This window comes from Chiloscyllium punctatum, chromosome 4 (assembly GCF_047496795.1).
Source record: "Chiloscyllium punctatum isolate Juve2018m chromosome 4, sChiPun1.3, whole genome shotgun sequence".
Lineage (NCBI taxonomy): Eukaryota > Metazoa > Chordata > Chondrichthyes > Orectolobiformes > Hemiscylliidae > Chiloscyllium > Chiloscyllium punctatum.
This window is the reverse complement of record NC_092742.1, coordinates 132,542,732-132,614,820: the sequence shown is the minus strand read 5'-3', so window position 1 is coordinate 132,614,820 and position 72,089 is coordinate 132,542,732.

The window sequence follows — 72,089 nt, the reverse complement described above, 5'->3', positions numbered from 1 at the left end:
TATCATCCTCCCCAGTTTTCCCATTACCTTCTATATATCCAGGAACACGTTCTTTGTAATCGAGCCCAACAGATACCCGATCGCGGATTACAAGTTACTGATCTGTAGTTCACCACTCTCCATCTTCATTCTTTCTTAAACTGTTGGATAATATTTATAACTTTTGCCATAACCAGATAAATATCTTTTCGGAATTTATTGGAAAATAACATGAAAATCTGCGATGCAATCAATACATCTATTGTTGCTTCCTCTGAAATTCTTTTATGAAGTACATCTGATCTGTCAGATTTATACTCAATCCAGCTTTCTTTTCGAAGATGACCTCAACACTGATAAGAATGATCTTCGACTTTACTTACACAAGTCCTATGGTCACTTGGTATTTCTGGGAGAATTTCTGGATATTCTGCCTTGAAGATAGACCCAAAGGAACTGTTTCTTTTCCATGCGATTTCTCTGTTGTCTTCTGTGTTCTCTACAATAAGTTACCCTGTCTGCACACCTACTGTTCCACATTTGACCTTGTTTTTACTTTTGTTTCATACACTGATGCACTTTTTTTTAGCAGTCTTTATGGTTTTCTTTAGCAGTCTTTATGTTTTTCTTTTGTTTGCATGCTGTTTCGCCTTTTGATTTTCATCTCAGTTTCTTGGTCATCCGTTGCTGGGTCCTACATTTCTCTGAATCCACTGGCTTACTACAACACTTGGCATTTCTCTAAGCTGCTTCATTTGACCTAATAGGTAGTTAAAGGTGAGGCTGAAAGGGTTAGGTCGGAGAGGAGGGTGGACCAGATTTATGGGAAGGAAGATGAACACATACGAACGTTCAAAAGGGGGGAGTGTGCTGCGTTGGAATATTGGACTGGGATAAGCTGGAGTTACGGGAAATGGGGAAACTGGTGAAATCTATATTAATTCCCTGTGGTTGGAGGGTCCCAATGCAGAAAAGGAACCTTTCGGGTGGTTAGGGTTTGGCGATGGAGGAGGCCCAGGCCTCTCACGTCCTTGGCAGAGTGGAAAGGGGAGTTAAAGTGTTTAGCCACAAGGTGGTGGAGTTGGTCAATGTGGCAGTTCCAGCGATGTTCTCTGAAATGATCCACGTATGTCTCACCAATGTAGAGAAGACCACACTGAGTTTAAAGGATGCAGTAGATGAGGCGTTCTGTCTCCCTTCATCACCTATCACTTTCAACACCACCTTCATCTACCTATCGCATTCCTAGCTACCTGCCTCATGCCACACCCCCTTCTCATTTGTCTCTCAGCTGCCTTGACCCAGAAGCCTCATTCTTGATAAAGGGTTGTGCCCGAAACGTCAATGCTCCTGCTCCTAGTACGATGCCTGACTGTGCTTTTCCAGCGCCACTGATCTCCAGCAGCTGCAGTGCCCACTTTCTCCTCACACCTTGAGGGCTTGCCTGATTCAGATTTATAACAGTTACTTCAAATAAAACAAAAGCTACCGTGTACTCAAACAGCATAAAAGAAAACCAATGCATTGTGGTCACTGTTCCCAAAATGTGTTTTCCAGCAAAGTTTCCAATTAGCTTTTCTGATCATCCAACATTAATTCCTAAATAACCTGATCTCTAGCTCCATGTTCGGCAAAATGTTAATGCCACCATCTAACACGTGCTCATGAAATCCATTTTTCCCAGCATTAGCATTCAGTTGGGTTAACACAGTTTAGATATAATGAAAACAGGACATTATTACTGCAGTAGCCACAAATGTGTCTGTCTCATTTTCCCGTTTTTAAACATGTCCAGCATTTGTATTGCAGCTTTCACTTTGATATATAACTCCCATCAATGTTTCCTTCTCCTTGCTGTTTTTACGCTCCACATTACAAGATTCTGTAGAATCTGAGTGACGTGGACTTTGGGGAGATTAATGGTAGAGATCTTGCCGCAACATTTATGATCTTCTCAAGAATCATTGTGACATTTTCTCCAGATCTCCCGTTATGCTAGTGGAGTAGAGAAGGACAATGATCGTTCATAAATGCTCTGTATTTCCCCCAGAGAGCAGAGACTGCTCTAACCTGGGTGGGAACCTTACAACAAGCTGGTAAAGTGTTGCTGCTGCTGTACAGGATCTTAGTGAGATCACATCTGGAGTAGTGTGTACAGATTTAGTCTCTTCAATGAAGAAAGGATGTTGTTATATTGGAAGCAGCTCAGAGATGGTTCCCTCAGCTGATTCCTGCAATGAAGGTGCTAGCTTATAACTAACGGATGATCAGGTTGATCCAAAAGCCATTGGAGTTTACAAAAATAAAGGATGATCTTATTTCAACATAGATGACAGGAAGGAGTCAACAACTGAAGAGAATTACACAGATAGTGAGGGAATCCATTCCGTTCTCCAGCCTGTTACACAGGAACAACAGGAGGATATTCAGGCCTTTGAGCCTGTTACAACAGAATAGGACGACACTGTTCAGCCCCTCAAGCTTGATATATATTTGAGGCCAATCAGCCCCTCGAATCTATAACACTGGACCCAGAGTAGGCCATGCTGCACCTGTATCCTGTTACACAGCAACAGGATCAGTCCATTCAGCCTCCTCAAGTCCATAACATAGGAACTGGAAGTGGTCACACAGTGACTGGAGATTGTTACACTGGGATAACAGGAGGCCATTCAGACCCACCGAGTCTGTTGCAAGGGAAACGTGTTAGGATAAAAACTATCTGAGACTTTTTTCATGAGAAAGGAGGAGGTAATTCAGACACGTGTCTGTTGTATGGGAACAAGAGAGGACTAATCGCTCCCTTCTTCCCATCTCTGGGACACGAGGAGACCGTTCAGTATCTCCACCGATTATGGAGAAATATGAGAAGACCCATCAGACCCTCAAAATGTTACACAGCAACGGGAAGATTCCATAATCCCCCACCCCTCTAAGGAGGTGGTCATTTTGTCCTTCTGGATGACAACATGGGAACGCCAGAAAGACTTCATCCCATCGATTTTGTACACCAGCAGGATGATGAATCCAGTCAGCCACACATACCACTTATGTAGCAATTGGAGCACATCTCTTAAAACCTTTTGCCCATCAAACAGGAATTCAAAGAAAACGTAATGGTTTTCAAAAGGGAAGAACTTATAATAACTGAATACATTAGGGAGTAAAATGTAACAATAAAGTATTGTAATTTAAGGCAAATTATTAGAATCCATTGTTGAGGACATTTGCAAACGTAAACCACAATCCATCGGACTCAACATTGTTTTACAAAAGATAAACCATGATTGAAATGTTTTCTTTAGTTATTTAAAGATGTGACAAACAAGGTGGATAGTGGGAATCCTGGAGATGGAATATATCTGGTCTTCGTGAAGGCATCGGATATGTCGCTTCTCCAAAGAGTGAGTGGTAAGATCAGACAGCATCAGTTTAGGACTAATTTATTGGTTTGGATGGAGGATTGGTTAACTAACAAAATGCAGTCAGATGAACTAAATATATCATTTTATATTGGAAAATGCAATTTGTTGGGTGCCATTGATTTCATTTCTCATGCCTCAACCATTTGGGATCGATATTATTACTCGGTTGACGGGATAGAAAATACAATATCTACATTTTCAGATGACACTAACATTGGTGGGAAAGTACTTCGGAATGATGATGCAAGAGATTTAAAAAACTATATGTATAGATTGGGTGAATGGGCAAACATTTGGCAATGAAAACTAAAGTGGATAAATATGGGGTTATTCAAGTTGGCCAGCTTAATAAAAAGGCAAATTATTATCGAAATGGAGAGAAACTTCAAAGTGCTTAAGTGCAGAGGGATCTGGGTGCCTGCTTGCATATCACAGAAAACTTGCTTGCGGGTACTTCAAATACTGAGAAATGCAGGTATAACTTCATCGTTTATTTGTAAAAGGATAGAGTAGAAAGGTAGGGAGTGTTGCTGTAGCTATGCAAGGCATTAGTGAGGCTGCAACTGGAGTACAGTTTGGGTGTCCTGCAGAATGAGGTATTTCCATTGGACGCAGTTCAGAAGAGCTTCATTAGAATGATTCCATATTTGAAGTGTTTGTCTTATGAAGAGAAATTGAGCAGTTCAGGCCTATACTCTCGATTTTATAAGAACGATAGGAGAGCTCATTGAGGTCTGAAAGATTTGAAATATAATTGAAAGTGTAGATGTGGAGTGGATATTTTTTTCATCAGCCACAATCTCCAACAAGAGACTAGAGTTTGACGATCGAGAGATAGCAGGGATGTGGAACAGAGGCCGCGATGACATCAGCCATGATTGTATTCCATGGCGGAGCAGATTTGAGGGGTTGGATTCCTGACTGATTCTCCTCGTTCATATTCAGATTTTCCACTGTGTTACACAGTAATGGGAGAGGACTGTATCAAAGAGGAAGCAGGCGCTCCAGATACATCAGTCTTAATCAGTTTGACAGAACGTCACCAGTGGAGTCACACAGTGACCAGTGCTGGGTCCTCCACTATTTACAATCTATATCAATGATCAGGAGGATGGAACAGATATAGAAATACTGAGTTTGGTCATGTTGCTGTGATAAGCAAGAGATTAAATTATCAAGAGAGGTAAAGGAAATGGACAATAATTTCGCAGGTGCAATATAACATGATATAACCTGTCATTTCATTTACAGGAATAATGGAAGGCAGTATGTTACTGAAATGGAGAGGGATTACTGGGATTAATGATACTGTGTACTGGGGGGTTCACTCAGCCCCGTTCAGACATGGGAGGTTTTGCTCCATCCCTGATCGTCTGCTCCTTGATGCTCCAAGTGACCCCATTGCTCTCCGTACACATGGAATGTTTTGAAGTATTTGGTTGGTGATGGGGATACTGTTTTCAAGCATGTATTAAGGGGACGGCCTTTATCCAAGATACATTCATTCATTTCTACATGGAGACCCGAAGACGATGGGAATGCTGTCTGCTTGTGAATGAAGGAACTGTGGCTGCTGTCAGGACAGAGGTATTCACCAACACAGTGTACTGTGCATGGACACACGGTAACATTAACAGAGAGAGAGCTCCTTCAGTTCCTCTACCTCTCCCCATTGACATGGGTACTCTGCAGATGCCATGTACACCATCGGGAATCCCATTATACTGGATACACCCGGCAGTTCCCTGCTGTGGGGGAAACGATGTATTTACCTCATCCACCATATATATCCTCCATCACCGAATGGTTACATTGATGGCAACATACTGGGAGATGATGGCTATGTCACGCAGTCCTGTTTGGAAAGTTCCAGAACATATAAGCTGAATGAAACTGTGACCCGAACAGCCACTGGCAGCACCGTCCTTTCCCCGGGGGGGATGCTGCAGGACGCGTTAAAGGAGGTGACACTGCTCTGTGACCAGCTCCTTGTTCACTCAGTGTCCCCTCCTGGATAAAGTGTAGCTTGCGAGGTTGTTAATGGAAAACTCGGGTGGGTCCAACAGATCCCTTTCCACACATACACTAACTCTGTGTTTTCAGAGTTTCCCCACTTTGTAAGCTTTGCTCCATTTGTTGCTCAACGTTTACTGACCCAGATGCTGTAACTACAGTCCCCAGGCTCCACCCAAAGATGGGTCAGCAAATCCTCATGTCTCCCTGAATGTCTCAGGCAGCTCACAGCACAACCTCCTGCAAACCACCCCCAACCCCTCCACTTAATTTTCAATAAGAGTCAGTCAGAAACTCCTCATCTCTAAGTGTTGTGGACTAGACCAGATCCCTGCAAAATATTTTAAGAAGGTCGCTTAGACCTTTCCTTATTTTAAAAATAGATGTGAAGTTTGCGTTCCAGATATGTTGTGACTGGTCAAACCACTCGACATTAAGCAAAATATAATCTATTCAAATGCTTTAGTTAAAATACAATTATAGAAAAAACATTTTGAGATAGCTTATATGTTTGAACACTTACACAAACAATAGATACCGTGCTTTCTTGGTATACACCGCTTGGCACAAAGATATATTCAAATACAGATCCTTACATGCAGTTTTCCGATCGAAGAGATATCAACATCAACAGAGATCTCAGAGAGAAAAGCAGCTGGGGATCATGTATTGAAACTTCCAACCCTTTCCGGGATCCACAACAGCTTCTGAATGCTGCAGCTAAAAGCAAACCGAGAAAACCTGGTCTGGGAGAGCTGGCCGCTGTCCTTCCATTGTTACCAATGTTTTAATAGAACCTAAAGTCTTTCTCAATTATACACTTAAACTGTTTTCAGACAGCAGTTCTGCACCTCTGACTTTATAACCTCTCTTCAAAAGAAAACCCCAAGATAAAATAACCTTTTTACAGTGATAGTATACTCACAACTCCACCTTTAAAAAAATGATCCATCAATATACAAAAAGGGATTCATTTTAGACCTCCTAATCTTCCCCTCTGTGAGTAAACTGGCGGGTATGGCGGGATTACCTTACACTGAAAGACTGAAGTGACTGGGATTGTATACCGTTGAGTTTAGAAGACTAAGAGGGGATTTGATTGAGACATATAAGATTATGAAAGGATTGGACACTCTGGAGGCAGGAAACATGTGTCTGCTGATGGGTGAGTGCCGAACCAGAGGACACAGCTTAAAAATACGGGGTAGACCATTTAGGACAGAGATGAGGAGAAACGTCTTCACCCAGAGAGTGGTGGCTGTGTGGAATGCTCTGCCCCAGCGGGCAGTGGAGGCCCAGTCTCTGTATTCATTTAAGAAAGAGTTGGATAGAGCTCTCAAAGATAGTGGAATCAAGGGTTATGGAGATAAGGCAGGAAGAGGATACTGATTAGGAATGATCAGCCATGATCATATTGAACGGTGGTGCAGGCTCGAAGGGCAGAATGGCCTACTCCTGCACCTATTGTCTATAGTCTATTGACTGCAATGCATATATATTACATTGACTCTGAGCATACAAATGTTCACAACGAGATTCGATTTAAGTCATTTTACTCCTGCCACAGAATGCCATTGTCTTTCTTCACTCAAGTTTCCACAACGTGTCAAAACTTAGGTTTTCTAACCCTGTCACATGTATAATTTCATATTGAATGGCGGAAATAATAAGCTCAGTCGACACAGACTGGTATTTTTCTCCCTAATCTTCTCCAAAAACTTTAAGGGGTTACGATCAGTGAAAACGATTTGTCTCAGATACGTTATTTGCAATTTAAATGCTGAAATGTTGGAAGGCCAACACCAAGCTCAAGGCCCCCCTTCCCCATTGTGGAATAAATCTGTTGATGTTTCCACTGGACACTCCAACCACACGTTACATAATGGAGCACTTCTCATCTCTCCAACAGTCCTTCTGAATGACACAGCTCCTCATGTCTCAGCATAAAAGAATTACATCCTTCTTTACCTCTTAATGCTGTAACCTCTTTACCTGCTACTCCTGGCCTATGCCAGTAAACCTTACGCTCACAGGGATATGTTCTAAGAAAACCTCACACATTCTTCTCAATCTCTCACAGAAACCAAACTTTGATTTCTGAACTCAATCATCATCATCAGCCATTTTAGCTTCGAACCTTCCCATTGTAACTCTCTGCTCTTCCACATGAGTTCTCATGACTGCAGGAAGTAAATTGTTGAACTTCTCGAAAATAAGAATCTCTCTAAGGGTCATAGGTTTGCTCTGTTTTAATACCATTCCCCACCTTTCAAAATTTGTTTGATCCTTTCAAACACAACGTGCGTTTAACCAGGCATGCTATTTTAGATTCCTGAAACACTGTCTGTCAGCTTCTGGCACAAGCTCATATGCACTTCAAACGGCTTTCTTTACCTCCTCATACTCAGCAGATCCTCTGATAGGGATGCAAATGCCTATCAGCTTTGTTTGAATCAACGAAATCCATATGTTCTCTGGCAACTGCATTTGTTTGTCCACTTTCTGAAATGATATTAAAAAGGCTCCCTCCATCATTCTCATCAAATTTAGATAATACCTGGATGTATTTAAACATATCCCCATCAGACCTTTGGCTATATAGGGTTGCTCATCCTCACTATCCTCCTTATCCAGCCGACTGTCTGCCTTCATCTCCACCTTCTATGTCAACTTTCCTCTCTAATTACTAACTTTTGAAGTTGAAACTCTCTGCTTTTCTTCTCTCTTTTTTCTCTCTTTCGTCTTCATTTCCTTTTCTTTTAGTTCTACTTTTCATCATAATTCAAACTGTTTCAATTCCTTTTCATGTCCAAGGTGCCTCATTTGAAATTGAATTCTAGCCATTTCCAAAGACTCTGATGGTGGTTCCACCAAATGTAATTGCCGAGCTATAGCTGTAATTATCTCTCATTTTCTCACAGACAAACACAACCCCAACAGCTTGTCTGTCAATTTCTACAGCTTCCCTTCATTACCCCTAACTTTACTTCTTCCACACCCAGAGAACTCGTCGTGACTGAAATTGCTCAACACACTGTTTAAACCAACCGAATTCAACATCCAGAACCAAAGACACGAACAACTACCATACGGGACCTTTGAACACAATAGCCTCCCAGTGCATACTCTCCAATGTCTGCATGAGCTTATTCTGGATTCTCTAGTTTCCTCCCACAATCCAAAAGTGTGCATCTCAGGTGAATTGGCCATGGTAAATTGTTCGTAGTTTTCAGGGATGTGTGGGTTAGGAGCCTTAATCGCGGTAAATGTATAATAATAGGGTAGAGGAATGGGTCTGGGTAGGTTACTCCTCGGAGGGTCAGTGTAGACTTGTTGGGTGGAATGGCCTTTTTGCGGACTGTAGGGATTGTAATTCTAAACCCAATTTGGTATTATCGATTTAGAACTTGACAAGAGTCCCCAGTTTGCAATAGACCAACCAGACTGACTCAAACTAGTTTAAGAGGGTAGCTTGGATGCCAACCTTTTCTTATTTTAAAGGTAGATGTGACGTGGGTGTTCCAGATGTGATGGTACTCGTCAAACCACACACCATAAAGCAAAACACAATGTATTTAAACACTCTAATCAAAATCCATTCACAATGAAGAGGAATTTAGACTAACTTAACTATAGGAAACCTTAACAGTATAATGGATACAGTACCTTCTACAAATGAACTGTTCCAATATACTACAATCACCTAAACACACCCCTTGGCAAAAAGGAACATTCAAACATGCATTCTTGCATACAGTTCTCCAATCCAGGAGGAAAGAGCATCAAGTGAGCTTGCAGAGTGAATAGCAGCTAGGGATAATTTACTAAAACTTACACCCGTTCTGGGACCCCAAGCACCTGGTGATTGTTATTGGTACAATGAAAAGAAACCTAGAAAGCCTGGTCTATGCGAGCTGGCCATTGTTACTACTATTTATTAAAAACCCGAAAACCCCCGTAAGTTATTTACTTGAGCCGTTTTCAGTAGGAAGTTTGGCCTTTAAGACCTCTTACTAAAAATAAGCAGAAAATAAACTTTTATTAAAAAAGTGACAGCATTGTCAGGCATTTCAGATGCCTGGTCCTTTACTCAGTGGTCTTCCTCGTGTTACTGATCGCATGGTCACCTAAGAGGGACAGCCACAGGTACACACCAAGTTACAAGGATGTGTCTCATAACTTCTGAAACACACCTGTCCATGAACCATCACATGGGACTCACCGGAAGTGAACAACAGCCTGACACACGCCATTTCATTATTTCTGAGCTACACAATGCCAGCACTCGATACACTAGGGAGACAAAACCCAAGGCCAGGGAAAGATACAAAGGGACAGAGAGATTCACATTAAAGACAGAAACAGGCAGTTAATTAACTGAAAAGATGTTGTGTAAATATGGGGAAAAAGACAGGGCAGTGGGACTAACTGCAGAAGTGAGATCGTCGTGAGTAAAATTACAAGAATGAGAACATTGAATACAGGCATTGTCAGATCAGCTGGAATGGTTTGTTACATCAAAGTCTGAATCTTCTTCACAGAACACCACAAACAAACATAAACTGGGACAAGATGTCAGCCCAGCATGGAGAGCTGTGCACACCATGCGAGTGTGTTGCTCAGTAAACTGCACTATCTGGAGAATATTGCAAACTTTACTAACATATGCTAACTATACTCGCATCAGATAACTGCCGATAATGGGAAGGTTTGCTCTCTCTGTGTGTTCATCAGAGACTGGGAGAGTGTGCACGATAGGTGTGGTTGAATGTGAAACTCATTGTTTGAGAAGGAACGCACATGGAGAAAACAATTTTAAATAAGAACAGCTGGCAGGCTTTTTGTTTATCCATAGAGAGAACGAGGGAAGTTTCATGGACAGATGAGGTAAAGTCTTTGAGAATGGTAAAATAAAGGCATTGCCAGACAAAACAGCAATATACATCCGCATGCACATGAATGACAGATCGATGGGAGTTTGGTGTGAGTTCGAATCAGATTTGCTTCGGCAGGTTTGAAGCCGGGAGCGTCAGCAGCAGATTATTGGCTTCATTAAGCCTGTACTTCATAGCTCAAGGTTCAAACAGCAGATGGAATAAACCAGTGAGATATATTCTGGATTAGTGAGTAGTTCAAGTTAGAAATGTCAGGGAATGGTGTCAAGAATCAGCTCATTGTCAAAGGGATCTCAAAGTTGTGACTTGTCTGCTTCAACTGCAGATATTGGCCAGGGATGGGATGGAAACAGTGGAAGGAAGTGGAGTCTGTAACCAGAACAGTAGACAGTGACCTCCATGCTCTTAACAGCAAAGGCAATGATACGATGCATTATGATTCTCCCCTGAAACTGAATAGTTCAACATAGAGATCCGTGAGTAACACTGCCAGAGCAGAGAGCGAGACAGTAATTGAACACCTTCATTGATGCAGTTAGCAGTGGTCTGTCGAGTGAATATCTAGATTGAGAGATTGGATTGGATTGGAACAATAATAGTGGCAGGAAGTGTAGACGATATGAAATAATAATAATACAGTCATAACTGGTTTATAGAAAACAGAATCTGGATAGTGACACTCACCAGGAACACCAACGATAGCCAGGAAGGGATAATAAAAGGATTGAATAATGAGAAGAGCGTAATAGATCCGCAATGATAATGACAACCAATCAAATGCAGAAAGATACCAAACATAATCGGATAAGCTCCTGTCTATTGTTGGAATATTCCTGTCTAATGTTCTCAAATTCTTATCCATTGTTGAAACATTCCAGTCTCATGTTCTCAGATTCTGATTTCCCCTCCCCTTCTCTCTGGATCTGCTGATCCCTGTCAGTGCTGTCGGTGATGGTCCCGCTCATGTTATGGAATGACACATTGAACGGAGCCCATTTATCATTAAAAGATGGAAACCCTCAACTGGGATAATTAGAATCCATGGAGATTGGCATTAATCGCAGTCACTGAACAAATAGGCTCAGTTAACCAGTACAATACATCACTTTTCATATACTGGTTTTGGATGGAATGGATGAAAGAACACTGCAGGGGTCTATGTATGTTCCATTCTGTTTATGAAAGGAGGCAGTTATAAAATAACAGATCGGCTGTATAAGAAAGGGGAGGGTGGGCAAGTTTCTAGATACCTGAACACAAAATACGGTGCTTATTGACCAGTGTGCGGCCACTCCTGGTTTTAATGCCCTGTTATGAAATCCTTTCATAAACTTGAGATAGAGCATTGGGACTGCTGCTCAGGAACAGGCTAAAGAAATTCTCTCCCAATGGGCCTCTTACAGAGGGAGAAGAGAAGACCATTCAGCCCATATTAGCCTGTTGCTACTTGAAAAGGTGGAAAGCTGGAATATTGGCACATTTTGTCAACAGAATCATTCAGAACAAAGAGATGTGTTGCTGCAGCTTCATAAGGTGTCACTGAGAGGGCACCTGCAGTACATTGTGTTGTCTGTGTTTCTGTATCTGAGAAAGGATGGACCTCCATCAGATACAGTTTACCGGCTGCTCATAATCCACGGGTTGTTGTGTCTCGGATCTGTTACACAAGGACAGGAGGAGGCCATGCAGCCTCTCGAGTGTGTTTAGAAGAACTGGAGGAGACCATGAAGCCTCTTGAGTCTATTACAGAGGGACAGAAGGAGCCTAGTCAGACTTTCGAGCCCGTTATAGGGGGGCAGGAAGTGTTGATTTAACTTTCAAGTCTGTTACGCATAAATATTAGTTTTAAATTAGTTGTGGAATAGGAAATACCTGATGTAAACATTAAAGTTCTAACTTTGAACAAGACCAATCTTGAAAATGTTAGGCGTGCCCTGTGAAAGGCTGTTTGGAATACCCTATTCACAGGTAAAGGGATGGTTGATAAATGCAAGGCCATCAAAATGTGGTTTCAGAGAGTCCAGAGCCAACGTGTTCCTATTAGTGAGAGGGACAAGGCTGGTGGGTGCAGGGAGTGCTGGATGGCTAGATATATTGATGTTACGGTCAAGGTAAGGAAGGAGGCATATGTCAGGTAAACAGAGCTGAGATCAAGTGAATCCCGAGAGGTGTGTAAGGGCAATAAGTGTATAGTCAACGGGGTATTCGGGCCAGAAAAATGTGGACATGAAATGGCTTTAGAAATAGGGTTAACGAGGCATTGAAGAAATTCTACAAATCCTTTAATGGTAAAAGATTAACTAGGGGGAGAACTGGGCCCCTTAAAGATCAGTAAGACTACCTCTGTGTGGAACCACCCGAGATTGGAGGGATATGACACAAAAAATTCTCCTCAGTATTTAATGAGGAGGAGGTTGCAAGAGCGAGAGAATGAATAAATATACAGTGAAACATTGAAAGGTGTCTATATTACGAGGAGGTGTTTGACATTTCAAAACACATAAAGGTGAACTAATCCCTGGGACCTGATCAGTTGTATCCCAAATGTTTGTGAGAAGCTAGGAAAGAAATTGGTCAGCATTTTGCTGATATATTTGTATAATCGATTTCCACAGGTGAGGTGTCAAAAGACTGGAGGGCTGCTAACATAGTGCTATTATTATAAAAGTAAGGGGAAAAAAACAGGTAACCATAGATCGCTGAGCCTGACGTCAATGGTGACTAAATTGTTGGAGGGGATTTTGTTGGAAAGGATGTACATGCATTTGAAAAGACAAGGACTGAAGAGGGCTTTGTACATTGGATATCACGTCTCACTGACTCGGTGTAATCTTTTGAGGAAGTGATGAAGATGATTGATGAAGACAGGCCAGTGGATGTTGTCTTTATGGAATTCAGTAAGATTACCAAAATGTTCTACATGGTAGACTGGTTAGCAAGGTTAGACTTCCCCGAATCCAGGGAGAACTCGCCATTTAGATCCGAAATTTTCTTGAATATTGGAGACAGGGCGTGACAGTGGGCATTTGTTCATTACACTTGGAGACCTGTGACCAGTGGCGTGCCGCAAAGATCAATAGTGGGTCCACTGCCTTTTGTCACTGATACAAATCATTTACATTTGAGTATATGATCTTATGGTCAGTAAGTTTGTAGATAATTCCAAGTTTGGTGGTGTTGTCGACAGTGAAGAATGATCTCTCAGACTATAATGGGACCTTTTTAGGTGAACCGAGGAGTGGCAGATAGAGTATATTTTAGTTACATATGAGGTGTTGCATTTTGGCAAGACAAGTCAAGGTAAGACTTACAGGTAGTGCCCTGTCAAAAGCTGGCAGTGAAGGAGAACTCCATAGAAATTATCGAATCCCTAGAGTTAGAAAACAGGCTTTTCGGCCCATCGAGGCCACACCGAACCTCTAAACATTATCCCACTGGACAAACACCTGCCCTATCCCTCTGAGCCTGCATTTCCCATGACTAATCCACCTCCCCTACACATCTCTGGGTACGGTGCGCAATTTAGCTTGGCCAATCTACCCTTATGTGTATATTCTTATACTGTCAGAGTAAAACATAGCACCCAGAGGAAACTCACGCAGACACGAGGAGAATGTACAAACTCCACACAGCGAGTCATTCAAGATTGGAATTAAACCCAGGTCGCTGCCCTGTGAGGCAGCAAAGCTAGACTAGTGGTGCAGGTTCTCCGTTCCTTGAAAGTGCTGTTACAGGTAGACAGAGCAGTGATGAAGGCATTTGATGATCTTCCCTTTATTGGTGCATGCTTTGAGTCGAAGCATTTACATGACATGTTAAATCTGTACAGGACATTGGTTTGGCCACTTTTGTAATATTGCCTTTAACTCTGGTCTCCCTGTTGTCAGAAAGGCGTTGTCAAACTTGAAAGGATGCAGAAGAGATTTAAAACAATGTTGCAGATGTTGGAGAGTCAGAGTTACCGTGAGAGTTTGAATAGGCTGGGGCTATTTTCAAGTGTTGAGGCTGAGGGGGGTCCTTAAAGGGGTTTATAAAATCATGAGGGGCATAGATAAGGTAAACAGTCAATGTCTTTTCCCAGGATAGACGAGTCCAAAATTAGAAGACAAAGGTTGAAGGTGAGAGGAGAAAAAATTAAAAAGGGACATGAGGGACAACATTTTCACACAGAGACCGCTGTGTGTATGGATTGAACAGACAAAAGAGGTGGTGGAGGCACGCACAGTTACACCATTTAAAAGGCATTTGGATGGATATATGCATGGGAAGTGTTTAGAGGGAGATGGGCCAATTGCTGGCAAGGGGGACGAGATTACTTTAGGATATTTGGCGGTATGGATAACCACACCGAACGATCTTTTTCCGTGTTGTACATCTCTGGGAGTCTATTGACTCTTCAGTGTATAACATGGGAACAGGAGGAGGCCATTCAGCTTCTGAATATTGCCAGTCGGCTTGTTTGCTCAATTACAGAGAGTCAAATACAAAAATACATCATTCAGAATTTGATGGTGTTTTACAGAAACAGGGGAAAGGCTTTTAGTCAAGAAAAGCTGTAAAGAATGTGAAGAGGCCATTCAGTCCCTCACCTCCATTCCACAGGAGCAGCAGGTGAGCACAGAGCTATTGGAGCCTGTTACTCAGGACCAGGAGGAGGACATCTACTTTCACCAACTTGGGATCAGGAGGCAGTCATTCAACTGCTTGAAACTGGGGCACAGGGACTGGAGACAGTCACTCAACTGTTTGAGACTTGGACACAGGAACAGGAGCCAGTTATTCAACTGCTCAAAACTGGGGCACAGGGAACTCTGGAGGCTAGTGAGGCCAAAGGATCCTATTACGCAGGAACAGGAGGAGGTGATTCACTCCCCACCAGTATGGGACACTGGGAGAGAAGGGGAGTTTTCTTGGAACAAACGGAAATATATGATAAGTTGCATCAGTGGTCCTTTCAATCCTGCCCCACCATTCACGAAGACCACGGCTGATCTGATGGTGATTCCCTCATTCCATTTTACAGAGTTGCCCCTCTCTGCAGCCTCTGCTCCATTTGTTGGTCATGTTGCAGACTCAGATGCTGTAACAACAGTTACCATGACTCATCTAGAGGGATGGGTCTTACCAGATGAGTCACGATTTGAAGAGTCCAATCAAAACAATTAAAACACAAAATAAAGACATAGCCAGATGTTTAGTTCTCTCACATTCGCAGTCCAACTCACATAACCAGCCCGTCCATTACATTTTCAGGATGGAGCACTGTGTAGATCCGGCTAGTGTTCTGCTGAATGCAACCCAGCTATGTGCAGAGTGAATCTACGTGCAGCCCACACCAATGCTGGATCTATAATCCTGGGCTAAATGCCCAGCATGGGGAGCTGTGCAGTACGCACTGGTTCATTCATATATAAACCAAGGCTGTTGCATTGTTCGGTAACACTGTGTTAGATCGCAGCTCAGTGTGGGGAAACTTGCAGCCAATTTTGGAACTGATAGGATGTGCAGCTCCCATCCATTTACAGCTCCATATCTCCACTGTGCCTTGACAAGGGATGCTGCAAATGTGAAAGTCACTGCGAGGAAGAGATGTAAATGGAAACAATTTAAATACCAATAGTTCTGATTAAGGCGCGTATCACTCTAGTATTTGAAGATGAAATAACTGAGATAATATCCAATGCTTTTTGACAATGCTACATAAGTGTTATCATTCTATCTAAGAATAACAGACTAATAAGGGTTCACTTTGTCTGAGAGGGCTCAATGTCTAGCCGTATTGATGCCGAGTCCTCAGCGGTCCAGGCACTAACATAGGATGATAAAAGAGCTTAATTGATTGCTTTTAATCAGGGAGATTTACCCCCCACAATCTGTGGGGCAGTTGCAATTTTGCTAACTTGATAAAGAATCGCTTATGGCACCAAATAAAAGAGCTAAACTCGCCATTATGTTTCCGAAATATCTGTGTGGGAAAAATCAAAGAAAGCATTCGCACGGGGTATAGGAAATGAGGAAGGACATTCATTTTAATAAGAGCTATCCGAACGAGCCAGGATATTGGAAGTGCCTCCCGTCTTTGAAGGTCTTGTTTAATTTTGTTAAACACATGGACATAGTTCACGTTAAATACATGATCAAAAACAGATATAATGAATATACTGAAATAGGGAAACCACCCCCGTGACCACTTAAAAGGAAACCAGGATTTGCCCTCAGTATCAGGTATTTCCCTAAGACCTCCCATAAGCATGGCCTCTAACTTTATAAAATTAATCTTATCACAAGAAAGGCAACAAGTGAATTTATGCATTGCATCACATGAACTACCGAAATTGCGGGATTTGACAAAAAACATAAGATCCTCATCTGCATACAATGTAATCTTTCGTGACTTCTATCCCACTTCTGGGGCAGATATGTTGGCATCCCTACGGATGGCCACCGCCAGTGGCTCAATCCTCAACGTAAACAAGAATGGTGAAAGGTGTCAACCTTGTCGGCTGCCTGGAGAAATATTAATATTACTGGTTGGCCACACCATTAGTGAGAACTGCAGCCAGAGGATCGCGGTAAAGGACCCTCACCCACTTGATAAAAACTTTGCACAGACAAAACCGTTCTAATGTACAGAAGAGATCCGGCCACTCAACCCAATCAAATGCCTTCTCTCATCTAAAGAGATCAATAATCCCTGGGCAGATTGTTGTTGAGACTCTTGGATCATATTGAATAACCTCCTCACATTGTAGGAAGATCTGTGGCCCTTTATAAAGGCTGTTTGGTCCCCTTTGGCAATGAAAGGCAGCAAAGTTTCCAGCCTAAATCACGAGTCTCAGACAGGATTTTGAAATCAACATTTAAAAGTGAGATTAGCGTGTAAGAAGCACAATCCTCCTGGGTCTCCTTTCTTCATCATCAGAGAGATATGAGCCTCTCTTAAGGATGGAGGGAGGGGTCCTGACTGTATGAGTGATGGAACACGTTATACATCAGCCCTGACAATAGGTTTATAAATTATTTATAAAATTCACTAGGAAATCCGTCAGGAACGTGCGCCTTTACATTCTGAAGCTGCTTCACACCGTCCCATGCTGACGATGGTGCATTAAGGCACAACACATATTCAGGGGTGACTCCTGGAAGACCCAGGATCTTGAAAAATGACTCCATCTTAATCCATCTATCCTCAAAATGTTCAGTCTGAAATAACTCGGTGAAAAATCTCGGACAGGAGACATTAATCTTTTTGGAATTGAAGGTAAGGATCCCAATACCTTCCCTAATTGAGGTAATGGCTTAGGAGGGGCGCTCGTTTTCCTGCCAAGATAGAATAAATACCTGCCTGGCTTATCACCATGTTCAAACAGCCTTTGGTTTGCAAAAGTAAGTTCCTTCCTGGCTTCCTGTGTGAGCGTGGAATTCACTGTAGACCGAAGCGTTGTGATCCTCTGCAGCTTAGCCACTGAGGGTCTATCACAGTATGCACTCTCGGCTGCCCTCAGCTTTGCCTCAAACCAGCGTTCCTGCTTCCCCTTCTGCTACATCATAAAGAATAATTATTCCCTTGGCATAAGCCTTAGCAATTTCCCATTGAGTGGATGAGTTACTGGTTGAATCTGAATTAATGGCTAAGAAAGATCTGAATTCTTTGCAGTAATCAGCACAGTGGTACAATGGTTAATACTGCTGCTTCACAGCGCCAGAGACCTAGGTTCGATTCCTGTGTCAGGTGACTGCCTGTGTGGATTTTACACGTTCTCCCTGTGTCTGCGTGGGTTTCCTCCCACAGTGCAAAACTGTGCAGGTTCGGTAAATTGCCAGCAGTGTTAGGTGAAGGGGTCAATGTCAGGGGGTGGGTTGGTTTGGGCTTTTTGGGCCGAAGGGCCTGTTTCTACACTGTAAGTAAACTAATCTAACTACTCAATTAACCAACTAGTCTTAAGAATAAAGGGATACATTCGCTATTGTCTCAAATCTATTATATTGCCCTTAATTTAATCAATAAGTATACTGCTTCATGGTCAGAAATGGTAACATTCCCAATTGTGCAGGATGCCACCGAATCTAAGATTGTTGCAGGAATGGGGAAGATATCAACCCTCATTTATGGCATTTATGCCGGTTAAAGAAGAAAATAAAATCCCTACTTGTGATGTGGATCTGCCATCAGACATCCACCAGCTCTCTTTCTGCACGCATATCCACTAATTGCTTACATTATAACGAGGGTATTGGGGCATCTTTGGACATTCTGTCCACCGTGGGGTCCATAAGACTTTTGAAAACTTCTACAATAATGTGCAACGATGCAAGATAACTGAATTTGGAAAATGCATCTACCAAGAATTTAAGAGGGTGCGCCGGGAGTGGGGTGGGGGGCAATAAACATTCAAAGTACTATATACTTTACTATAGTTCAAGCCTTTGGGTACTATGAACCTCCCGTGAGTGTCAAATACAATCTAGTAGGTTAAATGGAAGATTCTTTTTATCCAGTATGGCTTCTCCCCTCCTCGTAATATTAAAAGACGAGAAATAAACCAGATCAAGCCCGACCTGCTGTAATGTCAAATGTTCCTTGTCATCAAGGTGCATCTCCTGCAATAGGACAACGTCCACCCTCTCTTTTTTAGACTAGAAAGAACGTTTTTCCTCTTTTCTGGCCAATGGATGACCTTAATGCTCCAGGTAGACCATTTAAGCACATCATTACCCAGAACACACTATAGCAACATTTGAACTGGAGAGAGGAAGAACTTGAATTACTGATCATTAATAAACAAAGTCTCATAGAGCTTAAAAACTACACAAACTAAAAATACTACAACTGCCAACTCTAAGAACTTTCAAAAACTAAGCATTTTAAGTAAATGGCTGGGATGGAGTGGGTTAGGGAACCACTTTTCCCGTGCTGTGATGCAGAGCTCAACAAAGCAGACCTTCCAGATCATCACCATCTTGGATTTCCCCTTAACATTTTATCGATATTATCATTTCATTTTGCATTATATTCCTGGATGTGCTGGAGCAGTGCCTCAAACATATTCAATATCTCTGCCTCCAATGCTCTGCAAGGAAGAGAGTTCCAAATACTCTCACCACTGAGAAAACAAAAAATAACTTCATCTGTGTAAAAGATTATTTTTGTCTCCTTACCTGAGAAAGGATATAATTAAATTGGAAGCAGTTAGATGTTTCACTTCATGTATTCCAGGAATGAAGGTCTTATATTATGAAAGCTTTAACAGGTTACTCTTGAAACGAGAGGTGATCTTATTGAAACATACAAAACCAAGGGAACAGTGATCAGATAGATACCCACTGGGTGTTTGTATACTCCAAACTTCTTGTTGTTTTTATAGAATCTCTACAGTGTGGAGGCAGGACATTCCGTCCATCAAGAGCACGTTGACCCTTCGGAACAGTATCCCCTCCGGACCTGCCCCCCCTAATATATCCATGTAACCCTGCATTTCCCATCACTAACCTATCTAACCTACACACCCCTGGGCACTATGAGCAATTTAGCATGGACAATCCGCTCTAAGCTGCATATCTATGGACAATGGGAGGAAACTAGAACACTGGGAGGAAATCCACACAGACATGGGGAGAATGTTCAAAATCAACATAGAGGGTTGCCCGAGGTTGGAACTGAACGCAGCTACTTGTTAACGGGAGGTATCAGTGCTAACCACAGATCCACCATGCGCATCCGTTAGTTCTATTCGTTACTTGTGGCTAACTAAAGAAATCTGCCTGACTTGTTCCTGTCACTGAACCTGACTCAATCTGAGAACTTTATCATCGGCCATATCACCAACCTGGTTACATTTAAAATTTGGTGTCAGCAGTGGAGGAATGGGACGAGAAAAGGAAACAGTGATACCATCCAACCTTCGTCAGAGCAGGAATTAGGATAAATCCACAAAGTGGGATTTCAGTCAAGTGGGAATTCTCTTTCCCAGAAGTTTGGAGTGGCTTGACCTTTATATTACATCGAAGCTGGCTTTGTCTGATTTTCCATGGACAGGTGAATCAGTGATAATGGTACATGGAAAGAAACGTGCAGCTGGGATCACAATGAGATGAGCCATGACCTTATTTACTGGTGGAGTAGTGTGAGAGGGCTGAATGGCCCACTTGTGTCCTCAGCCCTATGTTCTGATGTTCCATTCAGCCCTCGGACATGCTAAACAGGGACAGATCGAGGCCACTCCGATGGTTAGGTGTAGTTTTGGAAATGTACTTGGAAAATCCAGGCTGGATCAGGAAGTGACCACCACCCCCACCCCCCAGACCCTGTTTCGAGGCTTCCCCTCTCTGTAACTTCTGCTCCAGATGTGGGTCATATTGCAGACCCAGATACGCTGGGAATATAGCCACATACCCCACACAGGGTTAAAACAACAAATCCTCTGGTCTCCCTGAATGCAACATTGTACAACACGATTTCCAGCAAAATAACCCGTTACTTTCCAAAAGCATAACATGTGAAATTAATAAAGAGGAACAGGAGTAGGTCAGTCGGCCCCTCAAGCTAACCCTGTCATTTAATAAGGACATGGCTGATCTACTCCAGGGCTCAACTCCACTCTCTTGCCGACTCCTTGTATCCCTCCACACCTCTCTGGGTTAGGGAATTCCAGACATTCACTACCTTTAGAGAGAAGATATTACTCTGCATCTCAGATTGAAATCGATGTTCCTTATTCGGTATCTATGTCCTCGAGTTCGACACTTTGCTCAAGAATGGAAAAACACTTCTTAACATCTACCTTCTCCAACCCCTTCTGTGTCTTGTAGGTTTCTGCATTATCACTCCTCATTCATTTATACCCCAATAAATTTTCGCCTCACCATCTTAGAGATTCTCAATAAAACAACCCTTTCTTCCCAGGAAACCGCCTAATGAACCAACCGAGTTCCTTGCTGCATTATCGAGCTGACTTTATGTTTCATACCCAGGAAGACTCCAATGCCTTTAATGTTCCTTTTCTGGAAGTCCTCTCCATTAAGTAACAGCCTGCCTTTTGATTCTCAGTGTCATCCTCAAACTCGGATGTATATTGCACTCAGCCCCCTCCTTCAGGCTGTCAGCATAGATTGCAAATAACTGATGCCATCAGACTGATATTTGTGGTACTCCAGGCAATAAACCTTTACCATAAAGATCCGTTAATCCCGACTCTTCGATTTCTGTGATAAACAATCATCATCCCATGTTAATAAAGTATCCGACGTCCTAGAGCTTCTGTTTTGTGTATGAACTTTTGTTTTGTAATACCTTGTGGAAAATCTCTGGAAAGCCTGGTGTCCACCAGATCCCCTTTATCGAGTCCGTTGTTACATTTTCAGGCATCTCCAGAAATACTTTGCGTGATTTTACAGGGCAAAATATCATTTCCCTTTCACAAACCCATCCTGACTCTGCATGAAGCTTTTCTAAATGTCCATGCTTGCCAGGTTTTCCAAATTATACTAGCCCCATCTGTTTTCATTAGGTCCACATGCCTCTAAATGTTTCCCATTCATATGTTTGTCCAAATGAGTTTTAAATGTTGTAGCTGTCCTTGCATCTCCCACTCGAACTCTGGAAGCTCATTCCATACCCACACAGCCCTCTGTGGACAAAAGCTTCCCGTTTGTCCCTTTTAAATCTACCCTCTTTCACCTTAAACCTATTCCCTCTATGTTTGGATTCCCCTACCCTTTGGAAAAGACCTTGGCTATTCACCCTATCCATACCTCTCATGATTTTATAAGTTTCTATAATATCACTCCTCAACATCCTATACTCCATCTGATACAATCTTCAAGAACAAGCGTTTAAAGATAAGCACTGCAAAATTAATCAATATTAAAAATGACAGGTAACGAACACTCGGCACAAAAGTCAAACTGTGATTTGTTTTTCTCCATATTACAATACTTAGGCAGCATGAAACGCTTACTAGTGCCAATAAGAACTCAAGCACTTGAATTCCTTTATCTAAAGGGGGTGATGATCACAACAGTGCAAACATATCTGTGGCCAGATGTATATACCACATGGTCAACATTCTCCCTCCTGGCCTCCGTATAGCTTTGTGTGGTTGTATCTTTTTTATCTTGCATTCAATAGAGAGAACGCCTTTCCCCCATTCACATCTTAAATTCGACCCGTTATACAGAATCTTTCCTTTCACCACTGCTCTAAGCCTATTTTTCTTTTGCCACACCCACTTTTCCCTGCCACCCATCCTCGACATCTGGCAAGGGACTAAAAGACCATTTTGCAATTGTATTCAGTTTTGAAGAATTGTCACACTGGACTGGAACCGCTAACTCTGTTTCTCTTACTCTGCAGATGTTGACAGACCTGCTGAGTTTCTCCAGAAATGAATAGGCGCAGAACAATTTTTCAATTAAATAAATGATTATGGATACTGGAAATAAAAATAAAAAGCTTTTATAGAAGGTTCACTGGACCTGCAAGTTTAACTCTGCATTCACTCCAGAAACTTCTTCAACATCTTTCGGAATTTCTTCAGCAATTTCTGTTTTTGAACAATTTCCAACGACATATTGTCAAAGATGCCCAAACATCCTGTCCAACATGGAGCGTTGTACTCTGGGAACTGAACAGTAACGCATGGTGACAAGTTCCTTGACTCTGAAACTGCATAAGGCTGACATCACTGATACTGCAGAGCTCTGATTCATAGTCAGGAAAAAAACCAAGAAGGAAACACATTCACTTCAAATACAGAAGATGGCATTACTGAAAGGGAAAGATTCAGATTATTACCTTAAATGGATATTGTTTATGTAACAAATTGGTGACGTGACACCAAGGACAGACTTCCAGCAGAATGAGAAAATGAAAATGGTAGTATATCCGCATCAGAAACCAGAGTAGGTCACTCTGTACAGGGCTGATGGCTGAATGGGTCTCGGTGTGAACTGGGGGGCAGTCAGTAGAATTGAACTTTAGATATTGCAGCTAAAACTTGGTTATCATCTGATGCTGTAGATTTCAATCACAATCTGTAACCTTTCCCCCAGGATAGTCCATCCATCTACCATTACCATCAAGCCGATTCATGGGTCAGTGACGAGTGTGGGTGAACATGGTTGGGTGGGAATCACATGCACCTAAACCTGATGACAATCCATTAAAGCTACCGCACTTGACTGGTTACAGTATGAACAGCAGGATTAACATCTGATACAGAGAGAGATATGATCCCAAGACTAACAAATCAGATATAAGCTCTGTCGTCCTGTCAAATCCATGCATAAAAGTCGATGGACCGTTAAACAACTTACTGGAGGAGAGGACTACACAGATATCCCCATCCCAAATAATGGAACAGCCCTGTGCATCAGTGTAAAAGATGCAGTTTCTGCGCCATCCTCAGCCAGAAGTGTTGTGTCGATTACCCACCTCACCCTCAATATGATACCCTCAGAAGCACAGATGCCCATCTTAACCAATTCAATTCACTGCACATGACATGAAGCAACAGCTGGCCACTGTAGATATGACAAAGGCATTTGGCCCTGACACCATTCCTGCAATAGGACTGAGGACTTTTGCTACACAACAAGCCGTGTACCTGAGGAAGCTGTTTCATTCCAGCTCCAACCTGACAACTCACTGGCAATGTGGGTAATTACTCAACTATGTCCCATCCCCTAAGAAGGGAATAATTACAATCAGAACAATTGCCACGACCTCAGTCCCATCACGATAGTCAAATTGGTTGGGGTTATTTTTGATAGAGCTGTTAAGCAGTACAGAAATAATCGGTTCAGTGTGGTTTCAGATAGGCCCCCACGTGGAGATGGTGCTGTTGTGGAATTGTCATTGGATTGCTAATACAGACCAGGATAATTCTCTGGCAACTGGTGCAAGTTAAAAACAATTAATCTGGCGTCAGTAATATTGATCTTGTGTTCAATGTCGATTATAGATGTCGATCTCCTTCCCCAATGTACTTTCAGGAAGTGAATCCCCGTGCTTTCCTGTCTGGCCTAAAAGTGACTCCAGACACACAGACATGTGATACACTCTTCAATGGTCTCTGAAACGGCCAAGCAAGGCACTCAATTGTATCAAACTGCTCCGAGGTCTTAAAGGATAAACCCGGAGAGAACACCCAGCACCAGTCTCGTTATCAGAAAAGGGAATGGGAAACACAATCCTGTCGACCCTGCAGAGACTTCCTTCCTAACAGCTGAGAGCTTATGACAACATTTACAGAGCTTTCCCACACACTGCACTGAAGCATCGGGAAAGGAGTACGTCATACAACTCTTTGAGCTTTCCCTATTCTCGTTAATGGCCGAACATCTCCTCAACGCAGTTTTCCCCATACAATATACATATCCCTTAATATGCTTAAACATTGTGAACCATAAAATGAGAACTGCTGTCGTCCATTCAGCCCACCAGTTTTGCGCCTCCATTGTATGTACAGGCAGTTTACCAATAACACGTGTTGATTAAATACAATTCGGCTGCAATGCAATTCATGAACCTTTTTCTGTAAAGTGAACTCGCGTTCACTGTGACACGATTCCTTGGCTGGCACCAGCTGAACAGCAAACCCAGCCTCAGAAACCCTCTATCTACAAAAGGTACAATCAATGTGTTCAGTTAAAACAAGAGTGCAATTGGCTCTTCAGGCCTTGAAACTGAGCCTGAAACTGGGAATTGTAGTCTATATTTCGAAAGAACTTTATTTCAAACTGTGGGGAGAATCTTGGGGAAAACTGGAATTCGGCATCGGTATCACATGGTCGGTCAGCCCCCGCGTGATTTCTGGTGAAGATTGTGGTGAAAGGTACAGTGCACCAGTGAGTGACTGTCGTGTGAAAGCGTTACATTTACAGCATTATTCCATTACAACATGTAATTTAAAGATTTATTTCGACTGTCCTATTGTGTGTTAGACCAAATTTAATTTTTGGTTTTTACTGATATTTTTGGGAGTTCGCCACTGACCCTCTTTTTTCCATAGACCCCATTATTAATATTGCACGATTTTCTACAACACAGTGTTGTACAGGAACACAGTTATTGTGTTATTGGAGAACAACCTGGAAAAATAGCTGATCTTCTATCTTCACACTATACTCCTGCTCTCTCCCTATCCCTTTAGTTTCCAGAAATCCTTATTTATATTCAACCCCTTGATTTCCACAGCCTGGTCTGGGAGACAGTACCCCTGGTTCGCCACTCTCTGAGTGCAGGCATTTATTCTCATCTCAATGCAAAGTGGCCTGTCTGTGCCTAATATTGTGGCCTCTTGGTTTAGACGTTCCAGCCTGGGGAATTACCATCCCTGCTTCTAATCTGTCTCTCCCTGTCAGAGTGTTATATATTTCACTGTGATTTTCACTCATTTTCCTAAAGCCCATTGAATACAGGTCCAGTCGCCCCAAACTCTGCTCCCACAAAAACTCTGTCATCCCAGAGATCAGTCTGGTCATCCTTTGCTACTCTCCCTCAATGTCAGGTTTGTCGTCTGTTAGGAAAAGAGACCAAAACTGCACACAATACTGCACAATGTTCGAGATGGGGTCTTACCAAGGCCCTGTACAGCTGCAGTGAGATACATTTACTCCTGTACTCAAATTCCCTGAAATGAAGGTGAATACTGAATTTATCTTCCTTCCTGCTTTCTGCTCCTGCAATATTGCTTTAAGTGATTGGTGTACAGGGAGATCCAGATTCCTTTCAAAGTTACAGTTCCCCACTTGCTGGGCCTATATACAATCGTCAGCGTGCCTATGCCATTCCCAGTATTGCCTTCTGGCTTCAGAACTCACTGCCCTCCATGGACTCTGAGGGCCACGCAGAAATAAACAAAAATGCAGCTTAAGTTCATTTGTAGTGCAACATTTTTCAAACACTCATTTTTCAAATGGGAGGCTGCCGTTCTATTGTTCCCATCAAAGTACACAACATCTCATCTCCCCATTACTCTCCATCTGCCACGTATTTGCCCAGTCACTCGAATTGTCTCAATCACCTTGGAACTTTTTTACATCCTCCTCATCCACTCACAGGCTGACATTGTTTCGTGCTGTCAGCAGACTTGGGAATATTGCATTTGCGCCCCTCACCCAAAGATATGATGTGTACTGGGAATAGCTGGAGCCCAAGACACGATCCTCACAATATCCTCCAAGCCTTCCATATAAGAATAAAACATTGTTTTATTGCTACTCACTGTTTCCTTTCAGCTCTCCCATTCTATATCTATGACCATATATTAGCCCCAGTCCCATAGGATTCGAATTTGCACTATAGGCTTAGGGCTTTATCAAAAATCTTTCTGATAATCCACTCGCATGGCATTGATACCTCCTACATAATTTTACTAAAAGCCACTTTCTCAAATATGATTCCCATATCATAAATCTCTGTTGACTTTGTCTATGCCCATTAATTTCAGTCCAATACTTTCTCTAAATTCTTTAGTTGCTATTTTCATTCTATTCCCCTTTTCTCGCAAGACTGAAATTCCCTAGTATTGCTTGGAAGTTTTCTTTTTTGTTTTGTTTTCTTCTGTGAAGGCATAACTAACGTATTTGCTCCATAGTCCTGCTATTTCCCGGTCCTCAATTATCTGGCATCAGACTGTAAGAAATCTGCAACCTGTTTCTCTTAATTTTGCCATTGACAAATTTCTAGAAAATATTACAAGTTCTCTCTTAACAACTTTGTTAAGATAATCTTCAGAAACCCATCAATTCTTACCTTAAGCTACTCTTTGATTGACCTTCCACAGCCATACAATCACAGAAGCACAGACTCTGTACTACCAGAAATACAGCACGGTCTGCTTTAGAAAGGAGACAGGGGAGTGGGAGTAACTGGAGAAGTGAGACAATGGTGTGTCCAATCACATAAATGAGAGCATTCAATAAAATTATTGCCAGATCAGTTGAAATGGTTAGTCACATCAAATTGTGAATCTGCCTTACAGTACCATCCCAGACACCATAAACTGGGACAAGGGACCAGCCAGAATGGAGAGCTATGCACACCATGCTCGTGGACTACTCTATAAACTGTTCTACCTGCCCAGCATGGGGACCATTGCAAACCTTTGCCAGTATATTGCTACTATAATTGCACTACAGAAATGCCTTGCACGGGAAGATTTGTAACCCATGCAGTGAGTGACAGTAAATGGGCTCCCACAATTGCATGGCTCTGTATCTCCATGGCCGAAATATAAGGCAAGAGATTGTGTGTGTGTGTGTGTGTGTGTGTGTGTTGGTGGCAGTAGATTTGTAAACTACTATTTGAGAGAGAATAGACAGAGAGGAAATCAGCTTAAATGTGAACAACTGACAGGGCTTTGTGTCATTAACAGAGGGAGACTGAGGACCGTGTTATAGTCAGAAGTGACGATGTGCTTTTGAATATTAAAGTAAAGGCATTGCCAGACCCAACAACAATATAAAGCAATCCGTACAGGAATGATGGGATTTTGGTCTGCTTTTAGATACAAGCCATGGAATAACGACTCAGATTTGGTTAAGCAGCAGCAGATCATTGGCTTTATTAAGACTGTGTTTCATAGCTGAAGGTTCACACAGCAGATGGGATGAACCAGTGAAGCATAATCCGCAGTTCTCAATAGTTAAAATTAGGAATGGTCAGGATATAGTGTCAGTAATCAGCTTGGGGCCAAAGGGATCACCGTAGTTGTGACTCATCTGTTTCAGCCTCAGTTATTGGCCAGGGATGAGATGGAGTCAGAGGAAGGAAATGGAGTTTGCATCAAGAACAGAAGACAGTGACCTCCAAGCTCCAAATATTTAAATAGCAAGGGCAGTGATGCAATGAATCCTGGTTCATACCAGAAAGTGAGTAGGTCAACCAACAAGGCCCAGTGCCAGAACTAAAGAAGGAGAGAAAGAATGAACAAGTTCACTGTTGTTTGTTGTGGTTTGGAGCGTGAATACTTACAGAGTACAGTAAATGAAAAGAACAGTAATACAGTCGCACATGGTTAATGCAAATAATATCGACAGTGAAACTTACCAGGGACACCAACAATAGCCAGGATAGGATAATAAAAACGTTGAATGATGTAAAGCTCATATCTGATCCGCGATGATAACGGCCACCAATATGTGGAAAGAATCCAAACATAATAAGATAAACTCCTGTCCATTGTTGGAACATTCCAGTCTATTGTTCTCAGATTCTGATCCACTGTTGGAACATTCCAGTCTATTGTTCTCAGATTCTGATTCACTGTTGGAACTGTCCAGACTAATATTCTCAGTTTCTGATCTCTCCCGCTCTCTGGAGCAGTCGATCCCTGTTAGTGCTATCGGTGATGCTCCCGCCCATACCATGGGATAACATATTGAATGGAGCCCTTTTATCATGAAAAGATGGAAACCCTCCACTGGGATAATTAGAATCTACGGAGACTGACATTAGTCACAGTCACCAAATAAACAGTTTCAGTTAGCCATTTCCTTGCATCATTTTACATAACACAATAAAAGGGAACATTTACTTGGTTTGGATGGAATGGATCAGGGTTGCTGATGGATAGACCATAAATCTTTCAATCTTTATAATCTGTCTTCCCTGTATGTGGGAGTATTGTGGGAACAGTGCGCTGTTGTATACGTTTCACCCTGTTTATAAAAGGAGACAGGAATAAAATAACAGCTGCATAAAATGTTTGGTGGAGACGTTTCTCGATATCTTTGTGTAATGCTGCTCCAAGTTTGAAATTCCCTGTTATCAAGTCCTTTCTTAACCTTGTGACATCATTCAGAGCATTGAAACTGCTGCTCAGGAACAGAGGGATACAGGAGGTAGTCACTCAACTGCTCGAGACTGGGACAGAGGAACAGGAGGCAGTCTTTCAACTGTTCGAGACTGGGACACAGAGACATGAGACAGTCTTTCAACTGTTCGAGACTGGGACACAGGTACAGGAGGCAGTCACTCAATTGTTCGAGACTGGGACACAGGGAAACCTGGAGGCTAGTGAGGCCTCAGATTTCAGTTCCCCAGGAACAGGAGGAGGTGACTCACTACCCACCAGTCTGGGACACTGGGAGAAAAGGGAAATTGGCTTGTTACTAACAGGAATATCTGAATAAGTTGCATGAGCGAGCCATTCAATCCTGCTCCAACATTCTTCAAAACCATGGATGATCTGTTTGTGATTCCCTCATCCCATTTTACAGAGATTCCCCTCTCTGCAGCCTCTGCACTATTTGTTGGTCATGTTGCAGATCCAGATACTGTAACTACAGTCACCATGCTTCATCCAGAGTTGGGTCACCAAAGCCTCTGGTCTTCCTGAATTTCCACAGTAGCTTAAAACACAGCCTCCAGAAAACAATCCCCAGCATTTCCACGACGGTACAAAAACTAGAGTTAAGTCAAATGTCAGTCAAAGGCAAATGAGAAGCCTGGTCTGAATCACTAACAGTTGTGAGGATTCCTCATGTTACTTAGCACCTGAGCAGCAGAGAGTGATTAACACAGGCGTTCAACGAATAGGAACAGAGCAAGTTACAAAGGTGTGCCTCGAAACTGTTCAAACCCCATTATCCAACATGGAGCACAGGGCAGGACACTGGGAAGTCAAAGAAAACGCAAGCAATGCTTTTTTGAACACTGTTTCCAAGCTTCTTAGTGTTGGAAGCTGATGCTCTTGAGTGAGCAACATTCAAGGGCAGGAAAAGATATAGGACAGTGATTCACATTGAAACTGGACAATTAAAACTAGATATTGGGGAAGCAGTTTAAACACCAACAAATGGGAGGGATTTGGGGAATAGACAGAGGGAGAGAGACTCTGAGCCAGTGTTATGGAAGGATATGTTTTCAGGTTTAAGAATGCTGTAATGAAGACATTTCGATCATATCTAGCAACATAGGTTAGCATGTCCGGGAATGATGAATTAATACGATATTGGTGCAAGGTCAGATAGAATCAGAGTCTTGGAGATGCACAGCACAGAATAAGATGCTTCAGACTAACTCGACCATGCTGATGGGATACCCCAAATTAAACTAATCACGTTTGGCCAATGTCGATGTAAACCCTGCCTCTTCATGTACCCATCCAAATATCATTTAGACGTTCTAATTGTAAAAATCCTCCACCACCTCCTCTGGCAGCTCATTCCACACATGCACCACCCTCTGTGGGAAAAAGTTCCTCCTTAGGTCATTTTAAAATATTTTCCCTCTCATCAGAAATCCATGCCCTCTTGTTTTGGGGAAAAAGACCTTGGCTTTGGACACTATACATGCTGCTCACGCTACAGGAATAAAATAATCCAATCATCAAAGTTTGTGAGAACCCAATTTACTCGCAATCTCATTATAGCTCCAAGCCTGGCAACATCCTTGTAAATCTTTACTGACTCCCTTCAAGTTTCACAATATATTTCCACAAAGAAGGAGACCAGAATTGAATGCAGTACTCCAAAAGTGTCCAAAGTAATGTGCTGTACAGTAGCAAGATGACCACCCAATTCATATAGTCAAAGCACTGGCCAATAAAGGCAAGCATACCAAATGACGTCTTCACTATCCTACCGAACTGCGACTCTACTTTCAAGAAACTATGAACCTGCATTCCAAGGTCTCTTTGTTCAGCAACACTCCCCAGGACGTTAGCATGAAGTGTACATGTCCTGCCCTGATTTGCATTTCCAAAATGCAGCATCTCCCATTTATCGAGATTAAAAACCACCTTCCCATTGTCAGCCCATCTGCCCATCTGATCAAGATTCCATTGTACTCTGAGGTAAACCTTCTCTGCTGTCCACTGCACCATCATTTTTGGTTTCATCTGCAAACTTAGCAACTATTGCTGCAATTATCACATCCAAATGATTTATGTGAATAGTGAAAAGCAGTGGAGCCAGCACTTACCCTTGTAGCACACCAATGGTAACAACCCTCCTGTTCGAAAATCAATCCTTCACCACCACCCTCTGTCTCCTGCCTTCGGGCTAATTCTGTATACCTATAGCTAGTTCTCCCTGTATTCCATATGAACTAAACTTGTTAACCAATCTACCATGCAGGAAGTTGTCAAATGCCTTACTGAATTCCATATCAACAATGTACACCTCTGCCTCAATGAATCGTCTTAGTCACTTCTTCAAACATACTCAGTCAATTTAGTGAGATACAACTTTCCATGCTTCGAGCCATGTGGCCTATCACTTATCAGTCCTTGCTTTTCAAAATCCATGCAAACCTTGTGCCTCATAACCCTTATCAACAGCTTGCTCCACGGAAGTCTGGCTCACTAGCTTTTCCTTATGATCCTTCTTAAGTGTTGTCAGTAATCACACCAAGTTCGCAAACCTTCTACCTTACAGTACCTCGTCTGTGACAATTAATAATACAAATATCGCAGCAAGGGGCCCAGCAATCACTTCACTCACTTCCCACTGAGTTCTCGGGTCCATCTGATCAGGTCCTGAAGATTTTCCCACCTTTACGGGTTTACGAACTCCAGCATCTCCTTCTCTGTAATACAGGCACTTTTCAACATGTCACGGTTTATTTTCCAAAGTTCTTTAGCTTCCATCTCCTTCTGCACAGTGAATACTGACGCATGATTCTTGTTCAGTATCGCCTCCATCTCCTGCAGTTTTGCACATCGGCAACCTTTCTGATCTTTAAGTGGCCCAAAACTCTCCTGAGCTATTCTTTTGTCCTTAATGTATGTGTAGAGTCCCTTTGGATTCTCCTTAACCCTACTTGCCAGAACTATTTCATGTCCCCTTTATGGCCTCCGGATTTCCCTCTTATGTATACTCCGACTGGCTTTAGACCCTTCTCGACAGTCACTTCAAATCTGGAATTAAGAGCCAAATGACGATGATGAATCAATTTTCGATTTTTGGAAAACCTATCAGGTTTGCTGATGGCCTTGAAGGAAGCAAACTGCCTGAGTTACATGTGACTCCAGACCGACAACAATGTGTGTGAATAGTAACTGGATTAGTGGTGCTGGAAGAGCACAGCAGTTCAGGCAGCATCCGAGGAGCAGTAAAATCGACGTATCGGGCAAAAGCCCTTCACCAGGAATAAAGGCAGAGAGCCTGAAGCGTGGAGAGATACGCTAGAGGAGGGTGGGGGTGGGGAGAGAGTAGCATAGAGTACAATAGGTGAGTGGGGGAGGGGATGAAGGTGATAGGTCAGGGGCGGGGGGAGGGTGAAGTGGATAGATGGAAAAGAAGATAGGCAGATAGGATAACTCAGGACAAGTCACGGTGACAGTGCTGAGCTGGAAGTTTGGAACTGGGGTGAGGTGGGGGAAGGGGAAATGAGAAAATTGTTGAAGTCCACATTGATACCCTGGGGTTGATGTGCTCCGAGGCAGAAGATGAGGCTTTCTTCCTCCAGGCGTCCGGTGGTGAGGGAGCGGCGGTGAAGGAGGCCCAGGACCTCCATGTCCTCGACAGAGTGGGAGCGAGAGTTGAAATGTGACTCGTAACTGCCCGCTGGGCAATTAATAATGGGTAATGAAAGCAGGTCCAACCAGTGATACCCTCAACCCGTGAATGAGTACTGAAAAAAACCTTGACTCCTGCTCTCCCTATCTGACATATACTTTCCTCTTATCCGTGACCAGACACTCAATTTCTCCCATCCTCCAGCATTCCTTACACCTATCAGCTTTACCCTTAACCCTAACAGGGACAGACTGTCTCTGTGATTTTGACATCTCCTTTTTGAAGGCTTCCCTCTTCTCAGCTGTCCCCGTAACGGCGAATATCTGTTCCAATCCACTTTGGAAGTTCTTGCTAATATCATCAAAATTGGCCTTTCTCCAACTTAGAGCGTTACCTTTTAGACCCAGTTCATCCTTTTCCATCTCTATTTTAAAACTAATAGAATTATGATTATGTATCTCCAAGTGGTTCCCCACTGATAGCTCAGTTTCCTGCCCTGCCATATTTCCCACGGGGAAGGTGACGTTGAGATCCTTCTCTGTGATGGAGAGCATTGATCAAGCAGCTGCAGCGTTGTAACTGGAATTGGGGTCAACATTGTCTTCGTCTCATTGGGCTGGATCGAATCATAAGTTATCTCAGCGCCATTTTCATAGACTGTGACAGAGGGATTGTCTGCACAAGGTCGTGCTAATTTCCTAGTGCTACCTTATCGAACTCACCTCATTAACTACCTACCCCACCTCATAGTGTCCCTCTCATTCAATGCCAGCCCGATTCTCCCACCCATCATGGCAGAAGGCACTCGCCATCGCACTGATGCCCCTGGGCATTCCGTGATCCCTGGCACTGGTGCCGTCTTTAAAACGCCAGTTGAGCTTTTTTGATGTCGGAGCTGGTTTGTACAGTTTACTCCGAGCATGGCAGATAAGGGGCAATTACACCACAGTTTGTCGACAGGGGCACAGAGGTCCTGGTAGATGGGCTAGTACAGAGGGGGACCATTCTCTTCCAAGAAAGGGTCACACTATCAGACCCACCGAGCATGGTCTGAGCTCCCCACTCAGGTCGCTGCAGTATTTGAGGTCTGAAGAAATGTCTAGCAATACAGGACAAGCATCAATAACCGTCTCTGCTCTGTTAGGATACGGGTCACTGTATTCCCTCTGCTTCCTCACACTCACTGTATATCTGTTGCAGCAGCGACCCAGAACAACATTCATGCTCCACCACTCTCACTGCTGCTTGCAGTACCTTCCCTCTCTTTCTCTCTCCCCATTATTCGCCCCCACCACACACACACTAATAACATTGCATGGATACAACACTGTGGACTGACTCCCTCCAGACACCTCACCATATCTCCCCCCACCTACACCAGCACTAACAGCAGAGGTACCCACTCGCACCCTCCCTCCCTCCATCCCTCCCTTTCTCCCATTCCAGGAGAAACAGCCTGGAATAGGACAGTAAGGGTCAAGCCGAGTGGTAGAGTGCCCGATATACGTTCCCTCACGTCCACCCTCCCCCTGCCATGTTCGGGGGAACCTGGTACAAGCCGGAGAGGACCGGGACACCTCGTGTGGAGATTCTGAAACATCCACGTCCCACCGACCGAGTAAGGAGCAATGTTCAGTGAAGGGCAATTGTCACTTTAAACCCACTGGCAGCTCCGTTTCCCCCCTGGCACAACTTAGAAGCCGTGGCCCTGATGCCATCTCCCTTTTTATGTCGAGCTGGTACAAATGGAATCCCCACGGTCTCGGTGGGCAGGAAGGTGGGCTCACAACACATCGTCACCACCACCTCCCAGGAAGGGAGCACGGAGAGTCCCTCCTACACCTCCTCCTGTAAACAGCTCAGATACTGAAACGAATCTGTGAGATTTCCTGCTCTCCCCACTTGTCCTGACATCTTCAATAACCTGTTCTCAAATACATCCTGGCCCTTTACTCCTGCACCTCCTTTATAATGGTACAACCAGTGTTGTATTGTCTTTCAATGTCCTTCCTACTAAAGAGCATCACCTCACACTGTGCTGCATTGATCCTCATCTGCCATACACCTGAACAGTACATCAACATATAACTTTCCTGTCGGAGTTCCACACCGTCCTCAACAAACTTTACAATTCTTTCAGGTTTGGTATCTGCAAATATTGAAATTGTCCTACAGTCACACTCCACTCAAAATACAGACACACACCAAACAGAGCGAGTGAAATATTGACACACTCTCCAGGTCTATATTACTGTCAATGTATAGAGAGTGCTTCTATGTGTCTGTATTCGTGTGTGTATCTGTGTGGGGTGGGTCTGGCAGTCTCTGTGGTGTTTAAAGTGATGTAATATTCCCCAATATGAATTCTGAGTAAGGATCACTCGATCCAAAACGTCAACTTTCATTTTTGTCCAAAGATGCTTCCAGAGCTGCTGAGATTTATCTTGTTTTCAATCTCTGTTGCACCCCCACCCCGATCCCCCACCCCCCACCCCACTGTCATCGTGGTGCTGAAGTGTGTAAATGATCAGGGATTCAGTCTGAGAGGGAGATAGGGAGGGCAGCAGCTCGCAGCAAAATCTAACCTGAATTTTCATTGCACCAAACACACACACACGTGCATACACGCGCGCGCTCACACTCACGCACATGCACACACTCGGTTGGTTTGGAGACGATTGTCATTGTACTTAGGCCCTCAGAGTGGAACATGTTCGTGTGCAGAAATGTCTGCGCTCCTTCTGCAATGTGGAAATGTTTTGTCACTGGGTAGTGTTTCCAACACACAGTTTACACATTAAAGAATATTTCCATTGCAATTATATCCAAGCAGTTCCGAGTGAGCCACTTTCCAAGGCGATGAGATTAATTTGAATGCACTTCCTGTAACTTGGAATTTTTAATGTTTTACTCTTACAAGTAATCTTACCTTTGAGAAAGGATTGAAAACACCTAAACCAGACCAGCAGAGTGTGGGTTTGTATCACTTTTAGAAAAGAGGGAAATCGAGAGGAAGGGAGAGTGGTTTTGACCCAGTTTCAGTGATTCACACCAAAAACAAGAAGAGTTCCCATTGCATAGTGATGCAGAGACAGAGATCCACACACTAATGCAGGAACACATGAAACAAACACAGAGAGATAGACATGCAAACAGAGGTTAACAGAGACATATATAGACACACAGTAAAAGACAAACACGAACAGAAATATGCAGGCACATATTGGGACATGCAAACACACATAGACTCATCGAGTTATACAGGGTATTTGCAAACAGGCCTTTTGGCCCATACAGTACATGCTGACCATAATCCCAAACTAAACCAGTCCCACGTGCCTGCGCTTGGCCCAGATTTGTCCAAATGTTCTCTTGTTCTTGTACATAACCAAATGCGTTTTAAATGTTATAACTTCACCCACAATCCATCACTTCCTCAGAAAGTACATTCCCTACACGAACGACATGCGGTGTAAAAATGAATCACCTCACAGGTCCTGATCGGGTGGGCCCAATAAATTTGTAGGAAGCTAAGGAAGTGATTGCTGGGTCCCTTGCTGAGATGTTGTCATCATCAATAGCCACAGGTGAGATGCTGGAAGTCATGAGTTTGACTAAAGTTTTGCTATTAAACAAAATGGAAAGAAAAAGCCAAGAACTATAGATTGGGGAACTTGACATCAGTGATGGGCATGGTGTTGGAGGGAATAATGAGCTACAGGATTAAAATGCATTTGCAAAGGCAAGGACTGATTAGGGATAGGCCAAAGTGAGGACTGCAGATGCTGGGGATCAGAGTCTAGATGAGAGTGGTACTGGAAAAGCACAGCAGGTCAGGCAGCATCTGACGAACAGGAAAAGCGACGATCTGGACAAAAGCCCTTTATATGCATCGTGAAATGGGGGTGTGCGTGGATAATCATGTCGTACTAATTTGATTTTGTTTTTGTTGAGAAGTAACGGACAGGATTGATTACGGCAGAACGCTGGATGTGATCTATATGGACTTCAGTTAGGCATTCGACATAGCTCCCCATGGAAACTGGTTAGCAAGGTTGGATCACATGGAATACAGGGAGAATTACCCAGTTGGATACAGAACTGGCTCAAGGGTAGAGGACAGAGGGTTGTGGTGGAGGGTTGTTTTGCAGACTGGAGGCCTGTGACCAGTGGAGTGCCACGGGGATTGGTGCTGGTTCCGCTACTTTTCGTCACTTATATAAATGATTCCGATATGAACATAGGACAGTTAGTACGTTTGCACATGACACCAAAATTGGAGGTGTAGTGGCCAGCAAAGAAGGTTACTTCAGGTTACGACGGGATCTTAATCAGATGGGCCAATGGGCCGAGGAGTGGCAGACAGAGTTTAATTTAGATAAATGTGAGATGCTGCATATTGGAAAGGCACATCAGGGCAGGACTTATACACTTACTGGTAAAATCCTGGGGAGTGTTGCTGAACAAAATGATCTCAGAGTACAGATTTATACTTCCTTGAAAGTGGATTTGCAGGTAGATAGGGCAGTGAAGAAAGTATTTGATATGTAATTGGTCAAGTGCATTGTGTATATGCGTTAGGAGAATGGACTGCGACTGTACAGTACATTGGTTCGGGCCACTTTTGGATTACTGTATGCAATTCTGGTCTCCCTGCTCTGTAGGAAGCAAGTTGTCAAACTCGAAAGGGTTCAAGAAGGGTTTACACTGCCATGATTGGAGGGTTTGAGTTACAGGGAGAGGCTGAATCGGCTGAGCTGTTTTCCCTGGAGAATCAGAGGAGGCGGGTTGATGTTCGAGGTTAGTAAAATCATGGGTACAACGGATAGATTGAATAGCCAAAGTCTTTTCCCTAGGTAGTGCAGTCAAAAACTAGATGGCAAAGGTTTAAGGTTGGATGGGAAAGACAAAAAAGGGCTCTAATGGACAATATCTTCATGTAGAGGATGTTTCGTGAGTAATGAGCCTACAGAGGAAGGTACTGAGGCTGGCACAATTACAACATTTAACAGGCATCTGGATGGACAGATGAATGGGAAGGGTTTAGATGGAAATTGACCAAATGCCGGCAAATGGGAGGAGAATAAGTTTGGCTGTCTGGTTGCCATGGACACGTTGGATCAAAGGGTCTGTTTCCATGCTATACAGCTCTATGACGTCATGTCTTTTAACACACTTTCTCCTCTTATCTTAAAACAATCCCCCATTCCAGGGAAAAGACACCTACCATTCAACATTACCGATACCTCTTATGATATTCTAATCTTCTAAAAGGTTAATTCTCAGCCTCCTACGCTCCAGTAGAAAATGTCTGAGTCTGTTGAGTCTGCCCTTATATGCAAACACTCCATTCCCAGCAACATCCTGATAAATTTCTTCTGAACTCTCCCGAACTTGATAATATTCTCGATATAACAGGGCGACCAGAACTGCATAAAGTCCTATAGGACATGACTCATGAATGTCCTGTGCAACCTGAAAATACCGTCCCAACACCTGTACTCAAAGGACAGTCCACTGCTATTCGTCGTTTATGTAAATGATTCGAATGAGAACATAGGAGATATACCTAGTAAATTTGCAGATGGCATCAAAATTGGAGGTGTAATGAACAGTTAAGAACGTTACCACAGAGTAAAATGGAATCTTGTTCAGATAGGCCAATGGACCGAGGAGTGGCAGATGGAGGTATATTTAGATTATTGCGAGGTGCTAAATCTTGAAAAAGCAAATCAGAGCATGACTTATATATGATAAAGTCCTGGACAGCGTTGCTGAACAAAGAGACCTTGGAGTACAGGGTCATATTTCCTTGAATGTAGAGGTGCAGGTAGATAGGATAGTGAAGTAGGTGTTTAATATGCATTCCTTTATTGTTCAAACCACTGAGTGAAAGAGTTGGGAGGTCATGTTGCGGCTGTGCAGGACATTGGTTAGGCCACTTTTGCAATATTGCGTACAATTCTAGTCTCATTCCTATCGGAATGATGTTGTGAAACTTGGAAAGTTTCAGAAAAAATTGACAAAGATGTTGCCAGGGCTGGAGGATTTGTGCTGTAGGGAGAGCTGGAATAGGCTGGGGCTGTTTTCTCTGAATCATTAGGGGCTGAAAGGTGAATTATAGAGGTTTATGAAATCATGAGAGGCATGCATAGGCTAAATAGACAATGTTTTTTTTTTCCCCAGGGTAAGCGAGTCCACAATTAGAGGGCATAGGTTTAAGATGAGAGGGGAAAGATTTAAAAGGGACCACAGTAGCAATTTTTATGCTTAGAGGGTGGTTTGCGTATGGAATTAGTTGCCAGAGGCTGGTTAAGTTAAAGTATTTAAAAAGAAACATCTGGATGAGTATATAAATAGGAAGGGTTCAGACGGATATGGGCAGGTGTTGGCAAAATTGACAAGATGAGGTTAGGGTATCTGGTCGACATGGACAAGTTGTACCAGAGGATCCGTTTCCGTTCAGTACATCTCTATGACTATGTCTATACAATGAAGAACATCAAGTGAAACACCTTCATAACCATCCTGTCTACATATGAAGCAAACTTCAAAGAATTATGCCTGAAACCCCAGGTTGATCTGTTCTACAACACTAGCAATGGCTCAACATTTAATTGTATATGTGGTTTTTTTTGTTTGTTTTACCAAAGTACAATACCTCGCATTTATCAACATTACACTCCATCTGCAATTCTTTAGCCCAGTGAGTGATAATATTGGGGAAGAAAGGCTGGAAAGTAATCAGTTACCTTGTACCATTTACTGGTTTTCGGAAGAGGGCAGTCACACGTTCGAGCTGGGAAACAGTGATCGGTGTTTCAGGCCAGAAAGTAAGCTCTGTTTTTGTCTCTGGTGTTCCGTGTTGATATTTATTCGAGATCCTTCATAGTGCAGTGTGTGTCTGCAGGATTTCATTCCCTCATATTGCAGACTACAGATCATAGCCATTTAATCTGGAAATAATAGACAAGCATTTAAAGATGTTCATAGTTTATCTCGAAGGCAGAGCTTATAAACTCGACATCCTACAGTTGAGGCAAGTACCTTGCATTTTTTAAGAATGTTATTATTTTAACTGGGTAATTCAGTAGAGTGAACCCGATTTCAACAAATCCATACCGATCTGGAAGCTGGCATTTAAAGTTAAAAATTTGGGCATGGTTTAGATTTTGTGCAGTCGGGAGTATCCCTGCCTCTGAGGCAGAGCTCTGGATTCTATTCCAATTCCTGAACTTCCCTGGAAGTGTCCCTAGCTCGAGACCAGATTGTCTGGATTCAGGTGCAGCGTGTCAGAACAGGCTGATGAACGAACACACAGGAGAATCATGCTGCAACTTTTGGGGCTATTGTGGAGTGGTGGTAGTGTCCCTACCTCTGGCCCCTATAGGGCCAACTGGAGGCCAACTCATCCAACTAGAGGTGTTTAATAATATGTCTGAACGCAATGAGTAAAATGATTTTAAAATTGTGGTTTGATCGAGATGGAAGAGATGTCAGTATTGAATTTCAGAATTTAAGCCCCGGATGCCGGAAAGCACAGACCTTGGGTGGGAGACATATTTGCACCTTCTAGAGGTTTATAAATTCATGAAGTGCATGGATAGGGGGTGAATAGTCAAGATCTTTTCCCCATGCTTGGAAGTCCACAATTAGAAGGCATAGATTTAATATGAAAGGGTAAAGACTTTAAAGTGACGTCGGGGCAACGTTATCACCCAGAATGTGGACCGTGTACATAATGAACTGCCAGAAGAAGTAATGGAGGTAGGTATAAGTACAACATTTAAAAGGAACCCAGATGGATATATTGATAGGAAGGATTTAGAATGATATGTTCCAATTGCTGGCAAATAGATTAGATTCCCTACAGTGTAGCACAAGTCCACACCAACTCTCAGAAGAGTTACCCATCCAGAACCATCTCACCACATTTACCCCGACTAATTCACCTGACATTATGTGCAACTTAGCATGGCCAATTGACATAAGCTGCACAACTTTGGACTGGGCGAAGAAACTCACGCAGACACAGCGAGAATGTGAAAACTCCACACAGTCAGTCAGCTGTGCCAGCAATCAAACTCAGGTCCCTGGTACTGTGAGGCAGTAGATCTAACCGCTGAGCCACTGCACCACCCCAAGTAGGGCACGATTACTTTCAGAAATCAGGTTGGCATGGACGACTTGGTCAAAAGTGTTTGCTTCGGTGCTGTACAACTCTTCAGATTCATCAAGCCATTTGATCATGGTCCCTGTGTAATCTTCACTGTCCACTATATAGCCAAACTTGGTTTCATCCACAATCTTTCTAACCACGCCTTCTATAATTCTCATCTGAATCATTTGTCTAAATGTCAAAACAAAAATGGATTGAACAGAAGGCCCTGTGGAACACCACAGTGCACAGTGTCACAAAGCTGGTCCCTTTTCTTTAAAAGTTTCCTTTTCTCAAAGATACTGTGTGCTTGAATTTTTTTTTCAGAGGCGTCGTAAATAGTTCTCGGCTCCAAGGTGACTGGTTTGGTACAGAGATTGAACGGTTTTGTGATTAAAGGTATAATGAAAGGGGAGTGGTCAGCTCTCAAGGTGAGCAGTTCAGTCCAGTTTGCAGTTTAGCTCTGTGGACAGGCTCTCTCGCTCTCTCTCCCTCTCTCTCTCTCTCCTTCTGCCCTTCTAACTTTAACGTGCAATCATTTGTTCCATTTCTACTGTTTTTAAGGGGGGGTTACTTATTGGAATGGTTGTGTACTTTCAGAACAGCTAATTAAGTCTAGTTTGAATAGATTGAGTTCTGTAGGGGTTCTTTATTCTGTTCTTTTTGTTTCATTGTGTAGTTTTGTGAATAATTTTTGTCTATGTTAAAACCTGATAATTTTCACTGTGCACTTACTGAAACAAATTACAAAGTTAGATTCTGCGCTGCCTTCTCAAGAATATTTTGAGTGGTCTGGCCTAGTCCATAACAACAGGCCTCCAGTCCGAAAAACAACCGTCCTCGATAATGCTGTCTACTGCTATTAGGACACACACACACATACACAGACACGTACACGACACACATACACATACACACGCACCCAGACATACACACACAGACACACATTCCTGAAGAAGGGCTTATGCCCGAAACGTCAATTCTCCTGTTCCTTGGATGCTGCCTGACCTGCTGCACTTTTCGAGCAACACATTTTCAGCTCTGATCTCCAGCATCTGCAGCCCTCACTTTCTCCTCGAAGACACACACAGAGACACACACACACACGCACAGACGCACATACACAGATACACACACAAAGACACGCACACAGAGACACACAGACACATGCACACGCACAGACACACACACCCACAGACAACACATGCACACAGACACCCACGGATGCACAAAGAGACATACACACACACACACACACACACACACACAAACACACACACACACACACACACAGAGATACACACGTGCATGCACGTGCCGCACACACACACATCCTAGAGTCTTTAGGATAAAAGTCGATAAGTTATGATTAAAGATGGGCTCAAGGCTTGTTGTGAGAGGGTAGTAGAACTAGCTTGAAAAACATGCCATCCATGATCAATAGTTCAGTTGACTGGATGAGCCAAATGGCCTTTTTACTGCTATAATTTTGTACGCACTATGGTACGTGCATTCGTCTGTGTTAGTGTGTGTATTTGCGGGTGCATGTGTGTCTGTGTATCCGTGTTTTTGTGTTTCTGTGTTTTTGTGAGGTTGAGTGTCTCTGCGTGTGCACGTCTGTGTGTATCTTTGAGTTTGTCTACGTGTGCCTGTGTATGTATCTGTATGTGTCTGCACATGTTTGTGCTCCTCATTACATTTAGTAATGGAAATATCAATGTACATTTTTGTAATTTCTACACTGTTTGTCATTCATCTTTACATCATAGCTTGAGGAACTTTGTTTTAGTCATGAATTTGTTATTTTCACAGAGAAGGAAATCTATATGACTTCTTCCGAGGATGATCATGACCCAATGTGAGACCTATATTTTAAGCCATTCATGAAACTGGTAACACCAATAATTTGCTGTGGCCAATAGACGAGTAGCAGTAGAAAAGAAAACACTTACTCAACAACCCAGGGAACTCTGGACCGGTGAGCCTGACATCAGTGGTCGGTGAGTTGCAGGACGGGATTCTGAGGGATAGCCAATTGCATGCTTGTTCAAAGGCAAGGCTTGATTGGGGATAGTCACCATGGCTTTTTGTGTGAGAAATCGTGTCACACTAATTTGACTGAGTATGTTAAAGAGGTGACAAAGCAGATTGATGAAGGCAGTGTTGTAGATGCTTTCCATATAGACTGGAGCAAGTTCTTCGACAGGATTCTGCATATTAGGTAAGTTAGTAAGGTTAGGTCACATGGGAACCAGCGCACCCAAGACAATTGAATAAAAAAATAGATTGAAGGAAGGCGACAGAAGTTGGTAGAGGATTGCTTTTCAGACTGGAGGCCTGTGAACAGTAGTGTGCCAGAAGGATCAATGCTGAGCCCACTGCTTTTCGTTATTTATATAAATGATGTGGATGTGACCATAGGTGGTAAGGGGAGTAAGTTTGAAGATTACACCAACATTTTTGGTGTTGTGGGTAATGAAGAAAATTATCTCAGAGTGCAATGAGACCTCGATCAGACGGGCCCATGGGCTGACGAATGGCAGATGGTGTTTAATTCAGATAAATGTGAAGTGCTGCATTTTGGGAAGCAAATCGGGGTACTTAATGGAAATTTATTGGAGGATGTTGCTGAGCAACGAGACGGAGAGATGTAGTGCAACACTCCTTCAAAGTGAATAGTAAAGTGAACAAGGTGTTTGGTATGTTTGCCTTCATTTGTCAGAGCATTGCGTTTCGGAGTTGGGATGTCATGTTACAGCTGTACAGGATGACAGTGAGGCCATATTGTGGAATACTGTGTGCAGTTCTGGTCTCCCTGCTGTACGAAGGTTGCTGTGAAACTTGAAAGGGTTCAGAAAAGATTTATAAGGATGTTGCCAGGTTTGGAGAGTTTGAGCTATAAGCAGAGGCTGAATCGGCAAAAGTGGTTTTCCCTGCAGAATCACGGACTTAAGGCTGACCATACAGAGGTTTATAAAATCATAAGGGGCATAGATTTTGTAAATAGACAAGGTCTATTTCCCAGAATAGGAGATTCCAAAAATAGAGGGTATAGGTTTAAGGTGCAAGGGGAAATATTTTAGATGGAACTTAGAGCAATTTTTTTTTCATACAGAGGGATGTGTGCATATGGAATCATCTGCCAGAGGAAGTGATGGAGTCTGGCATTTTGATGGGTATCTGAATAAGGAGGTATAGAGGAATATGAGCCAAATGCTGGCAAGTCAGACTCGATCAGATTGGGATGTCTGGTCAGCACGGACAAATTTGCATGCTATAAGACTCTTATAAGAGGGATGAGGAGATATTCTAAACAGGCATTTCATGTGGGAATTCTCTTCCGCACAAGTTTGAGATGCCCCTTTGTTTACATTGATTCAAAGCTGAGTTAGTTAAATATTTGGCAGAGAAGTGAGTCATGGATAACGGGATACAGTCAGGGAAGTGGGGCTGTGACCATAACCTGATCAGCCACAATCTTAGTGCCTGTTGGAGAAGGCTCAAAGTGTCTAATGGCCCACTCCTGCTCCTCAGTCCCATGTTTCTGTGTTCCATTCAGTCCCTCAAACCTGCTAGACAGGGACAGTTAGAGGCTTCTTACTGCGATACCCTAGTGCACAGAAACACAGGAGACCATTCAGCCCCTCAAAACTGTCACACACAATTTGGGCTGGTTTGGAAAATCTAATTGGAAAACCCAGGTTGGTTATCAAAGACGTCGCTCATCTCTCTTTATAGAGCTTCCCCTCTCTGCAACATGTACTTCATATGTTGGTCATGTTGTAGACCCAGTTTCACTGTGAATACAGCCCCAACACCTCAGCCAGAGATGGTTCAGACAATCTGGTAACATTGAATAACAGAGCATCCAAGAAAATAACACCCTCTACTTTCCAATAATAGAATGTGAGAACCCCACAACCAGGGGTATGTCATTCATCCACACGCCCCCCCTCCCCCCGCAAGCATGTCTTCACCCACAATAAGATCATAAAGTATAATATCCTCTTTCATGTCCAATTTTTCACAGCCCTCAACTCTGATTGGTCATATAGCACTCCTTACCCCCACACTGTGAACTATTGATATGAGCAAAAGACGTGAACACAAAGGCTCAGGGAAGAGTGACCGGCCCTGACATCAAGGCATCATTTAACTCAGGATGGTCTCAAGGAGCCTGAGCAGGATTGCGCTGAATGGGAATGAGTTGGAAACTTCCCTGGTTAGAGTGATTGAAAGCATAAAGCACAATGATTGTGGTTTGGGTGCAAATATCCATGTAGTCCTGGACATATCTGCAAAAGATCCTCAAGGTAGCTTCCTCAGCACAAACATTTTCAGCTGCTTCATAAAGATTAGAAGTGAGGGTGTTCATTGAAGGTCACACAATATTCAGGAAAAATGTTCCCCTTCAGCTCCTGAACTAGTCTGTGTCCATGTGCAGCAAGATCTGGACAACATTCAGGCTTGTTCTGTTGGAAGTATCGGTAACATTCATGCAACAGTGCTGCTGGACACTGCACATTTCCACAGTTAAAAGGAAGAGATTATTCAGCGCCTCACGCTGGCTTCACAGGAATATGAGGAAGTCATTCAGCTCAATGAAAATATTGGAGAAGTGTAGAGATAGCCCATTTAGTGCATCCAACGAATTATACAAGAAGAGAAGGAGTCACGTGTTACAGAAGACCGCAGAGCTCCTCAAAATATTTGAAGGCTTAGTCTATCAACAATGAAATGTTCTGATACGTTATATCCCATAAACATGTACTTGGCAAAAAGGAAAGATCAGATACAGATTGTCAGATGCAGTTCTCCAGTCTAGGAAGGAAAACAAATCCACTGAAGCTTCCAACTCTGTGGTGACCCCAATAGCTTCTGATGTTACTGAGAAACCAAAACACTTCCTGTAATGTGGCTGCCAGAACTGCACACAGTATTCTATCTATGGCCTAACCAATGACATGTTTAACTCATATTATGTCGCCTCGATGAAGAAACACTGTGCCTACAGTCCCGTGTGATTTCTTAACTGGCTATTACACTGTCCAGTCATATTCAGGGATGTGTGGAGAAACACCCTCTGACCTCCCCAGTGTTCTGCTATTTATTGAATTCTCCCCTGTCTAGTTCCTTCATCCAAAGTGCATCGCATCCTATTAATCAATGTTCCATTCCATCTGCCATTGATCTGACAATTCCACCTGTATCTTACCGTAACATAAGGCCTTCCTCCTCACTGCCAACAACCTGACAAATCTTTGTGTCAAACACAAAATTACTTATTACGCTCAGCCCCCACCCCCACCACCCCCTCCACATTAACACTTACATCATTTATGAATACCACAAATAATTAGATACATTACACTTCTCGCTGTGGTACACCACCATACACTAGTTTATCGCTACCACCTTCCGAGTGACTTGGGACCACATAGCAGTTTTCTAGTCCTCTAGCACCTCCCTTGTGTGGTCAGATTCGACTAAAACATTTAGGACAGGGCATTTCCTCTCTTGTCTCCAACCGCATTCTGCGATACAACTCATCTGGACTTTACATCATCCAAAACCATTAATCCCAACTTGCATCTGATATAAATCTGCTCAAGAGCTTCCCAGTCCATCTTCTTGAATTCTGTACCTGCTTCTTCCTTTCTCAAATAAAACAGATGTGAAGCTCTCATGTCACAGTCTATCAATATTCCCCGGTTTCATATACTGATTACACCATTGGTTTCGTAATGGGTCCTAATTTTTTCCTGATATTCTGTTCAGCTTGTTTTTGTAGAACATCTTGGGTTCCCCCTAACTTTTCCTGCTTCACTTCTCCATGCCCCTGTATGAGTCAGTGTATTGTGTGTGAATTTTCTAAGTTTCTCTGAGATCACCTCTCATTCTTTGAAACAGTACAGAACACAGGTATAATCTCATCCACACTGCATGCAGTCTGTGCAGAACGCCTTTACTTCGATATTCCAATTTCCGTTAACTGAAGGCCAACTTCACTTTTACCTTGCCGTTTCCCAAAGTCGCCCCTGAACCACGTTGGTTCAATTTTATTTACTATTCACTTTCTGAACTCTTAAACAACCACCTGAATATCTAACTATATCACATCCAATAGTTCTCCATTGTCTCCCCCGACAAGAAACATCTTCAAACCATTTCAAAAAAAGTTTGTTAACAGTGATAATTCGGGTGAGATCCACGATGGCGGCGATCCAGTAGGTCTGCCCTGCTGAGCTCTGCACCAGTACCCAGACAAAGTTATGCATTCACCATCTCTTTCTTCCCTATTGTGATAAAATCGGAGGTTTTCGATCCCCACTATTGCTCTATGCCATTTTAAGTGAGTAACGGAAAATAACTAAGGGAAAAGGATCATGAGGATCACAACCAGCAGGGCACCGCAGCAATGGATATGCCCGCGGCTGTGACGTCGGCCTCTGCGAACGCTCCAGGAGACTTATCTGTGGAGAAGAGCCTGGCCTCAGAGTTCAGAGCCTGCGAGAGAAGATTGATTCAGCGATGGAGGAGACCTGAACCAGGCTGGAACTGATCGCAGCCAAGCTGCAGAAGCAGGATCAGGAGACCCAGTGTCTCGGGCCGTGCATCGTCGAGGTGGAACAGCAAATCGCGGCTTTGGAAACCATGGCAGAATCCTCCGCGGGTCGTGTTGAAGCCCTGGAATGGTAGCTAAGGGCCTTAGTAGAGTAGGTCAACGACCTCGAAAATCAGGGCCATCAGAAGAACATCAGCCTGGTCGGGCTGCCAGAACGAGAAGAAAACGGCCAGCTCGTCAACTTCTTTTCATTTCTCTCACTTACCGCCGAATGGGAAAGTGGGTTTAGGGATGGTGGGGGTGGTTAGATTTTGTTTCACCCGGACTGCCTGAGGTCAAAGTATGGATTGGATGCTTTTAATTTTCTTGTTGTAAGATGCATGCAACTTTTGAAAACATTGTTTTGCCTGGATTTGATGAGCGGCTTCAGCTCATAAGAGCCACGAATTTTAATGGGTGATACATACACCCTCTGCAGGAAGGGGGGATCTCTCCACTTATTTGTGTTATACGTTGGCTCATTTTAGAAATATTTGTGAGAAGTTTTGATTTGGTTGTTATTGTAGTTATAGTTTCAAGTTTGTATGAACTGTTTACTGCTTTCACTTGACGTGCTATAAATGGGGTTCTTCTCCCAGTGGGTCATGGGCTGCTTCGGATAGATATGGCTAACCGCTTGTTTAATGGTGCACGTGGAACCTTAAGGAGAGTCACTCACTCATTAAGAGAAAAAGATACTTTCAAGCCTCAGAAAGGAAGGGGTCAATGAGGCCTTGCTGCAAGAAACACATCTAACTGATAAGGAGCACTTACATTTACAGCAGGGAAGGTTCGGTCCGGTGTTTATTTCATCCTTTAATTTGAAAAGTAGAAGAGAAGCTTCACTCATTCATACAAACCTTCCACCTCAGTTGTTTGACCAAATTAATGACGAACGTGAGTGGTTTCTGATCCTTCAAGCTTTAATACATGGAGAGGAATATGGGACATTGTATAATATTGCCCCACCACACCCGCTCAAATGCGCTCTCCAGGTTGATTACCCTTGGGGAACATTGTACAATTAAAAGGGAGACTTTTAACGACTTATGGACCACGAAGTGGATAGGATGTCAAGGGGTCACACGGGTATTTCCCAGCCATCCAGGCAGCTGATGGACCAAAAAGGGAGCTGCCTTGGTGGACGTTTGATATGTCTTCACGCTGAAGATAGGGGCATCACTTTTTTTTAATCCCACGTAAGTGCTATACCAGGATTGACATTTTTTTGCCCCATTGGACTTTTTAAATTCGATGCTGCCCTCCAAAATTCTGATCATACAGCAGTGTACGTGGATGTTAAGGCCGATGGCGATGGGACAGGCTCGCAGCACTGGCACATGGATCCTTGCCTCCTGAAAGATAGCAAATTCATTGAGTACTTTTCGCGGGAATTGAAGTTTTTAATGGGACATTAACTTGCGTACGGGCAGTAACCCATCTGTGTTCTGGAAGACTGCCAAGGGGTTTGATTATTTCTTACTCGGTGACTTGGAAGCGGTAGAAGGGACAGCAGTAGCGTATGCTCAAGGCTTGGCTGAAGGCAGCTGAGACAGCATTCTTTGACAGACTGTCTGGAACTAAGTTGCAGCAAAGTACAGCCCTCCGGGCTGCTCTGAACACTGCGCTCACCGAGACAGCAAAGAGGGAGATTTCCTTTGCGAAACAGAGGTTATTCGAGTATGGTGCTTAACTGAGAAGGTATTTGGCGCACTTGGCCAGAAAGAAGAGTGCCCCCAACCTATTACATTCATTAGAGAGGGTACTGGTACTATCACCTGCCGTCCCAAAAGGTTCCCTGCAATCGGATGTGGCTGATTGAGCTTGCAAAGACCTGTGGTCAGTTTGGCTGGACATTGAGGCATCGCAGGCAAAATGTCCCCTCATTAATCTGTTGTTCATGGACAAGACGAGGATTGTTATGAACCATTGCAGAAATCCAATTGTCCATAAAATAGTTAAAACCTGTAAAATGATGCGACAAAGTGAGGGCAATTTACAAAAATAATCTTCCCCTTTGACTCCCATTGTAGGATTGGTAGGATCCCAGCTGGGATTGATGGATTATGGCTTTTGGCTCTGAGAGTCCAGAGGAGTTTCCTGTTTGGGAGAATTATTTGACGTGGTGGTCATGGTGGTTTTCGAGCAGCTGAGCCAGAAATATGAGTTATCTTGGAGGGGCCACTTTCGCTAATTTTAGATGAGGAACTTTAGACAGTAAAAAAGACTCCATTAATGGTTAGTCCCCATAGGTCGGAAATGGAGGGAAGAGTGCTCTGGTCCACAGGTGCTCTCTCGGTCAGCATCCTCTATCCTTTATTAAGAGGTGCTGTCTCAAATGATATAGAGCGGTTGCAAGGAATCTGGGCTCAGGAATTGTGGTTGGAGATCTCACCAGAGGAGTGGGAAGATATTTGGGAAACCGTAAGGAAGATTTCAATTTGCAATAGGATGTAGGCTTTGCAGTTGAAGGTACTCCGCAGGGTTTAATTGACACCCGAGTAGCCTGTCAAATTTAAGACAGGAGAGTCCCCAGTGTGCCCCAAATGTACAATAGATGTTGGTAAACTTACGTATTGCTTGTGATCATGCCACAAGCTTCGTCGGTATTGGTGCACTGTAGCAAGTGTTTTGGAAGGGGGTATGGGAACCGAGGTCAAGGCAAATCCGGTACCCCTCCTCTTGTGTTCGCTGAATCTTCCCTCTTTGGACTTGCATGGGAATAAATTGTTTAGTATTCTTTCATTTTGTGTGAGGAAGAACATTCTGATAAACTGGGTCCCAGGAAACCTCCCAGGACTCTGATCGTGGTGTAGGCTAGTTATGGAACCCATTCCCCTCGACTTCCTTATGAGTATGGGCACCCAAGAAATGAACATTGTCATAGGACGTGGCGGCCCTATTTCAACCATATACACATGGTTATATTGGCTATATTGGTCAGGACATTTGTGTAACAGTGAGGGCTCTGAGAGGAAGAATTCTGAACAAATACGGGTATGGCAACTCATGCTACCGGTGATGGAGAGCTTTGATAGGATTGTGCTGGGTGTTGTAACTTAATGTAATTTAAGTTAATTTGCCTTGATTCAGCTCGGTTTAATCTATGTTTTGTTTTGATTTTGTTTTGACATCAGCCCATTGATTTTGTGCACAGGGAAGAGAATGAGTCCATTCAGCCACTCATGCTTCTTACACAGCAACCAGAGTAGGACATTTCACACCATGTGTCAATTATACAGGATTGGAGGGAATGAAGAGAATATATAGAGGTGAGAATACAAGCTTACCACATTCACGATGGAATATAAAGTAGTGAGAAAACTGCTGGAATTTAAGAAAATTAGTAAAATTGATTATTCGGGAATTAATAAAAAGGACATTTGCAAAGTGAAGCCACAATCCATCAGAATCAACATAATTTTACAAAGGATGAATCATATTTTCATTATTTATTTTAGTCTTTAAGAATGTGACAAGCAAGTTGCATAATGAGGATCCTGGAGATGTAAAATCAGGACTTGCAGAAGACATTGAATAAGGTGTGCACAAAAGATTAATCTGCAGAATAAGATTGCATATGGTTAGAAGTAATTTATTCGCTTGGATGTAGGCTTGGCGAAACAAAGAATTGCATTGAGTTAGAATAACTGGTTCATTTTCTGTTTCCAAAAATACCATAGGGCTCAGTCCCCAGGCCCCAACTATTAGCAATAAATACTATCACCTATTTGAGGGGATGGACATGCTATAATCAGTTTTTCAGAAAACACAGACGCAGTTGAGAAATTATAATGAATGTTTAAGGATAGGTTGCAGATGAAATGAAACAATGAAAAGTATGCGGCCGTTTTGGTCAGTGTAACAGAAAGGCAACTTACTATCCAAACAGAGGGAAACTACGTAGTGCTTCGGTACAGAGGGATCTGGTATCGTCATCCATATCGCAAAAGACATAGATGCAGGTGGAGCAGATAATGAGAAAGGCAACTGCAAATTTGGTGTTTATTTCTGAAAGAATAGATTATAAAGCGAGGGAGGTACTGCTGCAATAATGCCAGGCATTTGTGAGATCGCAGTTGAGTCCTGTTTACAGTTTTGGTGTCCTGACTGCAGGAGGGCTGTAATTACCATGGAGGCAGATCAGAAGAGGTTTACTAGACTGATTCCAGAGATAAGGAGTTTGTCCTCTGAAGAGAGATTGAGCAGGTCAGGCCTATACTCTCTGGAGTTTAGAAAAATGGGAGGAGATGTCACTGAGGACTGGACAATGCTAAAGGTGGTTGATAATGTCGACATGCATTGGGTATTTCCTCATGTGGGGCAACATACAACAAGAGATCAGAGTTTTAGGATAAGTGGAGAGGAATTAGATCAGTGATGAGAGAAATTCTCTCAAAGCATTTTAAATCAGTGTAATTCACTGTTACAGAGTGCAGTGGATGCTGGGATATTGAGTAACTGAGGGGATATGGAGAGTGGGCCGGAAAGTGGGACTGAGACCGAGATCACATCAGCCATGATTGTATTCAATGGTGGAGCAGGCTGACATCAGAAATGATTGTATTCAATGATGGAGCAGCCTGACATCTGAAATGATTGTATTCAATGATGGAGCAGGCTGACATCTGAAATGATTTTATTCAATGGTGGAGCAGGCTGACATCTGAAATGATTGTATTCAGTGATGGAGCAGGCTGACATCTGAAATGATTGTATTCAGTGATGGAGCAGGCTGACATCTGAAATGATTGTATTCAGTGATGGAGCAGGCTGACATCTGAAATGATTGTATTCAATGGTGGAGCAGGCTGACATCAGATATGATTGTATTCAATGGTGGAGCAGGCTGACATCTGAAATGATTGTATTCAATGGTGGAGCAGGCTGACATCAGCCATGATTGTATTCAATGGTGGAGAAGGCTGACATCTGAAATGATTGTATTCAATGGTGGAGCAGGCTGACATCAGCCATGATTGTTTTCAATGGTGGAGCAGGCTGACATCTGAAATGATTGTATTCAATGGTGGAGCAGGCTGACATCAGAAATGATTGTATTCAGTGATGGAGCAGGTTGACATCACATCTGATTGTATTCAGTGATGGAGCAGGGTGACATCACATATGATTGTATTCAATGGTGGAGCAGGCTGACATCTGAAATGATTGTATTCAATGTTGGAGCAGGCTGGCATCAGCCATGATTGTATTCAATGGTGGAGCACGCTGACATCTGAAATGATTGTTTTCAATGGTGGAGCAGGCTGACATCTGAAATGATTGTATTCAATGGTGGAGCAGGCTGACATCAGCCATGATTGTATTCAATGGTGGAGCAGGCTGACATCAGCCATGATTGTATTCAATGGTGGAGCAGGCTGACATCACATATGATTGTATTCAATGGTGGAGCAGGCTGGAGGAGCTGGATTGCTGACTGAGGTTCCTCGTCTTTCTTCAGTCCTTCGAACGTGTTACACAGGGATAGGGGAGGGCTGGTTAATCGACAGAAAGCAGGCATCAGGTTTAATCAGTTTAAAAGAATGTAACCAGCAGGGTCACACAGTGACCAGTGCAGGGTCCTCAGTTATTTACCTTCTATATCAATGATCTAGAGAAATAGAACAAATGTACTGTAACTAAGTTTGCCGATGGAAATAATATAAGCAGGAAAATAAATAATCAATGGAAGTTGTAGAGTCTGTAACTGAATATCGACAAGTTAATCAATGGATAAAAGTTTGGCAGGTGGGATTTAACGTCATATATAATCTGTCATTTTCTTCCAGGAAGAACGGCAAGCAGTATGTTACTGAAATACAGATGGATTACAGGGCTTAGTGATACCGTGTGTACTGAAGGGTTTACTCTGAGCCGTGCAGACGTGGCATGTGTTGCTCCATCACCCTGATTGTCTGCTGCCTGATGTTCCCAGCGGGCCTATTGCTCTCATCCACCATATATATCCTCCGTCACTGAATGATGACACTTATGTTGAGACCGGAGAGTTGATGGAGCTGTCACCCAGTCCTGCCTGGAAAGTTCTGGAACATAGAAGCTGAATGAAACTCTGACCCAAAAACCACTGGTAGCACGGTCCTCCCCCTGATATGAAGCTGCAGGTCGTGTTAAAGGAGGTGACACCGCTCAGTGACCAGCTCCTTGTTCAGTCAGGGTTCCCTCACACTCGGCTCCTTGGTTAGGTGGAGCTTGGGAAGCTGTTCCTGGAAAACCCCGGGGTGGATCCAGCAGATCCCTTTCCCCAGACACACGCATTGCGCTGTTTCAGAGCTTCCCCTCTCTGCAGCCTCTGCTCCATTTGTTGTTCATGTTACAGAACCAGATGCTTTTACTATCGTCCCCATGCTCCATCCACAGTTGTGTCACCAAATCCTCAGGTCTTCCTGAATGTCTGAGGTAGCTCACAGCACAACCTCCAATAAAACATTCCCAGCAGCTCCACTAACTTTCCAATAACAGGAGTCAGTCCGGAGTCCCTCAGTTCCAAGTTTGATGCCTGGTAATTAACAATAGTACTCGAGGGGCTTCCTCGTATAATTGACCGCATGATCAGCTGAGAGGGACAAACACAGATGTTCATTGAACAGGCACAGACCAAGTTTCAAAGACGTGTCTCAAAGCTGCTGGGACCCTCTGCCCACCAAGGAGCAGTACATAGGACACATGGGGAAGTGAGCAACAGCCCAACACACACTCCACTGTTCATGGAGCACCACATGGGACACACCAGGCTGTGAAAAGCCCGAGACACACCATTTCATTGTTTCTGAGCTTCACAGTGCCTGCTCTTGACACATTAAGGATCCAAATGGGATCCACAGCCGTGATGTATAGAAGAGCATGAGCCGTGCACTTTGCATGTTGTTTCTGAACTTCATAATTATGTCCCCGGGGATTCAGGGATATTAGCACCAACGTTCAGGTTAAGGTACAGAAAGACAGATACTCGTGTTATATTTGGATGATTACTTGATCAACAAGTTGAATAAACACGGCTCTTCTCAGAGAAATGGGATTAGTCGGAGGAGTCAGATGCTTACGGGTCCAATAACAGGAGTAAGAACATAAAATAAATATGCTGACAGATCAGCTCATATGGTCAGTTATGCCCGATACTAACTCCACCTCACAGAATCAGACATCATAATCCAGATGAGATATATATTCAGCATGAAGCACTGTGCAGATGAGGCTAGTGTCGTGCTCAATACAAACCAGCAATCTGTACAGACTGTGCAGACCACATCAGTCCACGGGGGGCTGTGCAGTGAATAACTCTGTAAACCTGGAGAAGTTACCCTTCCAGCATGTAGAGCTGTGTCCACCATCCGAGTGCATTGCTCAGTAATACGGTATTTGATCACTGCACACTGTCAGGAAACTTGCAGCCCATGCTGCACGTGACAGAGTGTGCAACTCCCATCCATTTACAGCTCCATATCTTCATTGTGCCAGGAGCTTTAGAAGATCTAATCAAGAGGACGGATGAAGCTTACATAAGGTTGAGGAGGCAAGGGTTAAGCAGTGCACTAGAAGGTTGCAAGGTAACCAGGGTGGAAATGAAGAATAAACTCAGGAGAGATAAAAGTGTGCATGATAAAGGCTTGGCGGGTAGAATTAAGGTAAAACCTAAGACGTTCTACACTGACATGAGAAACAAGAGGATGGCCAGAGTGAGGGTAGGGAGATCAGGGATAGTGGAGGGAACTTACACCAGGAGTCGGAGGAGGTAACGGAAGTTCTTAATGAATATTTGCTTCAGTATTCACTAATGAGAGAGACCTTGACGTTTCTGAGGACAGCATGAAACAGGCGAATATGCTATAACAGGAGGATGTGTTGAAAAATTTTCGAAACACATGGATAGATAAATTTATTTGGCCAAACAGGATATGCCCTATGATACTATATGAAGTGAGAAGAGATTGCTGCGTATTTTGCGATGATCTTTGCATCCTCACTGTCCACTGGAGTCGTGCCAGATGTCAGGAGGCTGGCAAAAGTTCGTGCCTGGTTCAAGAAAGGGAATAGGGATAATCCTGGGAAGTATTGGCTAACCAGTCTTACAACAGTGACGGGCAAAGTATTGGAGAGGATTTGAGAGACAGGATTTATGAATACTTGGAAAATTATAAATGATTAGAGACAGTCAACGTGGCTTTGTGAGGAGCACCTCATGCCTCATAAATCTTATTGAATTCCTTAAGGATGTGACAAAACACGTTGATGACTAAAAGCAGTGGATGTGGTATATATTCATTTTAACAAGGCGTTTGATAAAGTTATTCACGGTAAGCTCATTCACAAGATAAGGAGGCATGGCTTACAGGGAGGTCTGGCTGTCTGGATGCAGAATTGGCTGGCCCACAGAAGACAGAAGGTGGCGGTAGATGGAACAGATCCCGCCTGGACCTTGGTGACTAACTTGGTGATCTGTTCTGGGACCTCTGCTCTTTGTGATTTTTTTTTATAAGAGAGTAGATGATGAATTGGAAGGGTGGGTTCATAGGTTCGCCGATGTCACGAACTTTGGTGGAGTTGGTGGTTAGTGTAGAGAGCTGTTCTAGGTTACAACAGGACATTGACATAACTGAGCTGATGAGTGACAGATCGAGATAAATCTGGAACGGCGGGATCTTGGGTCCATGTCTATAGATCCTCAAAGTTGCCATCCAGGTTGGTGCTGTTGTTTAGAAAGCATATGATGTGTTGGCTTTCACAGCCGGGGAGATCAGTTTCAGAGCTATGAGGTTATGCTGCAGCTCTATAATCCCACTGTTTAACCCACTGTGATAAAGTTGAATGTTGTTCTGCATTGAGATCTTGCAAGTACTTGTCATATGACTAGCTAATATTTTCAGAGTTTACTGTACTGAAACGATGTAACATCTGGCTGTGAAACAGATATGTTGAGCTTTGGTTGCTCTTTTAACAACTATTCGAATTTAAACAACCAAGTTTAAATAATGTCCCACTATACTAAACCCAATTGATTTTAAATTTATTGTTTTGTCAACATCAAACCAAGGAGATGAGCTGATGTTGAGGGAATAAAGAGGCACGCATTTTGGAAGTTAGACAGAGAGTAAACTACCATCGTGATAGTCTGCCATGAACAACATTCTCTGTGTAAGATTCATTTTTTGAAGGAAATATCCTTGCATTAAAAGACAGAACATGACCCAGGGAGATATTCATTGGAAAGAAGGAGGGCATTGGAGACTACAGCCACTGTCTGGTTTAAGTTATTGTAATACAGTTTTTCTTTAATTGGAAGATTATATTGTTAAAGGTGGAGAAAGATAACAAACAGTTCAGAGAAAGGGAAACTTAGAGTTGGGAATAACTGTTGTTGTTCAATGTTCACTTTTATAATTAAGGGATACATTGATATTATTTGCTGTTAAGTAGCGGAATTTGTGAGCTCTCTGTCACTCGACTTTAACAGATTATGAGCGAGGTGAGCTTTTCTGAGTGTTTGGTTTCATTCACAGAAGGTTTCATTGCCGTGTCATAACACCACACTTGTAATACCGTGTTCTAGTCACCTCATTAAAGGAAAGAGGTGGAAGCTATAGAGAGAATGCAGAGAATTATCTATGGAACAGCAGAAAGGTCGACACAAGCCACACAGAGTGAGTGAAATATTGAGAAAGTCACCACGTGAAAAGTAAACACTGGCCGATTCCCAATGTCTATTTAAACGTCGGTGTGGCACTGGGTGTAGTGCGTCTGTATTGATGACTGGGTATCTGTGTGCGCATGTGCATCTGTGTATCGGCATTTGTCTATGTGTGCTGAAAATGTGTTGCTGGAAAAGCGCAGCAGGTCAGGCAGCATCCAAGGAGCAGGAGAATCGATGTTTAGGGCATGAGCCCTTCTTCAGGAATTTGTCCATGTGTGTCTGTATATGTGCTATTGCATCATCCTCCGTGTGTGTCTGTGCATCTATATTTATCTCTGTGTGTCTTTGCATGTCTGATTTTTCACTGTGTGTATCTGCGTTTCTGCATTCATCGTTGTGTATATCTGCATGTCTGTATTTGTCTCTGTGTGTATCTGCATGTCTGTATTTGTCTCTGTGTGTATCTGCATGCCTCTATTTATGTCTGTGTGCAGCTGCATGTCTGTATTCATCTCTGTGTGCACCAGACTGTCTGTATTCAACTCTGTGTGTATCCGCGTGTCTGTATCCATCTCTGCATGTATCTGTGTGTCTCTATTCGTCTCTGTGTGCATCTGTGTATCTCTGTATGTATCAGCACGTCTGTTTTTGTCTCTGTGTATATCAGTTTATCTGTATTCAACTCTGTGTGTAGACGTGTATTTGTATTCGTCTCTGTTGTTATCTGTGTGACTTTATTCATCTCTGTGTGTATCTGCGTGTCTATATTTGTCTTTCCGTGTATCCGTGTATCTTTATTCGTCTCTGTGGGCATCTGTGTGACTCTATTCGTCTCTGTGTGTATCTGCAAGTTTGCGTTTGTCTCTGTTGATATCTGCATGTCTGTATTCTTCTTACGTGTATCTGTGTGCCTCTATCCGTCTCTCTGTCTATCTGCGTGTCTCTGTGTGTATCTGCGTGTCTGCATCTGTCTCTGTGTGCATCTGCGTGTTTGCATTCATGTCTGTATCTCCGTGTGTGTATTCGTCTCTATGTCTATCTGCATGCCTGTGTTCATGTGTGAGTATCTGTGTGTCGGTATTCGTCTCTGTGTGTAGCTGCGGGTCTGTGTTTGTCTCTGTGTGTATCTGCATGTCTGTGTTCATCTCTGTGCGTATCCTTGCGTCTGTATTCATCCCTGTGGGCACCTGTGTGAGTCTATTTGTCGTTGTGTGTATCTGCGTGTCTATATTTGTCTCTGTGTGTATCTTCCTGTCTGTATTTGTCTGTGTGTATCTGTGTGCCTGTATTTGTTTGTGTGTGTCGCTGCACGTCTGTATTCATCTCTGTGTGCGCCTGTGCATCTGTATTCATCTCTGTGTATCTGTATTTGTCTCTTTGTGTATTTGCGTATCTATTTTCATCTCTGCATTTTGTCTGCGTGCCTGTATTCGTCTCTGTGTGTATCTGTGTGTCCTTGTGCACAGCGGATCTGTCAGCCTCTCTGGTGTTTAAAGTGATGCAATGTCCCTCTCTGCTGGCCTTCACACTCCTCTGCGTTGACAGTACTGCAGGGTGACAACCATCAGGAGTTTCAGTCTGGGAGGGAGGCAGCTCATAGCGCCATCCAAACTGACAGAACCATCTGCACACGCACACAAACACAGTTTGGTATATGGAGGATTGTATTCGTACTGATGACCCTTAGAGTGGAGAATGTTCATGTAAAGTTATGTCTATGGTCGCTCTGCAATGTGGAAGTGATTTGTCTTTGAAGATTATTCATGACACAGAGTGCGCAAATCAAAGTGTATTTCTATCGCAACTGCATCCAAGCAAGATTGACAGAATAATTTGTAAGTCAATGCAATGAAAGTATTTCACGTTCATTATTTTGACATGTTTTATAATATACTCCTACAAATTATAAATGAGAAAAGATTGAAAATCCTGAAATGGACACAGTGGTAGTGGTAATATCTCAGGAACGATATCGTTAGGTATCAGACGAAACTGCTCTGTGCTTCCAAAGACGTTATTTGAAAAACCAAACAGCCATGCAATCTGAAAGATTGGCAGTATTTGATGTCCTCTGAAAGAAACAAAAACAAACTGACACTAGTGCAAAGGCATGGGGAGGCTAGCAGAAGGTGGCATTGCATAACTATAAACTAAAAAGAGACAGATGTAGAGGTGTGGGGGCGGGGGTGGTGGTGGTGAGGGGTTGATCTCAATTTCAATGGATTTACCCCAAAAAACTGCAGGACATCATCTCACGGATATACACACAAACATACTCAGACAGTTTAAACACACAACACATATACATACAGATATGGACACACAAACAAACACACACACTCCTGCACACAGTTTCTTTAAGGTAGAGTTGAATAAGCTTTTCATTAATTTGGGAATCAGTGATCATTTGGCGAAGGCAGGAGAATGTCGGTGAGAAACAGTTCAGCTGTAATCCAATGGCACAGCAGATCCAATGGGATAAGTGGCCTGATTCTGCTCTATTTTCCCATATTCAGGAGAGAGCTTTCAAAGGTTGAATTTGAATGCAGATTGCAGGGTTAAAGGTCGGCTTCTTGGCAGTGTGGAGGAACAAAGGGATGTTGGGGTCCACGTCTGTAGATTCCTCAAAGTTGCCAAAGCCCTCAAGGTAAGAATGTGTATGATGTGTTGGCTTTCCTAAACTGGGGGATTGAGTTAAGAGTTGCGAGGTTATGCTGCAGCTCCATAGAGGCCTGGTTAGACCACACTTGGAATATTGTGTTGAGTTCTGTTCGCCCCATTAAAGGAAGGATGTGGAAGTTTTAGAGAGGGTGCAGACGGGAGTTCCCAGCACGTTGCCTGGCCTGTACGGCATGTCTTATGAAGATGGTTTGAGGGAGCTTTAGCTTTTCTCATTAGAGTAAAGAAGGATGAACGGTGACTTGATAGAGGTGTGCAAGATGATGAGAGGCACAGATAGAATGGATAAGTAGAGTCTTTTTTCATAGGTTAGAAATGGCTAACACGAGGAAAACATAATTTTTATGTGATTGGAGGAGTGTTTTGGGGAGATGTCAAGAGGCAGGTTGTTTACACAGGTGCATGGAATGACAGGTGCATGGAATGCACTGCCAGCAGTGGTCGTAGAATTAGCTACATTAGGGACATTCAAGTAACTCTTGGATAAGCACATAGATGATAATAGGATGAAGGCTCTGCAGTTTAGTTTAATCTTAGAGTAAGATAAAAGGTTGGCACACCATTGAGGGCTGAAGGGCTCTTACTGTGCTGTACTGTACAATGTTCGCTGTTCTAATTTCTTGAAATCTTGTGAAAATATTGTACCTGGAATTCCTTTAACTTCAGTGGAGGTTAATCTGATCAGTATTTGATTGTTGAGGGTTAATGGAAATTTGGGGAGGTTTGAGGGGCTGAATGGTCTATATCTGTTCCTAACCGTTGTGTCAAAAGAATAATGATTGGTTTGAGGGGAACTCATTTAGAGAATAAGGGCATTCCTATTTCAGACTGGGAAAGGGATGTTCCTTTTTCTTTAGGATTGTATGGTCTGTGGTCTTCTCATGCCCAAGGATCAGTGAAGACTGGGTTAATGAAAACACTCAAGGAGGAGTTATATAGATCGTTGATGAAGAAGAGAATCAATGATTGTTGGGAACAGACAGGAAAGGGATGCTTAGTTACCATCACATCAACAATGAGCATTCAGAATTGTACAGCAGGCTCGAGGGGCTGAATGGCCACCTGCTGCCCTTGCTTCATGTATTGTTCACTCGCTCAACCCCGCGATGCTGTTACAGAAGGTGAGAAAGATCGCATTCAGCCATTCAGGATCGATCTGCACCTCTAAGTAATTATAAAGAAATAGGATGAAGCTCTTCAGCCATTTCAGTACATTACGCAGCGCAAGAAGAGGTCACACCTACTTTCTAGATTGCTACACAGGAACAGGGGAGTCCTGGGTAACTTTGAGGAAATAGATAGTCGGGAGAAATGTGTATTTTCGGGTTGGAAATCTTTAACTTGGTGAAGTGCCTCAGAGATCAGTGCAACATCAAAAGCTATTTAGAATCTGTCAATAATTTGCGTATGGGAACTGATTGGATGGAAATCAATTGGCTCAACCACTAAGATTCGATAAGATGTCAAGTGGAGCTAGAGAGTCTGTAATGTGATATAGACAGGGAAGGTTAGTGTGCAAACCTTCAGCAGAAACAGGATAACATGGGGTACCGAAGTTTGTGCTGTGGCAGAAGGGGAAAACAACAGTAATCTAATTCAAAGAAGAGAGATCACAAAACTCAGTTGTACAAAGGCATTTGTTCACCAGGGTACATACATCACACGGGGTTAGTATGCAGATGCAGCAAGTAATTAGGAAGGTAGATTGAAATATTACTTCATGAAAAGGCTATCAGGATGTTTTACCGCATCTGTACAGAGGATTTCTGAGTCAACATCTGATGTACTGTGGGCAGTGATGATTCCATAAACTGAAAAATAAATATACTCAATAGCTTTAGAAGATTTTGCGAATATGTTTCACTGCACTTGCTCCTGGAGAGAAAGCCTCATCCTGTCATACAGCACGGAAACAGACTCTTCACTGCACCATGTCCATGCCGACCAGATGTCCTAAATTAATCAAGTTCCATTTGCCAGCACTTGGCCCATATCCCATAAAACCTTCGTGTTCACTCAAATAGCTTCATTCAAATGGCTTTAAATACTGTAGCTGCCCCAGCCTCCAACATTTCCTCTGGCAGTTCATTCTATACACTCTGTGAAAAGTTACCACTTTTGTCCCTTTTATATGTTTCTCCCCTCACCTTCAATCTATGTGCTCTAATTGTGGACTGCCCTAAGCTAGGAAAATGTTCTTGGATCTTCACCATTTCTTTGCTCCTCATGATGTTTTAAACCTCTATAAGGCGAGAGCACTTCAGCATTGAGAATGAGAGGCGTTCGTATTGAACTGGATAAGATATTGAGGAGTGTGTATCTGGTGCATAGCCTATGGACATTTTCTCTGGTATATGAGTCTCGAACTGAGGATTCAAATCTAAGAAAACAACATGTATATGTTATATACTCTTTTGATAGTATAAGAAAACAAACACTATGAAGGCATGATTTTATTGGACAAAAATATGAGGACACATACAAACATAACGTCATTAAAAATCCTACATGGAGCAGAGAACAGGGACATAGTCCTACAGTTCCGAGAATGTTCAAGGAGGCCTCACGTGGTCCAGTTTGGTGTTGAGATAACATTATTGTATATTTCCGCTCCGAGCTGTAGAAAATGCAACATGCTGGAGAAGCCACTGCTTATTGCTACCTTTCTTTCTTTGTTCCTTCTCGCAGCAATGTATGAGAGGTGAAAACCGTTCAGTCATCTTTATCATTCATGTAGGATTACTATTGAGGAATCAGTGGCATCTCCCCACTGCCTAAAATCAAAGGTAATTCAGCCAAATCCGACTGTTCCAGGAATAAATCCTGCTTGTATGAGCAGAACAACTTCAGAGGCAGAATAACATTTAATTATTTTACTTTTGTCTTGAGTTTAAGTATTGCTTGGACAAAGCTCTTTCAAGCTGATATTTTGCAGCTTTTTTTCCTGCTTGTATTTAGGTATGTGTATGTGTGTGTCTGTGTGCACTTGCGTGTGTGAGACACTGTGTATGTCTTAGTGTGTGTGTCTGTGTGTATGCACAGACTGCATCTCAGTATGCGTTCAAAGAAAAATATTAATGTACGTATTTGTCCAAACTCTTTGCCATTTATTTTTCCATCTTAGCTTTGAGTAACTTTGCTTTGATGAATTAGTTTTGCAAATGTAAGATATCGAGCTGACTTGTCCCCAGCAAAGAACCTGACCTAGTCTGAGACCTATATCATTGGTCATATCACCAACCGAGTTACATTTAAAATTTATCATGATCAATGGAGGAATCGGACGAGAAAATGAAACAGTGGTCCATCCAGCCCCAGTCTGAACACGGATGAGGAGAATTTCACAATGGGTTGTTTGAGTGGGAATGCTCTTCCACAGAAGTTTGTGGTGCCTGTGTGTTTGCATTTAGTCAAAGCATTTAGATATTGGACAGTAAAGGACAATGAACCACAGATATGGGAGTGGGGTTGAGAACACATCCAGATCAGCCACGAACTTACTGCCGAGTTGAGAGGGCTTAAAGTGTCCTCAGTCCTGCGTTCCTATGTTCCATTCAGTTCCTCAAAACTGCAAGACAGGAGCATTTGGAGTTCATTTATTCTGATAACCTGGTGCACAGAAATAGAGGAGACCATTCACTGACTGAAGACTCGAGAGTGTAGCGCTGTAAAAGCACAGCAGGTCAGGCACCATCCGAGGAGCAGGAGAATCGCCGTTTCTGAGCATAAGCTTCTGCCCGAAACGTGGTTTCAACAGAATACAAGGACGCTATTGAATCCATTGAAACTATTGGATAAGAATAGGGGTAGCCCATTCAGACCCTCCTACCTATTACACAAGGAGGGAAGGAGTGTAGTCAGCACATCGAGATGTTAAACAGGAACCGGAGTCGCCAAGTCAGGTCCTTGAGCTGCTTCCAGATGACCAGGAGGTGGCCATTCAGAAGATCGAACCATGTGTACAGAAATAGGAAAATGTCTTTGATGCCCGAACATAACAAAGAGTGAAGCAGAGTCTACTCAGATAGACTGCTCCATGTTGTTCCTCCTGGTTCCTTTGCTCGTGGTACATATTTGTCACTTTAACTTGGTTTGCTGAACGTGAGAGGGAAAAGTGAGAAGTGAAAAGTTTGTGCGAAGTCTCAAGGAAATGCCTTCTATCTCCGAGAAGACATTCTTGTACTCCTATAGAGGTCAGAAGTTGGTGGGAATAGCGAACTATTTCAGGAGTAAGGCATTAAGGCTTCTGATAGATTTATGAACAGTGCAGAGACACACACCAACTGCACATTGAGACGGTGAGAATTCATTCAGAGCCTGGAGCTCCCTCTCAACCAACATGGGGTCTCCACACTGGTACGTGAACTACTGGGAATTACATATCATCGGGAAAATGCAATTTCTCACAAAATCACCATCTTTTTTCCGTACATAATAAATGTTACTCCATAATCCTCAAGTTTAAATGTAATTGAATGTTATTCTCTTGAAGTGCGACGGGTGTTGCTGGATTATACTCTTATACCTTTTATCAGTTAATTATCGTTTACGCAATGTAATTCAATAATTTACTTGCAAAGGTGCAAACATCTTATTGCACAGTTGTATGCCGTTTCCTTTTTAGGTTTATTGTAGCCTAAGCCCAAAAGTACATGTCTTGTTTACTGAACAGCCTTGGGCAACTGTCTGTGTGGCGTTTGCACATTGTCGCCTTGTCTGCGTGGGTTTCCTCTGGCTGCTACGGTTTCCTCCCAGAGTCCAAAGATATGCAGGTTAGGTGAATTGGCCATGCTAAATTGCCCACAGTGTCAGGGGTGAATCGAGGGTAGAGGAATGGATCTAGGTGGGTTATAGTTCGGAGGGTCGATGTGGACTTGTTGAGCCGAAGGGCCTGTTTCCATACTGTAGGAATACTAAAAAAAAACGTTTTTCGGGATTCAAGGGTCAGACACAGTATGTATTTTTCATGGGCTAAGAAACAGAAAGGAATAGAAGACAGTGACTGTGGAGACTGATGAGGAGTAAAGTGACATCACCCCTGTCCCCAATGTCTTCTTGACAGAGAGAATAAAATCAAATGTAGAGAAAGAAACAGATATATTCGGAAGAAGGAATTACAAGTGACAGTGTAAATGAAACAGGATAATTTGAAATGGAATGGCCGAACAATGATTGATCTGTGTGTGTGTGTGAGAGAGAGAGTGTGTGTCAGTGTGTGTGTGAGTGTGTGTGTGTCAGTGTGTGTGTGAGTGCGTGTGTGTCTTAACAACCCAATACACACCTTCCAGATGAAGCAGCATTTCATTTGTACTCTTTCAATCCAGTCTCCTGTCATTGCTACTCACAATGCAGTCTCCTTTATATTGGGGAGACCAAACAGAAACTGTATTGAGGAACACTCCCACTCTGTTTGTGGGAATAACCCTGACCTTCTCATTGCTTCCCATTTCAAAAACTTACCTTACTCACACGCAAACATTTCAGTCCTGGGTTGCTGTAATGCTCCAATGAAGCATAACCCAAGCTCGAATAACACCTCACTTTAGACCTTGGAACGTTCTATCCTGATGGAATTTTTATTCAATTCCATACTTGCACAGCCTGACCGCATAATGGCTGTTCTCCATTCTTCACATATTCTTTCTCCTGGTCTCCCAATGAACTTGCCCTGTTTGTGAATCGCTTGTCTTGCACTTAATTTACGAACCCATTTCCCCCTTCACAATCTAATTAATAATCATTTTACATTTGATTCTCTTTTATCAGAAATAAATGTCAATTTGTCAGTGGCATTGCTCCTCCACACCACCTTCTTCTCATCACCCCTCCTCTACCTCGGTCAAGGGAAAAGTCCATTTTCCAATCCTTTTCTGTTCTGAAGAGGAGTCACACTTGAAAAGATTCAAGAAAAACCTCCTCTCCATTGTTGTAATGTTCCAGTCCGCTATTCTCAGATTCAGATCTGTCCTCTCTCTGTCTACGCAGCTGTTGATCTCTGTTCCTGTTGGAGCTGATGCATCTGCTACTCCCGTGGGATAGCGCACTGAGTGAAGCGCTTCACCAATAGGAGAGGGAAACCCTCCAGTGACACAGTTACATTGCATGGAGACTGACATCAATCATAGTCACTGAGCATCCAGTCCCAGCTTTTATTCCAGAACATTTATTTCACAATATAACTGGTCTCGACAACATGTCGACATTGCTGGCTATTGGTCAAATCTCCCATCACCAAGAATGTTATCTTTTCGTAGGCTAGATGATTCTGCTCGGTTGTCCATTTACTATGCTGTTACCATCTCTCCCCAAATCCCTCCACCCACCAAAAGAAACACAACCAGGATGTTGTTTCTGTGCGGATCTCTCCTCCACGGGAACAAACACCAGCCAACACACTGTCACTGGGCACAGCCGCCTTGAACATAGACAGGAAGTGTGGACTTCTCTAAATGTTCCTCTCACTGCTCTACTAAGGCAACTAGAGAATATGCTTCAGTAATTTATTTATACAAATTGACAAAATTCTAAATGCAGATTTATTTGCCTAAAACCGTACTTTTCTTACGCATTTTGGCCTCAGTCGAAACCAAAAGTGATAATTACAATGAACGTATTCATTAAGACTTATGAATTAATGAGTCAGGTTCGAATGAACATGACAATCGCTGGGAGAAAGGACAGAATGGGATAGTGGCTGTGGAGACTGCATGGGGGGGAGGGGGGGGGGAGGGGGCGGGGGTACAATGATATTCCCCAGTCATCATCACGCTTTCTGCCAGACAGAATTAAATCTAATGCACAACAAGGAAAGAGCCAACATTTGAGAGATGCAATGCTGAATGACAATATGAACTGAACAGGATCATTTTAAATGTGATAAAGTGAACTATATTTAATATACACACCACTTAATCATTGGGAATACAGTTCGATTTGGATCACTGGACCAGAAACATTAACTTTGATTTCTCTTCACAGATCCTGCCAGACCAGCTGAGCTTGCCCTCTAAGTTCTGCTTTTTTTTTGTTTGATCTTGATCATAATGTTCATATATGGCAGCATACTTAAAATTAAAAGCACACACTAATAACAAAATGTGGAGGGCTATGGGGACAGTGCAGGAGACTAACAGTAGAGATATAGTCGTTCCAAACTGGAAGAGACAATGGGCTGAGTTTCCCCCACATTTGCTGTAAATAATTCTGTGATATGTAACCAAAGCCTTTGGGAGGGGGTAGACAAGCTAGTTCAACGAAGGACACAGAGTGCTCCACCATCAATAATTTATTCCTGTTATCTCATGAAATTTCAGCTGCCTCTAAAATGTCTTTTCAAACAAAGTGGAGTTCCTGAGATTTACATGATATTCAGAAAAATATTTTTTTTTCCTTTGAATCTTAAAGAAGCAACAGATTTCGGCCGTAACACAGGTGTCACAGACACACCAACTATAATAGGAACAGGAAAGGACTACATTGTCCACATATAACCAAATGCAGCATGTAGCCCTGCCAAGAAACATGAAATATAGTGATACAGAAACATGAAAAACAAATAATAAATGGTGAAGAAGCGCCACGGATCAGGAAGTATCTGCAGAGATAAACAAAGTTAATATATCGAATATGATGTGACACTGTTCTGAAAAAGTCACATTGGAATCAAAGGTTAATTCTGCATATCTCTGCTCAAAGCGTGCCGGAGTTGCTGAGCTACCCTCTATCGATTTTTCTTTTCTTTCTGAACTGTGACAAATTGACTGATCTGAATGATATAAGCAAAGCTGCTATCTGAGTTGAATCTCGAGTAATTTGTAACCAAAAGAGAAAGCGCTGGAAAATCTCAGCAGGTTTGGCAGCATCTGGAAGGAGAGAAAAGAGCTGACGTTTCGAGTCTAACTGCCTCTGTGCAGAGAAATCAGAATTAACGTTTCTAGTTTAGTGGCCCTTCCTCAGAACGGATGGTAGCCCTGAAAATGTTGATTAATATACAGAAGAGGCTGAATAGCTGTAAATGGAGACTGTTAGTAGCTAACAATAGGGGGTGAGTACAAGGCCTGGTGGTATAGGTATGGGGCATTGAGGAGTCCAGTCCCTAAAATTATTGAACATTATTTTGAGTCTGAAGGGCTGCAGGGTCCGCCCACGGAAAATGGGGTGTTGTTCTTCCAGCTTGCGTTGAAATGTCCTGGAACACTGCAGCAAGCCTGAGGCAGAGATATTGGCCAAGGAACAGGATGGGGTATTAAACTGGCAGGCAACTGGAGAGTCAGGGTCTTTTGCATATGTCCAGCTTGGTTATTCTGTGAAGTGTTCACCCAGTCTACCTTTAGTTTCCCCAATGTAGAGCAGACACAATGTGAGCAGCGAATGTGGGAAATGTTGATAGGATGCTGCTTCAGCTGGGAGTTATGTTTGGCCCTTGGTTAGTGAGGAGGGCGGAGGTAAATGGGAAAGTGTGACACCTCCGGCAGGGGAAAGTGACGTGGACCTGTGTTGGGGGGGCGGGGTGGTGGAGGTGGGGGGATGTGTTGGCAGTGAATAACGAGCGGACTAGGGTGTCGCGGAGGAAATTGTCACTTCAGAAGGCGGAAAAGGGAGAGGAGACAAATATGTGTCTGGTGGTGGCATCTCGCTGGAGGTGGGGGAATGCAGACTGATGATCTTCTGCATGTGAATTCTGGTGGGATGGTCGGCAAGGACAAGTAGAACTCTAACTCTGTTGCATGAGGGAGGAGAGAGCATGAGGGTAGAAGTGCAGGAGGTGGGTCAGAACTGGTTGAGGGCCCTGCCGAGAACAGTGCTGGGGAATTCTCGGTTGAGGAAGAAGGTTTACATTTCAGAGGCCACATTTTTGAACTTGACATCATCAGAAGCAATGCGGTTGAGATGGAGGAACTGGGGGAATGGAACGGAGTCTTTGCAGGAAACAGGGTGTGAGGGTGTATACTCCAGGTAGCTGTGGGAGTCGGTGACTTAATACTGTATAACAGTGACTGGTCTATTTCCAGAAATAGAAGCAGAGATATCGAGGAAAGAAAAGGAGGAGTCCGAGATTGACCTTGTGAAAGTGAGGGACTAGTGCAAATTGGAAACGATTACCTTTTCCAATTCTGGACAAGAGAGAGGAGCAGCAGCTATGATATCATCTACATATCGGAGCAAGTGTTGTGGATGGGAGGTGGAAAGAACTGGAACAAGGAATGGTCTATGTACCCCATGAAGGAACAGGTATAACTTGAGCCCACGTGTATATCCATGCACCCCCTTTGTGAGGCAGGAGCAGGCTGAGGCAATGGGTCTGCCCAGGCAGCTCTGTTCATGGATTTGCAGGAGGAATAAAAGCGAGCTCTGCTATCAGAGGACCATCAGCTTCGGGACTGTTATGTGGGGGCGAGTGGGTGGGAATCTCCAGATGAAATGTTGTCAGATTTAGTTAATAAAATGGCCTGATGTGCCATCGCAGGGTTATGGAGGAGCAGGTGATGTGTGGAAGTATCTGAGAGCTGGAACTCAGCCTCTGAAATGGAGAGATGAGTCCACCGGACTACAGCAGCACCACCCTTATCGGCACAGGCTGAATAACACAGTCAGGGTTGGATCGAAGCATACAGGTTATAGACTGTTCAGAGGGTGATAGGTGACCAGTGATATGTGGGATAGGGTGAGGGAGATGCAAAGAAATTAAAACACCCAGTGTCACATTGAAAGTTCTCAAAGAACAGATTGAGTAAAAGTAAACGCCAGAGAAATGGGTCCAGGTGGAGGGAGAGTGTTTGAGCTGGGGGAAGGGTCTTTGGGATGGGGAGTGGACTCTTGCCCAAACAACTGGACACCGAGGAGAAGACAGTGGAAGAGGAGTTCAACATTAAGTCGTTCCTGAAATTCATTAAAGGGGGCGCAGAAGGAAAAAGCTGAGAACTTTGCTGAGTACACGACAGGAGGTGGTTTTGGGTGGGGGGGAATGGACTCAGAGCGCAGGGCATGGGTGGGGTGACAGGTTCCAGAGGCTCATAGGCATCTCTCAGTTATTCCACGTTGTAGTCCTCATATAGCTGGTGAGCACGGCGAATGAGCTGGCGAATGATGTAAAATTGTGGAATGGTGCAGCCTTGAGTCAATTTGATGAGATGCTATTGGAGAGAGAAAATATTGATCTCAGTGGCACTGACATCGCACGATCAGTCCACAGAAAGTAACTGATTGAAAATTATCGTTATCTTATTGTAATACTCTGATTTCATTGGGGTGAAACTCAACCAGCAAGGACTTACTTTTCTGAGACTTTCGACCAAACCGTGAAAACAAATGATGTTATTAATAAGACAAATCCATCCATGGTTTTGGAAGGCAGTAGCAAAGGCAGAGTTTATTTGTAATTCCCAATAGGTCTAGGGAAGGTGTCATTGGCTCATTGAGGAAATTACCAGCACAGAATTTCCTCTGATTCCCGTTAACCACAGTTTTCTGAGGGTGAATGATGCTACATGAGTCAAATATTACTTTGATGCGAGGCAAGTTACTCTGATCTCACCTCTAATGACATTGGAAAATCAGTTAAAATGGTAAAGAGCAAAATGATAGTACACGGCTTGTTTGAACAATGTGGTCACTGTTCTCACAACGTTTAAGGAAAAACTGATGCATGTTCATCTGATTCTGAGGAGAGGTTTGTCCTATTTGTGATGAGGCTGTTTGGTTAAGCGTTGTGACACAGAGACAGAAATAAAGTTCCACGCTCTATAGAGAACAGAAGCACCATGTTCACACTATTGTCCGTTCCTATTGGACATTGATCATCTCAATCTCATCATTCACTGAAGACCAATAGCAGCACAGAAGCCAGCATTTCCAATCACCCCTGTTGGAAAGCAAAAACGGAAAGGAATTGCCAGTGGAAGTGGGAGCAACTCGGGAACTGGTGTAACTTACAGTGGGAGTGAGAGAAAAGGATATGAAGAGATATCATCAATGGAAGAGTATGTAGCTGCAGATGGAGCAGTGCAAGGGAAGTTGGAGTATAAGAAAAGAGTAAGAAGGCCGAGGAAGAATGGCTAATGAAGTATTAGTGACTGGGAAAAACTTGCTTTGGCAAATGTGAGGTTGGGTGAAAAATATCACTGTTCAGAAAAATTGAGATCTGGTTCCATTGAAAATTAAGCTTTGATGTACTTCATTTTCTATACTTGATTCTTGATCAGATTGAACATTCACTCTGCATTTTTGTACCTCCATCATTTGCGGATTACATGCTTTTTTTCCCTCGTATGGTGTCTCAATATTTTTAAATATTTTCACAATATGTATTTGCTTCCAATTCAAGGTAGACATGAGAACATGATTTGATCTCCTGCAGTTTGCCCATAACGTAGAATTTAATTGAATAGTTATCCTCATCACAATCACTGATTCAAGCAATGAGTCAGTGTCCACCCTGCAGATGAAAAACTTCTTCAGTTCTGACTATTGATACAAAGAACAGTGCTAATGTTGCAGTGCAAGGTGCCAAACCCTAGTTCATCTTAAATTAGGTACACACTTTATGAATAAGACATGCTGAGGGGCAGAGTGTAAAAGGTGAATTCAACTCGGTGTCGAAAATGCTGTTCGCAGCTCCCTCATAATAGGTGTTAACTACATCACTTTGTAAATTCCCCAAAATAAGAATAGCAAGAGACTGGAATTCTTAATTCCCCTTCTGTGAATAACATCTGGAGAAAAGGAAGGAAATCAAGGTTTGATTGTGATATTCATAAATGATGATGGTGAGAATGTAGAAGATGGGGGCAGTGGAATGATAACTAATGTTGGGGATGACATAAAGATTAGCGGGGTGGTTCACAGTGAGGAGGAAAGGGTTAGCCTAAGGACGGTATAAACAGATGATTTCTATATCCAGATTAATGGACGATGAAGTTTAACACTGATAAATGTGAGAAAATGCACATCTGAATTAACAAGACAAATGAGTACTCAAACTGTGAAGTGTGAGGGCTAAATTTGCTCCTTTTTTCATTGCAGCAGGGAAGGTTGAGGAGGAAACCCGGTACAAGTGTACAAAAGCATCAGGGGAAAGGAGATGATGAACAGACATCAGCTGTTTCCCTGACTCAAAGGGTCAAAAACAAAGTGACAAATGCTTAAAGTGAAAGGCAGGGGATTGAGAGAGGACTTGTGAGTCTGTTTTGAACTGAGAGGGTGGCACAGACATAGAATATAA